Source organism: Globicephala melas, chromosome 4, assembly GCF_963455315.2.
Source record: "Globicephala melas chromosome 4, mGloMel1.2, whole genome shotgun sequence".
Classification (NCBI taxonomy): Eukaryota; Metazoa; Chordata; class Mammalia; order Artiodactyla; family Delphinidae; genus Globicephala; species Globicephala melas.
The window spans coordinates 95,702,194-95,774,282 of NC_083317.1; the positions used below are offsets into that span (position 1 = coordinate 95,702,194).

At 39.8% G+C, this 72,089-nt stretch overlaps 2 protein-coding genes across 2 annotated transcripts in view; both read right to left on the reverse strand.

Moving 5' to 3' along the window:
- The window catches only part of CLDN11 (claudin 11), a 14,683-nt gene extending 3,405 nt beyond the window's left edge, over positions 1–11,278 (reverse strand). The window contains exons 1-2 of the mRNA XM_030856967.2: positions 10,832–11,278; positions 7,114–7,278 (exon numbers count right to left, since the gene is read on the reverse strand). Coding sequence (XP_030712827.1) covers positions 7,114–7,278; positions 10,832–11,057 — 391 coding nt within the window. The 5' untranslated portion in view covers positions 11,058–11,278. The remainder of the gene's footprint in view (positions 1–7,113; positions 7,279–10,831) is intronic.
- A 14,722-nt stretch (positions 11,279–26,000) lies between these two features.
- SKIL (SKI like proto-oncogene) lies at positions 26,001–59,346 on the reverse strand. The gene is made up of 7 exons (XM_030863766.3): positions 59,117–59,346; positions 55,765–57,523; positions 43,955–44,052; positions 34,880–35,112; positions 31,589–31,830; positions 31,070–31,294; positions 26,001–30,407 (listed from the first exon to the last, which is right to left on the reverse strand). Exons 2-7 carry the CDS (start codon positions 56,860–56,862, stop codon positions 30,249–30,251), a joined length of 2,055 nt encoding a protein of 684 aa, XP_030719626.1. The 5' UTR covers positions 56,863–57,523; positions 59,117–59,346; the 3' UTR covers positions 26,001–30,248.
- Between the last annotated feature and the right edge of the window lie 12,743 nt (positions 59,347–72,089).

Consider the following 72,089-nt stretch of genomic DNA (forward strand, 5'->3'; position numbering starts at 1 on the left):
ATTCTTCATGTCAAGATACAATCCAGCTACACACCCCTAGATGCCCAAAAGGGGCATACGTTCTGATACGGGCAAAAACAGCAACCTAGCAAGGGCTTCCAAACACCCAAGCTTGATTAGAGGGAAAGGTGGGGAGGGAAAAGCCGAATTCCATAGGGAAAAAAAAAAGATTTGATTCCCAGTTGATTTGGTTCAATCCAATTGATCTTTCCTATAAACTATTAACTGGATTCAAAACAGGTTATGGTTCAAATTAAGTTTTATGTTTTTCAATTACTTTGTATTTATATATACCACACACACACACACACACACAAACAAAAGCATTCTCCACATTTCACTTAAACCTCACTTAACTTGCAGGTTGATTTAGATTTTATAGAATAAGATTTAAAGTTTGCCTCTAATTTCACTGAATTCTTTCCCTTTTCCTAGGCAAAGGTTATCTTCACGTAGGGAAAGAATCAGGCTCGCTATTCAAAAGTAATTATCACTCTTGATTTTGAATGTTTTAGAGATTTTGTTAGATTTCATTCCTATATAATTCACCAGAAAAAGGAAAAAATCATTAAAATGTCTGAACATTTAAATAATGAACTTATAGGACTGGGTGAGTGAATGAGTGGATGGATGGACAGACAGATGGAGAGATGAGAGGTAGATTCATTTCCAGTCTATTCTCCACCTCATCCACACCAAAACTGACTTCCAAAATTATAAAACTTGAATGTGACTTTAACACACTCAAAGCTACAAGCTCATGATTTACCTCATTAAAGATGTCCTTCTTTTACAGTCCATGCAAAACAAAGCAAATGAGCACCAGCAGGCTCTTTATTTCCTAGTAGATAATTGAACCCTGGGTGGAATTCCTGTGGCTCTCAAAGATGGACCACATCAAAAACCACTAGAAGATGACAGACTGCCACACAACATAAAGGGAATGAGAGGTTCACTGTGACCTTCAACTGAACTCACAACGAAGAATGTTTAAAAACTAAAAAAGGAGTTTACTCAATTTCAGCATGGTTTGAAGGGAAAGGAGATTTACTGATTTACTAGTTTTAATCAGTAAAGTTAAAAATGCAAGTCATATCATACTCAGCTGAAAGATGTGACACATTAATAGAACTGGCAGTAATTTTTGGCTTTCTTAAAGACATAGGAGGCCTGCTAGAATTATTGCTATTTGCAGACACACACACACATACAAAGAGTTTGTAATGATTCTCTCCATATTTGGGGAAAATAAAGAAAATGTTTTTCTTAAAAAGTCACAGTTACCCATAAGGTAAAGAACATTGAAGGAAGGTAAAGGGAATTTTCATTTCTTTTTATGTCATCAGAATTTATTTTTAAATTAAGTCTCTAAAAATAGGACAGGGGGAATTTTTTTTTTTTCTTTTTTTTAATTTGCGGTACGCGGGCCTCTCCCTGCCGTGGCCTCTCCCGCTGCGGAGCACAGGCGCCGGACGCGCAGGCTCAGCGGCCATGGCTCACGGGCCCAGCAGCTCCGTGGCATGTGGGATCCTCCCGGACCAGGCACGAGCCCGCGTCCCCTGCATCGGCAGGAGGACTCTCAACCACTGCACCACCAGGGAAGCCCAGGACGGGGAATTTTAACACTTAGATTTTTCAATTTGTTCCTCCTCTTCTAACTTCAGAAGATGCAATAATTAACTGCACAAAAGGGAAAAAATTCTGCCACTTGTGGGGGACTAGAAAGTGAAAATTAGGGATATCTTCATCTGAAAAAAGAAAAGAAGGAGAAGGGGAGAAGAAAGCTTCACTGTGTAGATATAGATTCATCTGGACTTGGTCCTCTCACAAGCAGAAATCCTTGCTCCTCATAGAATAAAATTGTTTGCCCTTTTGGATAAATTTCAAATAATTTAATACAATCAGTTCTTTAGTTGATAGGAAATACCCTTATTAAAAGTTAGCAATGATTTTGATGTAGCCAAACACAGAAAACACTTGGGAAGGCAGTTTAAGAGCAAACATGAAATGTAAGTGTAGCTTTTCATCTCTTTAGGGATTAGATGACACAGGGTAATACATGGAGTTAAATAAATGTGATGAAGTTAAATAAAATTGGTACAGGTGTGTTTGGCTTTGGAGGTAACAACTTAGAGACAGAGAGAGAAGGACAGACAGACAAAGAAGCCCAGAAAGACAGAAGAGCAGCAGACCCTGACATTTCTTCCTTCCTCCAATGAGCACCTCTGTTTTCAGGCTTCGTCACTTTCAGTACTAAGCATTGAAACAACTTTTAAAGGCATCGTTTCCAGCACAAAGCAATATTTTCATTAAAATAAATTACTCTGACTTACATTAGTAATACTGGAAAAAATCTCCCTTGATCTGATATCTTGAGATTTGCTTCAAAAAAATCTGGGGACTGGGAGAAAAGTAGACGTACAGAGACGAAGCAGATTGAAGGTGAGTTGATCATTATTGGGAATGAGTTTGGGTTCATTACACTAGCCTCTACTTTTGCGTATGCTTCAAATTTTCCACAACACCTTTTTTTAAAATCCCCTTCCATTTAACATTTTACAGTGCACCGAACGCCATCTTCCGCAATTGATGCTATTATCTCATATGATCTAACTAGCAATTCACTTTAGCTTTTCACAAAGAAGCCGGTTAACTCAAGACAGCAAGTAATCAGATTTCTAACCAGCTGTTGGTTGGAGTCATACGTATTTGTTGTTTCCTTATAATCTGAAACCACAAAATGTTTCGTCTTTCCTTTTTCCATTTGTCACCGTCTAAAGTTTGACTTAAGAAAACAGCCGCCAGAGGACACAGGCCTCTATGCAATGACTTTTATGAAGATCTAATGTTTACAACAATCATCAAGTCAATGGAATATCTGAGTACATTATTTTCCTGGCCTGCTTTCAGCCCTTTTTCCCCTTTATTTCTATTCCACACATCGTTATCTCTTTTTTCCTACAACCTTTTTAAAAAGCCAGCTTCGTGGTTATTTGTTAAGTTTTTAAAAAACACTGAAGTTAGAGACAGGAAAGACCCCATAAAGCAGTTAATTCCTCCAATTTTACTAATAAGGTCATTTTAAGCCACAACCATACTAAGATGCTACATCCTCTCTTCTACCCACATGAAATTTGATTTAGATTAGGAACTTTGTGTAAAGTTAATGAGTTTGAAAGAAGACTTTTTCTATTATCTCAGTACTCCGGGATTAAGGGCATCACTGTTTATTTCACACCCAAGGATTCCCAATCCCCCTAGGACATCCGATTCTCTGTGTGTGACAAGCTCAATTTTTCCCACATTTGCATATACCCTTTATTTTACGGCACTTTCATTATTAGCCTATAAGTTCCAAGTTGCAAACTTTTTTCCAATACAAATATTGGATTCCTGAGGCCATACTTTTGAAACCTTTTTTCCAATACAAATATTGGATTCCTGAGGCCATACTTTTTAAAAGGAGGAGAGAAGACGAAGGATTCCACTTAGGAAGGAAAATACATTTCCTTTCCTTCCATTCCCTACCCCATCTCCCCAAGAAACACCCAAATCAAGGACTTTGTAACTTACAGTGAGATGAGAAGTAGACTGAATCAGAACTAAGTTTGAGCATTTTCAGTTGGGTAGCTTATCATGACGTTTCATAATGGAATAAGTCCAAAACTCAAACTATTGATCCCTACACTCTGGTTTTTACAAAGTAAGCAAAGAAAATATTTCCATTAGACCAGGATGTGACCTGGTGTTTCCAGGAACAGCTCGTCATCTCTCCTTACCAGTTTCACGTGTGGAGATGACCCTGCAGAAATTAGATGTGATGGAAGGAATACCCAGTTACCTTCTAGGTTAGCTCTCTATTTCCTCTAAACAACAACATCTATAAGGTAGCAACCAGTTGTTGAGCACCTACTGGGCGCCAGACACCGTGCACGTTAAATAACTTGCATACATCATTTCACTATTCTTACCAACCTCAGAAGTAGGCAGTATTGTCCCCATTTTATATAAAGCCTCAGAGACATTAAGTAACTGGCCCCATTCACACAGCTAGAAAGCGGTAGGTCCAAGATTTAGTACAGTTGGTCTGACTCCACATGATAGGATGAAGCATCTCAGGGCATAGATACCTCCTGCCTCAGCGGGGGTTCTTGAAAAGCCATAGGTTAGAATTAAATTTGCCTCCGCTCCATCCTGGATCTGAGGCGCCCACTGCGCCTTGAACTACTCATCTAGCTTAAGAAGTCGGCAGTTTCGGGCTCCCATTCCTTCCCCCACAGCAGGAACCAAATCCTCACAACACTGAACTCAGACTCCTGAGAAGATAAGCTGTTGTACCACAGACATAATTTATTTTAAGCTTTCTGAAAAATAAAGGTTTTCAGAGTCAGGAAGAACTGATTTTCATTAAAAGTGCTTACAGTTTTCATCCCAAGATTAGCTTTGACACTGTTTCCGGTTCCCAGGCTCCCACACCCCAGTGTGCCTGGCCCCCGTTGGAAGGGGACCACACCTCAACTGGAGCACCTCTGGTGACCCCTAGGACAGAAGCCCATCCTGAGCCACACAAAGGGAGGCTTCACTCTCTCTTGCTCCTCCCACCCACTGCCCAGCAGGGGAAACAAGGCACACGGGCTCCCTGCCGAGAAGACCTAGGGGAGGCCAGCAGGTGCCACACTTGAGACAATGAGCTTTACATTTCCAGATCTAGCAAGCAAGGGAGCTTGTTCCAGTCTAAACAACATCCAACCCAAAGGCAAGCCGCGACCCACTGAGAAACAAATCCGGACAGGAGCCATCAAAGAGGACGCAAGTACCACTGGAGATGCAAGGCTACAAGAGGGCAAGGGGCAGCCTCCCTGGGGGAAGGGGTGTCAGATCACTCAATGCCCCGTCCATCGTCTCCCTCTGGGCAGCAAACAAAGACTGAGGAGCTCACACCCATACCTGCCCACCCCTCTCACTCTCCTCTCTATGATTCTGTCTGCATCCACCAACCCACTTGAAAAAGATGAAGAAAAACAGTATTTAATTCGTCTAGGAAGTTTCAAACGACGGGTTGTTATTTTTTTAATAATCATTATATTCAACTGGACAATTAAGTTGTTTTCAGGGGTTTTTTAAATACCAATTTGTCTCTGTGACTTTGCTTTTATATCTTTATTTTCTACAGGATTTGGGTTTGGGGTTTTCTCATGTATTCTCTTACTTGTGGATATTCTGTGACTCTCATATGGAAGGCTAGGATTTCTAAAGATGAATGCTCAACACAACGGACCCATCCTTTGGTTCTGGGATCCTCAGAGCTAAAGAGAAAGCCTTCTGGGGCTTCTGTAAGAATGTGAGGAAAGTTACAAACAACCGCAAATATCTAGGATGAGAAGGGTTTCACCTGGATTCTGCAAACCAGTTTAATTGTAGAGCTTTTGTCAACCTACTGGAAAGGGAGTTCAGATGCAAAGATCTGGCCATCGAAAAGCACTACAAGGAAGGACCCTGTGAGTTGACTGAAGCACATGATGCTGATTTTGTGTTCCGTGTGGCACTCCCACACGAATTCTTTGTGGCGGGAACCAAAATGTCCACGCCCAAATTCTTCTCTGGACATTACAGAGGTTTTCTGGTCTTTTCACTCCTATTAACACACACACACACACACACACACACACACATGCACACACACACATGCACACACACGCACATGCACACGCACATGCACACGCACACGCAAGCCCCTCCTCTGAATTCTCCATGGCTTCACAAGGCTCTAAAAACCTCCAACCCTTTGCAATCAAGGGAAACCTCACCCCTATGCCTCATGTCTCCTCACCTCACCAGTGTCACTGTGGGTGACCATCACTAAGTGGCACTGATCCACACAGAACCCTGGCTCCTTACCTTTCCCCCTCAAACACATGGTCTGATACCAGTTTGGGGATGGGAATGTCCTGTCCCAGGAGAACATGATTTATATCTAACTCATATGCAAACCAATGTCTCCTCACAATGTCTCGGGACACTTGGCAATAAGAGCTGCTGTTCTTAAAATGCATGTCAGAGAGTAGAGCTAGAAGGACCCTCCCTAGGCTGTTAAATCAAGATCCCCGTGTGCAGGTGTAATCAGGAACACCGAACAAGCACATGGCATGTCCTTGGCCTGAGCTGCCCCTCTCTCCAATCCATGACCTGATCACCTTCTATCCAGCTCTCAAAATTCATCGCCAGGGTCCTCTGCTCTGGAAAACTCCTCCAATCTGATCAGGTGCCTTCCTATGTGTATGCACAGCCTGTGTACCTTTTTTAGATGAGCAAGTATACCAAGTACATCAAGATGTCCAAGTACACTCAAAGCACAGACTACCTTCTTTTCTCCAATATCCCCAGTGCCTACCACACTGCCCAGCACTCAGCGGGTGCTCAGTGAATGCTTACTGAATAAAAGATGGAATCATCACCTGGTGATCTACCACCCTCAGCATCTTACTTTTATCTTGCCCTCCTCTTTCTCTGGTCTTTCTTTATATGTTAACTGAAGTTCTCAATCCTGGTTGCACTCAAGAGTCACCTGGGAAGCTTTCAAAAAATATCTTTGCCTGGTCTAATGCCCAGAAACTCTGACTCAATGGACCTGCAGTGGGACCTGGACACAGGTGTTTCCAAAAACGGATTTTTATCATGAGGCCTGAGTGGAGAGCTGCCCTGTAACTCTTCTGCCTTCTGTTCTCTCTCTTAGGCACACCCTCAAAATCCTTTTTGTTTGTTTTCTTTAACTTTTTTTTCCCTTGGCAGCGCCGAATGGCCTGTGGGATCTCAGTTCCCGGACCAGGGATCGAACCTGCACCCCCTGCAGTGGACGTGCAGAGCCCTAACCACTGGACAGCCAGGGAAGTCCCTTAACTTACTTTTATGTTCAGTGATTCCCACAGACATTACTTATCCCTCTGCATCAACCGCCCAAGAAACATAAAGGGATACACATTGTGGGGGGCTTTTCCCCCAGTGGATACACATGCCTTCCTTGCACACGTCTCTTGAACTCGATGAAGCAGCAGCAAGACCCGAGATTCTTCAGGTTCGCTGGGAGTTGGGGTGCTCTACAGAAAGCTGTCTTACCCACAAGAATGAGCATGACGCCAGCCAGCTGGGCCCGCCTGTACTTGGCCACGCCAGGCTCATGGCCCGTTCGGATGCAGGGGAGAACGGTCAGCAGCAGGAGAATGGCCGGCAGACCCAGGACTGAGGCAGCGATCATCAGGGCTCGGCAAGCCTGCACGTAGCCTGGGAACAAGAGTGCAGACAGGGTGGGTTAGGCCATGGGTCCCCGTGGATCCTCAATCCTGCCTCACGGGAATCCAGCACCATCTACCTCTTCCTCCCTCTTGTCCCACTCCAGGACTTATAATATGTTAAATGTTGTCCAAGATCACTTTGCATGTTCAATTTTTAACGTGACTCAGTGACAAAAAAAAAGGAAGGTTGGGGGCTGGAGAGACTGAATGGGGATCCCTGGTTTAGACCACTCATCCAAGCTTCCGAGATGAAGAGGCCAAGAGTACGATTACACTGTTACATCACCTTGTGAAAAATTCAGATTAAAATTCAAATCTTTGAAGAATTCTTCTGTGATGGTCTGTGTTGATCCCAGCCTGCTGTTGATATGTTCTACCTGTGTGACCTTGGGCAAGTGTCTTGACACTTTCCTCACCTACAGAGTAAAAATAATAATAGTACCTACATCTCTCCAATGGAATTCAACTAAGATTAAATTCGTTAATTCATGAAGTGCTCAGAACAGTGCCTAGCGCATGCTAAGTACTGCAAAAAGGGTCAGCTATTATTACTGGTATTCCTAATTTTACTCTGTGTCAAGGCAGTACTTTTATCTCCAGGTGTACTAGGTGATTTTGTCCCTTAATCATGTGCTTTTAATTCACATTGTATATAAACAGTATGTGGCCCTAGCTAGACTAAGCTAAGATTCAGGCTTCCTCTCTTGATATCTCCCCAGATACTGCTTGCTCATGAATCCTGTCCCCTAGAGATGGTCAGGCTCCATCTCCTGCCTCCCCGACTGTGCCCTGGGCATGCTTCCACAGTGGTCCATTTTCCATAAAGGCATCTCTCCAGCCCCAGGGATTCCTAGAAGACAGACACCTGCCTTGGTCTTCATGGAGTTAACACAGTGCCCACAACAGATGATGTAAACATACAATTATGAATGAAGGAATTAACGAGTTGAATAATAAGAGTGGAGCAAAGCTACCTGAACTTTATACTGTCAAATAAAATGCCAGGTAACTACTTTATTAAGAAACAGATTATAATATGTGCAATATTTATGTAAAATAAATCTGACAAGATGCTGGGAGAATATGACACACTTAAATGTATCGTTTCTCACTAAAACACTCTCCCTCCTTCAAAAAAGGGGGTGGGGGAGTTGTAACTCTCCCTCTTGACTCAGAGGAAAGTAGAGCTAATGACCTGGGGGAAGCAGAGTTAATGACAAAGCCAAAAACAAGCCCCAGCTTCTGCCTCATGTGGCAGGACCCTCACACCAAATGTGGCCAGCCTACCCGTGCACCAAGACCCGACTGCAAGATTGCCTCTTAGCAAGTTGTGTTTTGCCAAAATTCAGACTCCACAAGGGCACGCTCCCAACAATTGCCCAACTCAGTTTCTTCTGAATTAAGGGTAATAACTCAATCAAGTATCTGTTGACTTGAAGACCCCCAGATAGGCGCCACAGGAGATCTCAGGCAAGACCTCTGACCTCAGCCCTAAGCCCCTGCGACTGGTCAGGGAACCAGGGCTGACATAAAGGAGAGTCAGCTAGCCACCCGGATTCTGAAATTCATGGCACGGTCTGTGAACATGCTAGGTGTCCAGGCCACATTTGAGAATCTAAAGATGGAGACTGAGATCTGTCCCTGTCCCCACCTACGGTGTGAGGGAGGGGACCGCAGGAAGGATTAGGTCCTCCCTAAAGTGTACTCCATCTGTAGGATGGCCTATGTTCTCTAAAAATAAACCACTTGTCACTGAATGCTCAGCAAACTTAATTTCAGGAGGAAGGAAGCAGAGAGTAATTTTATGCTTCAAGTCAGATTCTTAAAAATACCATGCCTGGCTTTTAATAAAAAATATAGCTACCATTTATGCAGCCTCTACTCCATCTAAGGAGGCTTACATTTCTCATCTCATTTAATCCCCAAAACAACTCTGAAAGAGAGGGGGTTGGTTTCATTTTAATTTTTAAAAGACGACGACTGGGGTTCATAGAGGTTAGGAACTTGTCCCAAATCACTCGGTTTGTAAGCACTGCATCCCAGAGTCTGATCCAGGTCTACCAACGGCAGCTTTAACTGAAGGTGGGTCCACATCTGGGTTCCCCAGACCTCTGTCATTCTGAAAGTCCAAAATGGAGGGCAGGACTGGCACGCACTGTGCGTACCTGCTGTGTGTCAGGGGCAGTGCCAGGTGCAGGGGAAGATGCAAAGAGGGTAGGATGCTATCTATATCTCTGAGGAATTTAAAATGTGCTAGGAGAACTTGACTCACAAACAAGGAACAGAAAAGTCAAAACGTGCATTGACAGGGATAGGGGTCAAATACCAGGGTGGCAAGGAGGAAGGGCGGATAGATTCCGACTACAAGGACCTGGAAATAGGAAGCACTTGAGGTGAGGCTTAAAGAGGGACAGTCTTCGGGAGAGAAAAGCTCATCCAGGAGAAGGCCAAAGCCAAAGTCTCCCAGACTGGCGGCCTCGGGGGCCAGTTACTCCGGCCGACCGCCCAGTTACTCCACTTGTTAAGGAAACCGGGATAGGCCTTTAAAGGCGCACCATCCTCAAAGGCTAGCGAGACAGTCGTGCTTAGGCCTGGGCCGGGATAAGCCAAGATTCCGAGCAGAAAACCTGAAGGGGCTCCGAAGACCTTGTCAATCATCCAACTGGCTCGAGGTTTAAATCTGAATTGAAACTTGCCCAGAATTTTTCAACGGGGCAGCAAGTTAAGATTCGGCACCGGCTGGCGTCGGGGAAGGTGGAAACTAGGCAACTCTTCCCTCCCCTCCCCACTCTGAGGCACAGCCGTAGGGGAGGGGGCGACCCGCGGAGTTGCTCCTTTTCCCAAGGTGAGTGGGCCCTCCCAGGGGCGCCCGTTCTTCCCTCTCTGACCCCAGGGTGCGGAGACTGGGAGGGGAATCTCGGCAGGCCCGAGGACCGACGCCCTTCACTGCGGGGGCAAGGGGTAGGGGAAATGGGACAGGCCCCGGGGCCTGTGGGAACCGACTGGGCGCAGGTAGGAGGGCCCTAACTTGGCCAGGTCACCTCGGCCGTCCCACAAGGACTGGGAAACTCAGCCTGCGCCTGTTCGGATAGCTGGAATGCTTTTGTTTCTCTCTTTCCTCCTCCAGCCTCTGCGGGTGGATTCTAACAGGGAAAGCAGGGCGCCTGAAGGAGGAGGCCAGGGGATGAAGTACTTCTGATCCACCCACAGTGGGAGCACGCGGCAGGTGAGGCTACGGTAATTAATATGTAGGGAGTTCCAACTATGTGTCTATGTCTCAGTTCATTACCTTCTCAGGGTGACTCGGCCAGTGGCCACCACTGTCATCCCAAATTCCAGATAAGAAAACTGAGGCTGAGAGAGGTTAAGTTCAGGGCTACCTAATTCCTCCTCAACAAAGTAGGACTGAAGGTGTCAAAAGATGCCCCAAAGTCTTCAAGCCCCCAGATGATTCTGTGAACGCTGCCTAATGCTCCCCTCCCCCGTCTGCCCGGAAGGAAAGGGTTTATTTAGGACAGCCACTTGCAAGGCAGGGTCCTTACCCGGCAGGATGAGGATGTCCACCAGGGGCTTGCAGTGGTACAGCCCCGTGGCCAGGACGCAGTCGGCCCACAGCCCCTTGGAGCCCAGCTCGTCCAGCTTGCGGCAGGTGGGGATAGTGTAGCCGCAGGTCACCACCCAGTCATTGGTGGACGTGGTGACGATGATGCCGATCCAACCCACGAAGCTCGTGACGAAACCCACTATCTGCAGGAATGTGGCCACCATCGTGGCCGCCCTGGAGTCCCTGCGCCTCTCCCCTCACTAGCTGTGCCCGCGCCCGGGCTCGACGGCGCCTGACCCGGTCCTCCTTCTCCCGCGCTGGCGAGCCGTTGGCCTGCGACGGCGAGATGCGGGATGCTGGAGGAGGCGGGAAGCCACGAGACGCAGCGAGCCCAGCTGCACGACGGGCGCGCGGCGAGGACAGCAGCGCGGCTGGGCAGCGCGCCCCCGCCCCCCTCTTTAAACCCCGCAGACCCGGCCGGCGAGCTCCAATCCGCGACGGCCCCGGGTCCAGCAGACCAATCGCCGGGCGGGGTCAGGAGTGGGATGTGGAGGGAAGCAGAGTTAGGGAGGGGTGATCCCGCCGCCCCGCCGGCGAGCGTCGCACGGTTAGTGTTGGAAATAATAAAATTTCGAAAGAAAATAATTCGATCCAGGTCCAAGTAATGGACAGTGACAAGAGGGCCTGCGTCAGGCGCGAGTTCTATTTTGCTGCGAATTCTTTCTCTTCTTGCTGCCCCTCCCTCTCTCATCCTATCTCTGGGTCTCTCGCTCCATCCCTCCTCAGCTTCTCCCTATTCCTTCCCAGCTGAGAGCAAGAACCGTGGTACTCCCAAGAGCGCCCAGTACAGTTCCTCCTTGGCCCAGGATTGTTTTTTGTTTTTGTGTTTTAATACATCTTTATTGGAGTATAACTGCTTCACAGTACTGTGTTAGTTTCTGTTGTACAACAAAGTGAATCAGCCACACGCATACATAAATCCCCATATCCCCTCCCTCTTTAGCCTCCCTCCGCCCTCCCTATCCCACCCCTCTAGGTTTCCCAAAGCACGGAGCTGATCTCCCTGTGCTATGCGCCTGCTTCCCACTAGCTATATATATATATATGTGTGTGTGTGTGTGTGTGTGTGTGTGTGTGTGTGTGTGTATGTGTGTGTCGATGCTACTCTCACTTCACCCCAGCTTCCCCCTCCCCCCACCAAGTCCATTCTCTATGTCTGTGTCTTTATTCCTGCCCTGCCACTAGGTTCATCAGTACCTTTTTTTTTTTTAGATTCCATATATATGTGTTAGCATACGGTATTTGTTTTTCTCTTTCGGACTTACTTCACTCTGTATGACAGACTCTAGGTCCATCTACCTCACTACAAATAACTCAATTTCGTTTCTTTCTATGGCTGAGTAATATTCCATTTTCAGCCCAGGATGGTAACTGATGAGCTGAGAATTGCCCTAAGAAACAGACTTGAAGCATTCAGCATACCATAGTTACTGGTAGAAAGAAAATGATCCTTTGCCAGTGGTCAAAAATCATCAGAGGTGGCCATGGCCAGAGTAATGATAACAACAACAGTAGCAACTCACATTTATGCAGCTGTCATGTACCATGTGCATGCGTTTATATTTTATAAATTATCTCATTTAATTCTCTTAGCAGCCCTTTATGGTAGAAATGATTGTTTACACATAATCCTCACGAAGAAACAGCATGAGAGAGGCTAAGTTGCCCAAGTTCACATAACAAGGAAGGGGTAGCCTGCATCCCACCTCACTAACCATTCCTGGGAACCTGTCCTGATTGTCACTTTCTGAAAATTCCTAAAGGGCTCGTGTCGCTCTCTCTCTCTTTTTTTTTTTTTTGCAGTACGCAGGCGTCTCACTGTTGTGGCCTCTCCCGTTGCGGAGCACAGGCTCCAGACACGCAGGCTCAGCGGCCATGGCTCACGGGCCCAGCCGCTCCGTGGCATGTGGGATCTTCCTGGACCAGGGCACGAACCCGTGTCCCCTGCATCGGCAGGCAGACTCTCAACAACTGCGCCACCAGGGAAGCCCTCGTGTCTCATTTTTAACATTAAAAGCTAGACTGACAGCTCCTGCTCACTGTAGATAAGTTAGTATCTGCACTCCACTGAGAACACTGCCTAGCCTAGAGTGAGTGCTCTGCAAGTGTAAGCTGTCCTCATCATCATCACCATCACCGTCATCAACATCATCAAGCCACCTTCTCTCCATGCATTCAAGTAAGACCTATTGTATGTACTTTTCTATCATGTAGAGAAGTTGTCCTTGGGCTATATTTACATTAAACAGTTTTAACTCCCTTTGATACTTTTGGTTTATTATATTCCTCTATCAAAAATCATGAGATTTAAAGATGAGAAGGATTTCAGTAAGCACAAAACTTCCTACTCAACCCTCCAAGATATAGATCATAAGTCACAGGTACTAAGCTTTCCCATATCTCTGCTGGGCAAATCACCATGTCTTCTAGAGAAGACTTGCCTCAAGGAGACCCCAAAGGAATCAACTGCACAGACAGAAAAGGCTCTGTAAGAGATGAGAGAGTGTCAATTAAAAAGCTGCAATAACCACCCAGGAGAGCACAGTGGGTAAGAATGCAGGCTGCCTGGCCTCGAATCCTGTCTCCACCATTTCCTAGCTGTGGATTCAAGTTACCTCACTTCTCTGGGCCTCAGTTTTCTCATGTGTAAAATGAGGGTTAAAATAGTGCCTAACTCATAGGCTTCTTGATGATTATGTGAGTTAATATACATACTGAGCTTTAAACAATGTCTGGTACAAGGTAAGGCCTCAGGGAACCTGGGCTGCTATTATATATGATATATATAATATGATTTTATATATATATACATACATACACATATATTTATATATAATTCAGAACCCTTGCTTTTGTACTCTTATGTGTTCTCCTTGAACTCATACAAGTTTTGTTTGTAGGAAATACTATATTATAGGAATATGTCCCTTTTTTGAGTGAGTCATCGTGTTTGGGGCATTTCATCACCAGGGTCTACTGACCTGGATGTTTTCAGATATTTCCTTATAACATAAAAAAGAGCTTTTGTAAGAAGTAAAACATAAAACCCAAGCAACATCAATTCACTAAAAAAGAAGTTATGCAATCTGCACTCTTGCGACTCCATGAGCATTTGACATTCTAACAATAAAAATCTAACCAATCATAATTCAACAATGCCCAGATCACCCAAAGTTCTCAGACACACAGAGGCACCTGCAAAGGCAGATTTCAGAACTCAGGCTCTAACTGGTAGACGGAGTTGTGCAGTTAAGATCTTGGAATGGAACTTCCTGAGTTCATATTCCAACTTGATTACTTGAGCTGTCCCTTATCCTATGCAACTCTCAGGTTTTTCATCTATAAAGTGAGACTAGCAGATGCCCCGATACAGTTATTGCGAGGATTAAGTGAGATAACTTTTACGAAGTACATAGCACAGTGCCCGGCACTGATGGGCACTCATAAATGTTAGCTACTTTTGGTATTATTCACAGGCAATATTGATCGATTGGAAATATGAGTTGCCTTTGATAAAGACTAAAACTAAAATAATTAGGTTATTGCTATTGTTATCTATTAATGGGAGAAAAAAATCTTAAAATGAATGTTTAAATGATCACAGCACAGATGTACAAAAGGCCACTCAAGGGAGGCCAGCAAAATATAACCTATTTGAACGAATTAGCCATAAATAGTGTGTCCCTTGAAAAGAAAGTTGGGCAGCCATGGAAGAATAGAGACCTGGGAACCCAGAGGCAGAGAGAGGCCGTGAGAATCCTCCACTATCCACAGGAGATGGAAATGGCATGGTGGCCGCAGAATCCGAGGGTGCGGTCCCTTTGGCAAGGCTCTCTGTAAAGTGGGGAAGTCCCTCAAGCTACCTTGGCCAAGGTACTTTTCCTAAAATCATCTGCATTCTTTGGCTGTGACTCTACTCCCCAAGCCCTCCTCTTCATTAGAATCTGCCTTCCTACATAGCATAACTTAATAAACTGACATTCCAGGTCTACCACAGTCCCAGGTACCCTTTCAATTGTGAGAAGCAGTCTCTCAGGGTCCAGTCACCCCAGATAAGTGAGAACAATGGATCCCCAGACCTCCCAGATGGAGGTTTTCCAGTTAATTTTCTCCCAGAAAATTTTGCCATGCCATCTCTTCACATTTCTATAGTATGTAACAGAACTGGTAAGGTATAGCTGAAATCTGATTCCAGGTCTTCTGACCCTAAGTCCAATATTCTATCCATTATGAAAAATGTAAGAGTCTTTCCTATGGTCTGAGCATAACTTCCTCAACTTATTCGAAGATATTTAAAGGGGAGGATTAAAGAGATGGTCAGTGCCCTAAACCCCAGATGTGTACTGAACAAAGGAAGCAGCCTGGTTAACTGTTCTTCTGCCATTTATACCTAAAAGTAGTTAATCAAACTAAGTGTGATTCAGTTAGAGTACAAATGCATATCGTACTGGCAAATGTATTTGTTGACAAGCATCGAAAGCCCACATTGAAAGCAAAGCTTGGGCCAAAGGAGTGGGCTCGCGGCGCCTACTAGTGGTTGTCTTTTATCATTGCATAGCTGGTAAAAACATTTTCTGTGTAAAGGAGCCTATGACTCGTAGGGAAACATGATTAACCGCAAATTCCAAATGTGTGATCATTAGATCCAAGTGGAATGTACACTTATTTGTGAAAGCTTTCCTCATATATTAAAAATGTATCTCTTTAGGAAACCAAACATGAAAACATAGGACATATATGAAATTACTTAAGTGAGATTATTCATTTAAAAATACTTTTAATAAGACCCCTTTTTAAAAGGAGAAATTTCTCTGGTGGATTTCGCTATTTGGTAATGCAAATTCCACATACACACACATTTTTAGAAACACTGTCGTACCAATTCATAGTGTAAAATAATGTGTCAGACATAAGCTTTAAAAAATGAAATGCCATTTACAATAGCTAAGATATGGAAACAACCTAAGTGTCCATCAGCAGGTGAATGGATAAAGATGTGGCATATATACAGTGAAATACTACTCAGCCATTAAAGAAGATGACACCTTGCCATTTGTGACAACATGAATGGACCTTGAGGGTATTATGCTAAGTGAAATACGTCAGACAGAGAGACAAATACTGTATTATTTCCCTCATATGTGGAATATAACAAACAAACAAAATAAATGAACAAACCAAACAAAAACAAACATGTAGAGAATAGAGTAGTGATTATCAGAGAGGAAGAAGCAGAAGGAAGGCAAAATGGATAAAGGGAATCAACTGTATAGTGATGGATAGAAACTAAATTTTTGGTGGGGAGCATGCTGTAGGGTATACAGAAATAGAAATATGATGTCATACACATGAAACTTATATAAATCCAAGATCAGGACACCAACTAGCAGATTCGTGTCAGGTGAGAGTCCTCCTCCTGGTTCACCGATAGCAGTCTTCTCACTGTGTCCTCTTAAGGTGGAAGGCACAAGGGAGTTCTCTGGGGTCTCTTTTTATAAGGGCACTAATCCCATTAATGAAGGCTCCATCCTCATGACTTAATCACCTCCCAAAGACCCCAACTCCAAACATCATCACATTGGAGATTAGGTTTCAACATATGAATTTTGGTAGGACACAAATATGCAGTCCATGACAGATGGGAATCTGAAGACAGCGCAGAAGAAATCAGGAGATGGGGATTATAACTGGTCTAGGGAGCGGGCAAGAGGCAGAGTGAAGGCCTAAAGTGGAGCTCTCTCCAGTAGGAGGACGGGATGTGTGCTACTCAGGTCTCAAGCAGGAAAATCTCTGATTATCGAGAGATGCTGGCCTCAGTCAAGTTTTCTCCATCAAGAGAAGAGCAGCACCTTCACAAATTACTTCCATCTAGAATTTCAAATTCAACTAAGGAAAAATTTGCATTTTCAGGGTCCCATTTCTTGGCCTTCGTGGTGCAACTAAAATACTGTTCCTTCAGAAGCCATTTTATTCCAAATTTCCCCTTTGTCCACTTGGAGATAAAGCAAAATAATGAAAAGCTTGTACCTGGAGTATAAGGTTTGAGTCCTTTCCAAAATGTTTTCTCTCTTCTGCTTTCTAACAGCCAATTCTATTTATCTGCTTCTCTACCAGAAGTTTCAGAATACATTGGATGAAATCACATCTAATTCAACCAATGAGATCATACTTCCTGAAGAGCAGTAAAAGTCCTTTGTTTTAGCTCTAACTGGGGATCACACTTACTAAAATATAATAGTAATAAAGTATGGAAGTATGGAAAGGGAAAATAAGAAAATTAACTAGAAAGCCACACTATTAAATTTGCTTAGAAATTAAGAGCAGGGGACTTCCCTGGTGGTGCAGTGGTTGAGAGTTCGCCTGCCGATGCAGGGGACACGGGTTCGTGCCCCAGTCCAGGAAGATCCCACATGCTGCGGAGCGGCTGGGCCTGTGAGCCATGGCCACTGAGCCTGCGTGTCCGGAGCCTGTGCTCCGCAATGGGAGAGGCCACAACAGTGAGAGGCCCGCGTACCGCAAAAAAAAAAAGAAAAAAAGAAAAAAAGAAAAAAAGAAAAAAAAAAAAGAGCAGTTGTTTGCATTTAGCTATCTAAGGCAACAAAGTACAGAGCAATTTGTCAAACTTTGTCTTTTACTGAAAATGTATGAACTATAAAGTGATCAAAACTATCGTGTCATTACTCATTTAATATATAATATAAAGTCATAGATTATGTTATCAATGCTATACTGTTCCAATTAAAAAAATGGCTAGAAGAGAAGCTTATGTCTCAATCTTACTAATAGTTTTTGTTGTTTGTTTCTTACATAAATAAAGATCCTATTTTATGAAATTATTCTGAATGGGAACATTCTTGGACACCAAAGTCCCAGGGAGACATTAGAGCAGGGAGGTTAAGGGCCCTGGTTGGAATCTTGGCTCCAACACTTACTAGCTGTGTGGCCTTGGGCAAGTTATTTAACCTTTCTGATAAGTAACTCTGGTTAGAAACTAATATTCTATTTCCTGCCAGTAAAATGGTATTTAAAATAGTAATTATTTCATAATAGCCATGAGAATTAAATGCATTGCTACATGTAAAATGCTTGGAGCACTAACACATAGTAAGTACTCAATAAATATTAGCTTTAACACCAAAAAATAATCAGTTGATATTAAACCTGTTTGAAATTACATAATCTTTTTTAAATTTTTTATTTTATTTTTCGCTGCATTGGGTCTTCATTGCTGCTCATGGACTTTTCTCTAGTTGCAGAGAGGGGGGCCACTCTTCGTTGAGGTGCGCGAGCTTCTCATTGTGGCGGCTTCTCTTGTTGTGGAGCACAGGCTCTAGGGGTGCGGGCTTCAGTAGTTGTGGCACTCAGGTTCAGTAGTTGTGGCTCATGGGCTCTAGATCACAGGCTTAGTAATTGTGGCGCTAAGTAGTTGCTCCACGACATATGGGATCTTCCCAGACTGGGGCTCAAACCCGTGTCCCCTGCATTGGCAGGCGGATTCTTAACCACTGCACTACCAGGGAAACCCTGAAATTAACATAATCTTAACCTTCATATTACACAGCAGTGAAATTCAAAACATTTCGTAGTCTGATGAACAAGAATTTGAAAGGAAAGCAAATTGCACCTCTTCTCTAACTATAGGATAAGGCCTTTAAAACAGCTAAGATATTTCTAGCCACTCCCCTCTTTTTGCCATTAAGATTTAACAACTAGATACAATTCCTTTTTAATCAACTGATAATATTTTTGCAGAAATTAGCTTGGCCACTGGGGGGCTCTCACAGGCTCTCATTAATGCTATTTAAAAGTGATTCAATAAAAATAACTAACACAAAGAATGAACATCACCAAATACCAATAACACAACTGATAAATCCCGTTTCAAAAGTAATTCAGCAATATATATCAAATAGAATAAAATATGCATGTTCTTTGATCCAGCTTCTAAAAGTCTATCTAAAAAATTATGATGATGATATCACTTATACGTGGAATCTAAAATACAACACAAATGAACCTGTCTACAAAAGAGAAACAGACTCTCAGACATAGAGAACAGACTTGTGGTTGCCAAGGGGGAGGGTATTAGGAGAGGAACGGATTGGGAGTTTGGGATTAGCAGATGCAAACTAGTATATATAGGATGAATTAACAACAAGGTCCTACTGTATGGCACAGGGAACTATATTCAATATCCTGTGATAAACCATAATGGAAAAGAATATGAAAAAGAATATATACGTGTATTAACTGAGTCACTTTGCTGTACAGCAGAAACTAACACAACACTGTAAATCAACTATACTTCAATAAAATTTAAAAAAATAAAATTCAGTATTAGTTACCTACAAAAAATAATTATTATGAAAGTGTTCAATTAACTTATTCAATTTACATTTCAATTAAGTGTTCAACTAAGAACTAGATGATAACGTTATAAAATATTAATTTCAAAATGGAAATGGCTAAATTTTATTTCAAAATACCTGTACAGTTGTAGACTAGTTTTTAAATATAAATAAATATATTTGGAAAATATACACTGAAATATTAACAAGCGTTCCTTGGAGTAGTGAGATTGAGGGGTTTTACTCTCTTTTATTCTTTAGGCATTTTCCAATTTTCCATAATGAACATGAGTTGATTTTATGATGAGAAAAAAAAGTTTAATTTTGTAATTTAAAATATTTTGGGAGAATTCCCTGGTGGTCCAGTGATTAGGACTCCACATTGCACTGCAGCGGGGCACGGGTTCAATCCCTGGTCTGGGAACTAAGATCCTGCAAGCCACACAGCATAGCCAAAAAATAAATAAATAAAATAAAATATTTTTTAAAATTTTAAATATTCATTATTATAAGGGTCTACGAAGAGTACTCAAGTCCCTATACACTATGTGACCCTCCTGATAATTATGTGACTACCTCATCAGCAGTCCTCTTTACCTTCAGAACGTAGTTCAAGCCCTTTAGGATATAGGCTCACAAAGGCCCTTTATGACACAAACCCCTCAACAACCCTTACATTTCAATTAAGTGAAATCCCCTCCACCGTGCAGCTCCCTACCCCACACTATGTCCACACCAATCATAATGAACTCCTTGGACTTACCTCATAGCGGAACACCACACCTTCTGTTCCCCTATGCTTTACACCTTCATTCTGCAAGAAGTGACCTCTCCACCCAGCTACTTAGCAGTCACCCAAAATTAGCCCAAGAACCTCCTACGACAGGACTTTCCTACCTCTTCCTATGAAGTTCTGAAGGGTCCCATAAGACCTTGTGCATGCTTTTATCAAAACATAAATTACCCATACTATGCTGTCTAGTTTCTAATTTAACCATGTGGATTGTTTTCTCAGCAAGAATAATATTGCATTCATTACTAGCCTCCAACTTATCCTCATGCAGATCCTTCTACCTAGAATGCCTTCCAGCACAGCCACAGCTCACATCTCTCTAAGTTCCATCCAGGTGTCATTTGGAACAGGAACATCCCTCACCCTCCAGGGTGAGCGAAGTCTACCCCTCAGGTTCCCCTAGCCCTCTGTATAGGACTGAGTCATGCTGCTTTCAAATTAGCTGTTCAGCTGTCTGGGAGTTCCTCAAAGGCAGAAGCTGTGTCTGACTCATTCCCCTAAGTCCAATATCTAGTAGAGTATCAGTGTCAGGCCAGGGCAAACAGTAATCATTGTTATCTGAGCTAAACACCTTCTCTTAATGCTTTCCAAACTAAAGTTCTAGCTTAATGTCTAAAATGCTGTGGTAGGGAATTCCCTATCAGTTCAGTGGTTAGGACTCTGAATTTTCACTGCCGGGTCCTGGGTTCAATCCCTGGTCGGGGAACTAAGATCCCACAAGCTGCATGGCCAAAAAAAAAAGGGAAAAAATAAATAAAATAAACACTGTGGTTTCAACCAACATCACTTTAGAGGAAAGTTCTTGTCCTATGCTGTGGTAAGCAATCTCTAAGATGACTCCCAGTGATCCCCACCTCCTGGTATTCACACTCTTGTGTAGTTCCTCCCACATTGTTCCAGCAATAGCACATGACAGAAGTGAATGAGCAATAGCACATGACAGAAGTGATGGTATATCACTTGCAAGATCAGGTTATAAAAAGACTGGGGCTAAATAAAAGAGTGGTAAGACAAATGATGAACTAGGAAACTCCATTATGTTTGATATTGGATAAACACTGATAATGTTTCCACAGAAACATCCAAAAAGAGAGAGAGAGAAGAAAATGTCAGGACCAACTTTGTTGATGCTCTGAAAAATAGTCAAAGGTTTATAGCAACAAAACAAATACCCAATCAAGAAAAAGCCATCTTCAAAATGATAGGGAAGTTTGGGGGCATTTTTATTCACCCTTTCACCTTCCCACCCCAGTGCAGCAGCAGTCTTGATCTTGAAGCAGCAGCAGCCCAGTTCCCAGTTCCCTCCCTTGAACAGGGAACAGAGGAGACTTTATTTGAAAAGCATCATGTACATCTATTCTGACATCTCTGGAGTATACATGAACTACCGACACAAGACTCTCATCTTCAATTTGCCTAACTTGGAACTTGGAAAAAGCAGTGGGCACTGCTTGTAAAAGATGCAAGGTGGACTACAGACTCACAGATGCCTGGGACAAAAGATTACAGGTATAGGAACTTTCCTGGCGGTCCAGTGGTTAAGACAATGCACTTCCATTGCGGGGAGTGTGGGTTCATCCCTGGTCAGGGAACTAAGATCCCACATGCCACACGGCCAAAAAAATAGAAGAAGAAAAAAAAAGATTACAGGTGTAAACAACCGATAGATTGTCTAAGAACTGGAGGATGAGTTAGGATGAGATTCTTTGGGAAATTAGGACATTCAAAAGCAGCTGTCTATAGGGGGAATTTAGAAAGCTACACACATGCCCAGGCAAGCTGCATACCCAGGAAGACCTGAAAAGGCCTTAAGTTTTCACTTTGGGCTGATTCCTAGGATCAGAGAAAGCCTACTGGAGTATTTGAAGGAGTGTTTTAACATAGAGCCAAGATGCAGAGACTGTGAGAAGTAGTTGGATTTGTTTTTCTGCTTCTTTTTAAAATTTTTTGTGAGTTTTTGTTGTTGTCTTGTTTTTTAACTCCTGACATTCAAGGAAATGTCAAAACATTAGCTGAACATGAGCTAAAGGGACACGTCCATGACCACACACAATAAGGAATAGTCTTTGCAAAATAGTGTGGAAAAATCTCAAAGCACATGCACTACCACAGCCTACAGCAGTAATAATTTAAAAAAAGAAAAAGCAAACCTTGGGGAAGAAGGAAAATCTGATTTCCAGAATTACCGCATTATAATTGCCAGATGCTCAACTTTCAACAACAAAAAAATCACAAGGCATACAAAAAAAAGTGAAAAATATAATCCATCCAAGGATCAAATTTATAGAAACCACTGTTGAAAAAGCACAGACATTGGACTAGCGAGAGAAAAACTTCAAAACAACTGTATTAAATATACTCAAAAAGCTAAAGGAAAATCTGGACAAAGAAATCAGGAAAACATTTTATGAACAAAATAAGAATATTAATAAAGAGATAGAAATTATAAAAATAAACCAAAGAAATTCTGAAGCATTATGGGGGTGTCCTAGAAGAAGAAAGAAAGGGGCAAAGAGATTATTTGAAGAAATAATGTCTGAAAACCTTGCAGATATGATGAAATGCTTAAATCTACAAATCTAAGAAGCTTAATATATTGCACATAAGATAAACTGACACATTATAATCAAACTGTTGAGAGACAAAATCAAAGAGAGAATCTTGAAAGCAGCAAGAGAAAAGTGACATCACAAATAAGGAATCCTCAATAAGATTTACTAGCTGACTACTCAGAAGAAACCTTGGACACTAGAAGTCAGTGGAATGATGTAAAATGTCAGAAGAAAAAACTTTCAACCAACAAATTTTTATCTGGCAAATCTGTCCTTCCAAAATGAGGGAGAAGTTAGGACATTCCCAGATCAACAAAAGCTGACTACCGCTAGACCAGCCCTACAAGAAATGTTAAAAGGAATCCTTTAGATTGAAACAAAAGGACACTAGACAATAACTTGAAGAAGTAAGAAGAAATAAAGATCTCCAGTAAAGGTGAATACATAGGCAAATATAAAAGCCAGAATTATTGCAGTTTTGGTTTGTAACTACTTTTTATTTTCTAAGATGGAAATTTATAGCTTTAAAGGCATCCATTAAAAAAGATCTCGGGCTTCCCTGGTGGCGCAGTGGTTGAGGGTCTGCCTGCCGATGCAGGGGACACAGGTTCGTGTCCCAGTCCAGGAGGATCCCACATGCCGCGGAGCACCCACGTACAGCAAAAAAAAAAAAAAAAAAAAAAAAAAAGAAATAAAAAGGATTTTGAGAATACTGTGAACAATTGTATGCCATCAAATTAGATAACCTAGATGAAATTGATAAATTCCTAGAAATATACAATCTATGAAAAGCAACTCATGAAGAAATAGGGAATAGGTAAACCTATATAACTAGTACGGAGATTAAATCGGCAATCAAAAACCTCCCAACAGAGCAAAGCCCAGAACCAGATGGTTTCAGTGGTGAATTCTACCAAATGTTGAAAGAATTAACATCGATCCTTCTCAAACTCTTCCAAAACAATCAAACCAAGAAAGAACACTTTCTAGTTCATTCTAAGAAGCAGGATTAACCTAATAACAACAACAAAGACACTACAAAATAACAAAAAACAAAAAACTACAGACCAGTATCCCTTATGAATATTGCTGCAAACATCCTCAACAAAACCCTAGCAAATCAAATTCAGCATATTAGACTATATATAAATGTATGAAATGAACATGTACACCTTAAATTTATAGAATGTTATATGTCAAATTATTTCAAATAAATAAATAACAGCATATGAAAAGGATTATACACCATGAGCAAGTGAGATTTATTCTTGGAATGCAAAAGAAATTTCAACTTATGAAAACTAAGCAATGTAATATATCACAGCAATAAAATGAAGGGAAAAAACTACATTATCATCTCAACTGATACAGAAAAGGCATTTGACAAAATTCAACACCCTTTCATGATAAAAGAAAAAAACACTCAGTAAACTAGGTATAAAAGGGAACTTCTTAAACATAATAAATAGGCCATATATGAAAAAACCACAGCTAATATCATACTCAAAGATAAAAGACTGAAAGCTTTCCCTCTGAGAACAAAACAAGGACGCCTGCTTTAACCACTTCTATTCAGCATAGCATTGGAGGTTCTAGCTAGTGCAATTAGGCAAGAAAAAGAAACAAACGCATCCAAATTGGAAAGGAAGAAGTAAAATTATCTCTATTCACAAGTGATGTGATCTTATACACAGAAAACCCTAGATTCCACACACAAAAACTGTTAGAGCTAATAAATAAATTTAGCAAAGTCCCAGGATACAAAATCAACACCAAAAATCAACTGCATTTTCTACACACTGGCAATGAACAATCTGAAATAGAAACTAAGAAAACAATTCCAGTAAGAGCTAAAACTATAAAACTCGTAGAAGAAAATACAGGGGGAAATCTTCATGACATTGGATTTGGCAATGATTTCTTGGATATAGCACTAAAAGTACAGACAACAAAAGAAAAAATAGAAAAGCTGGACTTGATCAAAACTTAAAACTTTTGTGTATCAAAGGACATTATTAAGAGTGTAAAGACAACCTAAAGAATGGGAGAAAATATTTGCAAATCATATATCTGATAAGGGATTAATATCTAGAACATATAAAGAAGTGCTACCACTCAACAACAAAAAACAAACAACCCAATTTAAAAATGGGCAAAGAACTTGGATAGGCATTTCTCCAGTTGTATATGTACAAAATGGCATATTATTCAGCCATAAAAAGGAATGAAATTGATACGTGCTACAACATGGACGTACCTTGAAAACATTACGCTAATTGAAATACAATGCTAAATCAGACACAGAAGGACAAATATTTTGATTCCACTTATATGAGGTACCTAGAATAGGCAAATTCATAGAGATAGGAAGTAGAATAGAAGATACCAAAGGCTGGAGGGAGGGAGGGAGGAAGGGAGGGGGAATAGGGAGTTATTGTTTAATAGGCACAGAGCTTCTGTTTGGGATAGTGAAAAAGTTCTGGATCTAGTGGTGATAATTACACAACATTTTGAATATACTTAATGCCACTGAATTATACACACACCTTAAATGGTTAAAATGGTAAATTTTATATGTACATTTTGCCACACACAAAAAAAGTTTGGAGGATATGGTAACCAGACTCTAAGATATCCCCCAATAATCCTTGCCTCCTGGGATTCATTCCCTTGTATAATCTCCTCCGACTGAGTATAGGCTGGACTTAGTGACTGACTTCTAACAAATAGTACAAGGCAAAAGTAACAGTATATGACTTAGAGTCCAGGTCATCAAACAAATTGTGGCATCACTCTCTCCTTTGGATCACTCATTTGGGGGAAGCCATGCAGGTCATCAAACAAATTGTGGCATCACTCTCTCCTTTGGATCACTCATCTGGGGGAAGCCATCCACCATGCTGTGAAGAGCTCCATGAACAGGTCCATACAGTGGGGAACTGACTGCCTGTCAATAGCCCTGAGTGAGCTGGGAAGCAGATCCAACAGCTGTCAAGCTCTCATATGACTTCAGCCACAGGTAACATCATAAAAGCACCTTTCTAACAGCTCTCGAGCCATCACATTCAACTAAACTCTTGGATTTCTGACCCTCAGATACTGTGTGAGATATGTTGTTTTAAGCTGCTAGATTTTAGAATAGTTTGTTATGCAGTAATTGACAACTAATACCAGAAGTGGAGGTGAGGAAAAGATGTTAAAGCAAGAGTCCAAGTATCTTGAAAGAGAATAATCACAAAATGCTATGTTCATCACATATTACATAAAATTTCACATTTTACAATTAAAAAAAAAAAGTTTCTCAAGTTAGTTATTTGCTATGTAATGAATAGACTTTAAAGAAACAAAAGGAGAAAATGTCAATTTTAAGAAACAAGAACATTGAACTCACACAGGATACCAAGAAAGCTTGAATCAATTTCATTGGCATTAAAAGTTTTTATTTGGAATTTAATCCACAATCTATACAAGTTATTTACAAGGCATGAAAATGGAGAACAGCACAAAATACAGTTGAGGTATAAGCTAAGAGCACAGTATGTCATGTTTCAATAAATATAATTCAAAATTTGTAAACTAAGTGACCAGATAGATGAGTCTTGTTTTATAGTAAAACCATATAAAATATTTATTTCACGTGAGGTAGAGGACAGTTTTGTGTGTCATGTAATACAACCAACCACAGCAATTTTAACCATAAAACTGTACATCATTGGCAAGATTTTAAATTGAATTATGGTCAATGTAGTCAACAATTTGTTTCAACAGTTGCACAACAGATCTTTCATTTACTGCCTTCACAGATTAGAACTTCAGAAATACTTTAAGACTACTGTGTTGGCTTAAAATTATCAGGACAAATAAATACTTCTAACAGGGTGGTTAAAAGCAAGTATATTTTATTTCTCCCAAACTATAATTCCCCAAGAGTTGTTCAAGATTTAGCAATTCTTTTAGTAGGATTTTTTTTTTTTTTTACTAGAACTACTTTAAGTATGCTGTGCTTTATTTTCAAGTGAGGTATTTATATTGAAGAAAAAAAAATCTTACGAATTTCTCTTACATTCAACTAACTTAATACACTATTTTGTTTTCTGGGCTTAATTTTTAAAATTTCGGTTTTTACATTTGTTCACTTTAATTCAAACACAGTAGCACTATATAAGACATTTAATTCTATCACTAAAAAACAGGCTCAAAATTGCATTATGTATTATAGTTTAGAAGCCAATTAAAATGGAAAGATTTTACAAAATAAAAAGACTGTCCTTTTAAACAAGACGCAATATTGAATACCCATACAAATTTCTTCCAATAATGGAAATTCTTAAGTGTCTTACGCTAGAAAAAAATTTTAAGCTGTTTAAGTTATTCAACCCCACAATGTATAATACAGCAGTAATGTGTCCCTTATTGCTGGCAGCTCAATAAAAACTAACAAGTAGTTTCAAGCACAGAAACAGATGTACAGTGTGAGCACAACTTTTCATTCCATTAATTTTTAATATCCTGTCGTGCAGATTAAATGTGTAAGAGCAAATAAAAATGAGGATTCTTCCCTAAGCAATCAAAAATAAGTCATTGAGAAGAAAATTTTAGAAACTGATCAAAAACCTTCAGCACCAGCTTTCCTATTACATTTAGGGAAATAACCTTGAGCATGTTTCATATTACTCAAGTTTCTTTATCATTTTACTTTCCTTCAAACAGAAGCCATAGATGTGCAAATAAAATGGTTGTTCTGTCATGTCTTCTAAAATATATGGATAACCTGCCAAGTATCATTGTACTCAGTCTATTACACCTACTTTAGTAACTGGTTTTCAATTCAATATGTACAAATGATTTTATAGCTCAACTGGTAATATATTAAATATGTTATAAAATTAGTTCAAGAACCATAAAACGTCCTGACTCCTGGACACAGAAATTCAAGCAAAAGAATATGCTTTACAAAACTAAAGCACAAGCCAAACTTACATTGTTGGTCAAAGCCTTTCCTAGTGTTAAAAGTTGCATTTGTGAAATAAGGGTTGTTTAGAGCTTCCTCAATGACAGCAGGTTTTACATTTACTATAGATTTGGTACCTTTTTCTCATAAAGTTTAGAGTATAGAAACCATCATCACCCAAATTAAACATTACTCATCACCCAGTAAACTAACATTCTATCTTTTCTTCCTTTTAAAGATGCTCTAGCACTTTTGATAGGCTGTTCCTTTAATGCAGCTTTTTAAAGTAAATATTTTTATATTTTTCCTAAAAAGAAAAATATTATGACGTCTGAGGGAAAATCCGCTTGCCTGATGAATTGGCACACAAAAACTAACACTGAAACAAACTTTAAGCTAGCAACCAACACACAAAATGAGCATGCAAAAATACAATAATTATATGGATATTTTAGCAGAGGCCACTTGTAGAGTATTACAAAGTCTCTATATTTTCAAGCTACGTTGTACAGTTTAACTTGAAATTACTTTTAACTATAATAGGCATACTATTTACAATTGACTAAAAAAACATTTTCAAAGAAGTTAGACAGAAACTGATGGCACATCAGTGTATCTTCTGGAAAATGAAGACTACAATTTCATGTGGCAAGTTTCCCTTATGTGAAGAACTAGAAAAAATAGTTCTTTACTCAACTCTACATTAAGAGTTTATGATAATTTAAAGGTGATGAAGCATTGCTTAGAATTTTTAAATAACATATTTCAAAGATTAAGCAATTTGTTTTAGAAGTTTTGAGTTGAAACTTAAGTAAGCTTACCATTTAACTAAGTAACATAAGTAGATTTTGAGTGAATTAGAAAAATAAATGAAATTATAGGGGCCTGAATTATATGTCCCAAAAAGCTTAGCTGTGACACAACTAACACACAACTAAAATGAAACGGTATCATAAAATGTATTTGTGGTTTTTCTTTCTCCAGATAAAGAAACGGTATTAGGAGGATATGTCATTTTTAATATTTGTTCCTATATGTCATTTTAACATGTGTTCCTCCTTAAGGAGGAACAAGAATCAACAAATTAATTGCAGGTTTAATATAGTCGAAGTTAAATGGAAAATAGAAAATACACATTTAGACCATACTCTAGTATTGGGAAGTACAAAAATTCTTTTAGGATATATAAGTACCATTAAACAAAATATGAAAATAGCTGGTTAAATGATAACCTACTTATTTTTGAAGTTCTATACCAAGTATCTATCAACTAAGATGGGAATAGTAAATAATCTTAACCTTAGCTGATATATTTAAAAAATAAACTTAGCTCTCAAGTTAATTTCATACAGTACCTTACACGAGAACATAAACATAAAATTCATGGGATAATAATGTCAATTAATGGTAGCTTCAGGAAACTTTCTTTAAAAAATGCATACTAAGAATTTTACCTAGTATCTTTTAAGCCAAGAATTAACTAATATGAAATTTGCCATTAAAGAATGACAGGATTTTCTGTGCAAAAAAAAAAAAGAAAAGTGCAGAAGAAGTTGCCCCTCCCCCAAACTATGGAATTCCTGTCTTCTAAAAATTATCTAAAAACCTTTTAGTAGCAGATAACTAAACTTCCCTATATTAACCTATCATACACTACCAGTTGACTGTAAATTCCTGATTTTGATATTAAATAGTAACTGAAAATGGTCCATTCGTGCACATTTTGGTAAGACTTAACATTTAAACATACAAAAGTCCAAAATAACCTTCAAAGTGTTTAATATTTTACAATTTAAAGGAAGACAAATCCATTATATAAGTTTCAGGAAGACCCACAACTACATATAAAAACTGTACAGGAGGATTATGGATTGTATGGGAACTGATGTACATCAATTTTTCTCAAGTACATTAATATTTTCACACCACTATTAACAACATAAACAAAAGTTCAAAAATTATTACATTTTATTCCCTCTTCTAAAGTTGCTGCATAAAATTTTTTTTCTAAATATAACCACATTTAAACAGAAAATCTAATTATAACCGCTTCTTGTGTTTAGCAGCAGTGTATAAGAAAGCATGTTATCCTTCCCCATGGGGTGTGCTATAACCTCAACAATGAAATTCCTCTATTGACAAAATGTCTTAGGAGATATTAAATAGAGGAGAACTGGTGGAAATTCAACAATATGAACAAAATAAAAGCAGATTTTGATTATAATAATGAGTATACTATATTAACTTAGAAAGGAGATTGTGTTCATGAAAAAAAACGGAGATTCAACCCCTTGAGTAGCTCTATATATGAAATATGAAGCCACCATTGTATCTAAAATTGAATCTAAAATATGGATAACAAAATTGATCAAAACTATTTTCCATCACACAATGCAGCTTTTAAAAAGTATGCAACTGCTAAATTGCATTAGAAATATAGGCAGATTATGTAATAGTTGAAACCGTAAAGTATTGTTACTAAGCTGGTTGAAAAAAAAGTACAAAGAAACATACATTTTCATTCATTTGGAAAATGTAAAAATTTATATAGTAATATATAATCTCTTCCCTTTCTCTGATCTACAAATGGATACAATGCCTAGTTATTTTCATGCAGATAAATTGTTCAGAATTCAATTACCAAAGCAAATAAACAAACAAACAAAAATAAACCCTGTTGGGAACACACAGATGAATCTATTTAAAGGTTTCTATTCTTTAGCAGTCTTCGATGATTTCAAAATTTGCAGCTTTAGCTCTTTTATCATCATCTCTAACTTCTGTCTTGCCTCTCGTTCCTGTCTGAGTTCATCCTGGAGTTCTTGCCTATCAGCCTCGGCATGGTCCAATCTCTGTCTCAGTTCTGCCAGCTGTGTGATTTAGAAGACTGTGTCAGTTTTCATTCAGTGTTGTTTTTCCACTTACTCCTCACATCATGGCAAAGACCTACTTTCAAATTACTTATTACAAAAATGAACTATTTCATGCATGCATCTCTTGAATACCTAATACTATTAATCAGACTTTGACATGACCTTAAAATGAGGGTGAAACAAAAGGTCAAGAGAACTGAACACCTAGAACACTTTCATTATGCCCTACACTTCAGTATACCTCTCATCACAGCTGGCTCAGGTTAAGAGTTATTTGTTCATCTTCCCCAAGTTGTGAGCTACTATTCATTTTTGCCCAAGTGCTGTGAACACAGTGGGCAACAGTTCATGTTTGTTAATTCGTTGATTTGAAAGCCCATATACTACATTAAAATAACATAACCTCTGATATTCAGATAGCTAGAGATTAGCAATTTGGACAACTAAACTACAGAAACCTGATAAGTTTAAAGTAATAAAGTAATCAAGGTCAAAAAATCATCTTGGATGATATAAAGTTGTGTTTAACAGAACTGTCTATTTTGAAATCTAGTCTAAATGAAATGAGCTTAACATAAAGTAATTTCTTTAATGAAATTAAAATAACGGCTTCAATTTCCACATTGAAAGGGCAACACTATACAAACTGTAATTCTTACCTGTGCTGCATATTCAGCCTCTTTATCTTTCTCTAAATTTGAGTCACAGGTACATTTTTGCTTCATTACCTGCTCTAATTTTTTCTCTAAGTCTTTCTGTTCAACATAAAATTCTTCCATTCTTTGAGCATGTTCATTCTGCAAAGATTCAAGCTCTTTCTGTAAATTCTGCTGTTCTTCAGTGAGTTCCTTCATAGCTTTTGAACTACTCAACATTTCAACTTCCTGTAATTTAAAGAATCACAATATAATTTTTACTTTATTTCCATCACATTAGAATTTTCAATTCAGGAAAAAACAGGACAGAAAATATCTAAAATTCAGCTGTCATATCAATTCTATACATAAGTAATTATCTTGAAAACTATCTTCTCTAAGAATTTTAAAGTATATTAATCTTTCTTATAAATGTAAAACTGAATAATCTTAAATACATTTATAGCATCTCATCTTGACTTTCCTTAAGAATATGCAAAAGTATCTTTTCACAATGGACTATCATTTAGATAACAATTTTACCATCTGAAGTTGTTGCTTCTTCTGCAAAATTGAGTTCAGTTTTTCCTGTTGTTTTACATAAGTTCTCATTACTTCTTCCATGATTTTTCCCTTATCATCCTCACATATAACATCTTTGACAAGAAGTGGCGATGAAGCTGCAGCATCACGGTCAGTTCCTGCCTTGCCTGTGTCTCTGGCTAAGTTGCAAGTGGTAGGCTCAGGTTTCTTTTTGCTTGTAGAATTATTCGAGACTGATGGATCTTTGAAAGGCAAAAATGAAGTAACAGAGTATGAATATCACTCTGTTAAAATGTCACTAGAACAATCCATAAATGAAATTAAGAAAACAATTTCATTTACAAATGAAATAAAAAATAATAAGATACTTAGGGATAAACTTAACAAAATAGTATAAAACTTGTAAAATGAAAACTACAAAACATTATTGAAAGAAATAAAAGACCCAAATAAATGGAAAGCCATCCCATGTTTATGGATTGGAAGACTTAATATTGTTAAGATGATATCATGATCTGAACGTCAGTGACCTCCAAAATTCATATGTTGAAATCCTAGCCCCCCAATGCAATGGTATTGGGAAATGGGGCTTTCAGGAGGTAATTAGGTCATAACGGTAGAGCCCCCATTGATGGGATTTATGCCCCTATAAAAGAGACTCCGGAGAGCTCTCCCACCATTTGAGTACACAGTGAGAAGATGGCCATCTATGAACCAGGAAGCAAGCAAGCCCTTGCCAGACCAAATCTGCTAGTGCCTTGATCTTGGATTTCCCAGCCTCTAGAACGTTGAAAAGTAAATGTTTGTGGTATAAGCCACACAGTCTATGTTATTTTTGTTACAGCAGCCCAAATGGACTACAATAAATGATAATACTTCCCCAAATGATCTATTTTTTCAATGCAACCCCTATCAAAACTTCAACTGGCTTTGTGGCAGAAACTGACAAGCTGATTCTAAAATTCACGTGGAAATAAAAGGAAACCAAAATAGCCAAAACAATCTTGAAAAAGAATAACAAAGTTGGAGGACTCACAATCCCCAATTTCAAAGCTTATTACAAAGCTACAGAAATCAAAATTGTGTGTAGTACTGGCATAAAGACTGAGCCCAGAAACAAACCCGTACTTTTACGGGCAACTGGTTTTCAACAAGGGTGCCAAAACAATTCAATCAGGAAAGAGTATTCTTTTCAACAGTGTTGGGACAACTGTATCCATATACAAAGAATGAGGTTGAACTTCACACCTTATATAAAAATTAACTCAAAACGGATCATGGACTTAAATGTAAGAGCTAAAACTCTTAACTGGATTAGGCAATGGTTTCTTAGACATGACACCTAAAGTAAGCAACGAAAGAAACAATAAATTGGACTTCATCAGAATTTAAAACTTGTGTTTCAAAGGACACTACCAAGAAAGTAAAAAGACAACTGACAGAATGGCAAATTCTAGTACCATAATGTACAAAGAACTCTTACAATTCAGTTGTAAAGAGACAACCCAATTTAAAAATAGGCAAAGGATCTCAACAGGCACTTCTCCAAAGATTTGCAATGTCCAATAAAAACATGAAAAGATACTCAGTATCATTAGTCATTGGAGAATTACAAATCAAAACTATGAGATATCATTTCACAACCACTAGGATGGCTATAATCAAAAGACAAACACAAACAATAACAAGTGTTGGCAAAGATGTGCAGAAATCGGAGTCCTCAGAAGCCGCTGCAGGAAATGAAAATGGTGCAGCTGCTTTGAAAAGTTCGGCAGTCCCTCAAGATATTAAACATAGAGTTACCATTTGACCCAGCAATTCCACTCCAAAATATATAGCCAAGAGAAATGAAAACGTACGTTCACATTAAAACTTGTGCATAAGCGTTCATAACAGCGTTAGTCATAATAGCCAAAAAGTGGACACATCCAAATGTCCATCAACAGATGAATGAATAAAATGGGGTATTATTCATCCATATGATAGAATGTTATTAAGCCATAAAAAAGGAAGAAGTCCTAATACATGCTATAATATGGACTGAGAAAATATCCTTGGTGGAAGAAGCTAGACAACAAAAGGCCATATGCTGTAGGATCCCTTTTATATGAAATGTCCAGAATAGGCAAATCCATAAAAACAGAAAACAGATTTATGGCTGACAGAGCCTGGTGAAAGGGAAGAAGGAAGAGTAACTTCTACTGGATGACAGGGTTCCTTTTTAGGGTGATGAAATGTTCTGAAATTGAATAGTTGTAATCATTGCACAACTTTGTGAATTTACTAAAAGCCACTGAATCGTATACTCTAAAAGGGTAAATTTTAAGCAATGTGAATTACATCTCAACAATTTTTTTAAAGTCTCTAGAATTAAATAATTTAGGAAATATAATGCAAACATGGTATAATGGTATTAATACATTACTAATTATTGTTTGCCATCTTTAAATCCAAGGAAAACTGAGTTTTAAAAATCTCAAAATTAAAGTACAAAAACTCCTGAAGAATCTCAATTATCTATGAAAACAGGTAACTAGAGGACTCTTAGACTGCTCTGAGAAAGCTGAAAAGAACTGTTGCACTTGCCTAAGCTGTTAGCAAAGCTCTGCATCTATGAAGAGGGTAACACAGGAAGCATGTGAGCAGACATGTCTTGTCTGGTCCACAGTATTTTGAAAGGCACCGTAACTATGCAGTATTTTTTTAATGTCCAGCCGGCATTCTGCATTTATGCCATCTGCCTGGCGCCCACAGCTATGACTTTTCAAACCTTGCTTATTTCCATGACTAAGTGTCTCTGAGTCCTATACCTAACTACTCTTACATACACTTTTTTTAAAAATTATAGCTGATTTACCATATTATATTAGTTTCAGGTGTATAACAAATTTGATTCAATATTTTTATAGATTATCATATACTTTTCACATTATTAGTTAAAAGGTTTCTCAGTTCACAGCAAATTAGAAAGAAAAATAAGGACCTTTTAAGAAATCTGACAGTAAAGAAAAGGCAGGAAGAAGGAAAAATAATTAGACAAAAGTCACTTGCAATATGCAGCCATATAGTCTATTTTCTAGCTCATTAGCCTCTCTCTATATATCACCATTCTAGATAAGCAGAACAACTGAGGGTCTATGTAGTCACTCAAGAGTTTTGAAAGGTGGTATTTTTTTTTAAGATAAAAGCTTCCATTATCTGGAAAATTCTCTTAAATAGAAGTCCTCTTTGAAAATGCTGAATATGTTTATTAGATATTTGATTTTAAAAAGATAATTTCTGAATACTTACCTAAGCGGCTATATAATTCTCGACTTGTTTTTAGATCCATTTTCTCCTGTTCCTCCAGTGAAACATCTGGATAAGACACTATTTTTTGAAGTTTCCCACTACTGTGAGGCTTCTCTGAGTGCCTTGGTATAGATCTACTTGCCTCTGTCTTTGTGACCTCTTTAGGCTGGGATACAGCCGAAGTAAGCGACACATTTGGGGCAACCACTTTATCACACATGTATAAGTAGTAGCTGAAAACAAAGAATGGCCAAAGAAGATACATATTACATTTAGGTAAAAAGCAAAATATATTACATCAATTTCTATGGTTAAACAATTTTCTTTAAATCAAAACAGATAACAGAACAACTCAGAAAATAAGGGTCATAGAAAGGAATTCTTGAAAAATAAGTAGTTGAGGCAGAAAGAGTAAAATTATCAGGTTATTTTTGTTATTTTACAAAAAGTAGTTTCTAAGCACTTAAAAAGATAATGGAAAATCAGTCTCTTCTCCTTTCCTCAAAACCACGAGAACTAAAACCATGAAGTACTTTACAGAGCAGTTCAACAGCCCTGAGTAGGTAAGGTTTATGCCAAAAGAAAACAGACTATACACTACTCTGGAGGACTATTTCCGTGCCTGCCACCCCTCCAAAGCAAGGAATCCTTGCCCTTTATTGTGGTGAGACTGATTCAGTCCCACACTGCAAGGCTATGGCCTGACTCATCACAGCCCCAACAAAGAGCTCCCAGGGCCCTTCTCCCTTCTCAGGGAGAGAACCAGCATTCTGAATGCTGCCCAGCTACTGGGCAGTCCTCCTTGGATCAAACCCCCCAGAGCAATCTTCTGAAAATACTTTAGCATTTCTTACTTATTTGATAAAACAGCAATAATAAATTGTGCAAAACTAAGATCAAAGGGATAACTACCAATTTTACTCAAAGCTCATATAAAATTGTTCAGGAGATTATCTGAGAGACTCATGGAACAAAATTTGAGCTACATATTTAAGTGCCACATGATTAACTATAATCTGCTTAACCTCTAGCCAAAAGATGCAACCATTTAACTGACCAAACACTTCATCTTCTGAACTCTAAATAATCTCGTCTCATATCATTTTCCTTGTACAGGACATCTATATAGTCCCTCTTTACCAATCACATGAATTCTGAGAATGAAAACTCAGTATTCTGCTAAGAAAACTGACAGGTTTATTACTGCCCAAAAACTTACTTCAAATGTAATAGGAATAGAAGGAACTATATAAATGTAAGTAAGATTGAGATTCTTTATCACTGTGCTTGGGGAGATAAATATGTACAGTAGCAGATAAAAATCTAGGTTTTATAAATATAAACTGTAATCTAAGGTGCATTTTTATTGAAAATATGAAAATTGATTTTGAGGGTGTGGCTACTATGAAATCCTCTAACTTTCAAAAAAGTTTCGTTTTAAAATATCAAAGTTGACAGAGAGGGGAAGATGGAGGAAGAGTAAGACGCAGAGATCACCTTCCTCCCCACAGATACGTCAGAAATACATCTACACGTGGAACAACTCCTACAGAACACCCACTGAACGCTGGCAGAAGACCTCAGACCTCCCAAAAGACAAGAAACTCCCCATGTACCTGGGTAGGGCAAAAGAAAAAAGAAGAAACAGAGACAAAAGAATAGGGACGGGACCTGCACCAGTGGGAGGGAGCCGTGTTGAGGAAAGGTTTCTACACACTAGAAGCCCCTTCCTTCGCGGGCAGAGACCGCGGGTGGCGAGGCGGGGAGCTTCGGAGACACGGAGGAGAGCACAGCAAACCGGGGTGAGGAGGGCAAAGTGGAGAGGTTCCCCCACAGAGGATTGGTGCCGACCGGCACTCACCAGCCCGAGAGGCTTGTCTGCTCACCCGCCGGGGCGGGCAGGGGCTGGGAGCGGAGGCTCGGGCTTCTGTGGGATCGCAGGGAGAGGACTGGCGGTGTGAACACAGCCTAAAGGGGGCTAGTGCGCCACGGGTAGCCGGGAGGGAGTCCGGGGAAAAGTCTGCACCTGCCGAAGAGGCAAGAGACTTTTTCTTCCCTCTTTGTTTCCTGATGCGCTAGGAGAGGGGATTAAGAGCGCCGCTTAAAGGAGCTCCAGAGACGGGCGCGAGCCGTGGCTAAAAGCATGGACCACAGAGATGGGCATGAGACACTAAGGCTGCTGCTGCCGCCACCAAGAAGCCTGTGTGTGAACACAGGTCACTATCCACACCTCCCTTCCGGGGAGCCTGTGCAGCCCGCCACTGCCAGGGTCCCGGGATCCAGGGACAACTTCCCCGGGAGAACGCATGTCGCGCCTCAGGCTGGTGCAACGTCACGCCGGCCTCTGCCGCCGCAGGCCCGCCCCGCACACAGTGCCCCTCCCTCCCCCCGGCCTGAGGGAGCCAGTGCCCCCGAATCAGCGGCTCCTTTAACCCCGTCCTGTCTGAGCGAAGAACAGACGCCCTCCGGTGACCTACACGCAGAGGCGGGGCCAAATCCAAAGCTGAACCCCTGGGAGGGATGAGAGCAAAGAAGAGAAAGGGAAATCTCTCCTAGCAGCCTCAGAAGCAGCGGATTAAAGCTCCACAATCAACTTGATGTACCCTGCGTCTGTGGAATACCTGAATAGACAGAGAATGATCCTAAATTGAGGAGGTGGACTTTGAGAGCAAGATTTATGATTTTTTCCGCTTTTCCTTTTTGTGAGTGTGTATGTTTCTGTGTGAATTTTGTCTGTATAGCTTTGCTTTCACCATCTGCCCTAGGGTTCTATCCGTCCGTTTTTTTTGTTGTTGCTTTTGCTTTTTACTTTAAAATCTTTTTCTTTTCTTAATAATTATTTTTTTATTTTAATATTTTTATTTTATTTTACCTTACTTTATTTTATTTTCTCTTATCCTCTTTCTTTTTACTTTTTCTCCTTTTTATTCTGAGCCGTGTGGATGAAAGGCTCTTGGTGCTGCGGCCAGCAGTCATTGCTGTGCCTCTGAGGTGGGAGAGCCAACTTCAGGACACTGGTCCACAAGAGACCTCCCAGCTCCACATAATATCAAACGGAGAAAATCTCCCAGAGATCTCCATCTCAACACCAACACCCAGCTTCACTCAACGACCAGCAAGCTACAGTGCTGGACACCCTATGCCAAACACCTAGCAAGACAGGAACACAACCCCACCCATTAGCAGAGAGGCTGCCTAAAATCATAACAAGTCCACAGACACCCCAAAACACACCACCAGACGAACCTGCCCACCAGAAAGACAAGATCCAGCCTCATACACCAGAACACAGGCATTAGTCCCCTCCACCAGGAAGCCTACACAACCCACTAAACCAACCTTAGTCACTGGGGACAGACACCAAAAACAACAGGAACTACAAACCTGCAGCGTGCAAAAAGGAGACCCCAAACACAGTTAGATAAGCAAAATGAGAAGACAGAAAAACACACAGCAGATGAAGGAGCAACATAAAAACCCAACAGACCTAACGAATGAAGAGGAAATAGGCAGTCTACCTGAAAAAGAATTCAGAATAATGATAGTAAACATGATCCAAAATCTTGGAAATAGAATAGAGAAAATGCAAGAAACATTTAACAAGGACCTAGAAGAACTAAAGATGAAACAAGCAACGATGAACAACACAATAAATGAAATGAAAAATACTCTAGAAGGGATCAATAGCAGAATAACTGAGGCAGAAGAACAGATAAGTGACCTGGAAGATAAAATGGTGGAAATAACTACTGCAGAGCAGAATAAAGAAAAAAGAATGAGAAGAACTGAGGAAAGTCTCAGAGACCTGTCGGACAACATTAAACGCACCAACGTTCGAATTATAGGGGTTCCAGAAGAAGAGAAGAAAAAAAAGGGACTGAGAAAATATTTGAAGAGATTATAGTTGAAAACTTCCCTAATATGGGAAAGGAAATAGTTAAGCAAGTCCAGGAAGCACAGAGAGTCCCATACAGGATAAATCCAAGAAGAAACACGCCAAGACACAAATTAATCAAACTGCCAAAAATTAAATACAAAGAAAACATATTAAAAGCAGCAAGGGAAAAATAACACATAAGGAAATCCCCATAAGGTTAACAGCTGATCTTTCAGCAGAAACTCTGCAAGCCAGAAGGGACTGGCAGGACATATTTAAAGTGATGAAGGAGAAAAACCTACAACCAAGATTACTCTACCCAGCAAGGATCTCATTCAGATTCGATGGAGAAATTAAAACCTTTACAGACAAGCAAAAGGTGAGAGAGTTCAGCACCACCAAACCAGCTTTACAACAAATGCTAAAGGATCTTCTCTAGGCAAGAAACACAAGAGAAGGAAAAGACCTATAATAACAAACCAAAGACAATTAAGAAAATGGGAATAGGAACATACATATCGATAACTACCTTAAATGTAAATTGATTAAATGCTCCCACCAAAAGACACAGACTGGCTGAACGGATACCAAAACAAGACCCATATATATGCTGTCTACAAGAGACCCACTTCAGACCTAGAGACACATACAGACTGAAAGTGAGGGGATGGAAAAAGATATTCCATGCAAATGGAAACCAAAAGAAAGCTGGAATAGCAATTCTCATATCAGACAAAATAGACTTTAAAATAAAGACTATTAGAAGAGACAAAGAAGGACATTACATAATGATCAAGGGATCGATCCAAGAAGATATAACAATTGTAAATATTTATGCACCCAACATAGGACCACCTCAATACATAAGGCAAATACTAACAGCCGTAAAAGGGGAAATTGACAGTAACACATTCATAGTAGGGGACGTTAACACCCCCCTTTCATCAATGGACAGATCATCCAAAATGTAAATAAATAAGGAAACACAAGCTTTAAATGATACATTAAACAAGATGGACTTAATTGATATTTATAGGACATTCCATCCAGAAACAACAGAATACACATTTTTCTCAAGTGCTCATGGGACATTCTCCAGGATAGATCATATCTTGGGTCACAAATCAAGCCTTGGTAAATTTAAGAAAATTGAAATTGTATCAAGTATCTTTTCCGACCACAACACTATGAGACTAGATATCAATTACAGGAAAAGATCTGTAAAAAATACAAACACATGGAGGCTAAACAATACACTACTTAATAACAAAGCGATCACTGAAGAAATCAAAGAGGAAATCAAAAAATACCTAGAAATTAATGACAATGGAGACACGACAACCCAATACCTATGGGATGCAGCAAAAGCAGTTCTAAGATGGAAGTTTATAGCAATACAATCCTACCTTAAAAAACAGGAAACATTTTGAATAAACAACCTAAACTTGCACCTAAAGCAATTAGAGAAAGAAGAACAAAAACACCCCAAAGTTAGCAGAAGGAAATAAATCATAAATAAATGAAAAAGAAGTGAAGGAAATGAGAGCAAAGATCAATAAAACTAAAAACTGGTTCTTTGAGAAGATAAACAAAATTGATAAACCATTAGCCAGACTCATCAAGAAAAAAAGCGAGAAGACTCAAATCAATGGAATTAGAAATGAAAAAGGAGAAGTAACAACTGACATTGCAGAAATACAAAGATCATGAGAGATTATTACAAGCAACTCTATGCCAATAAAATGGACAACATGGAAGAAATGGACAAATTCTTAGAAATGCACAACCTGCCAAGACTCAATCAGGAAGAAATAGAAAATATGAACAGACCAATCACAAGCACTGAAATTGAAACTGTGATTAAAAATCTTCCAACAAACAAAAGCCCAGGACCAGTTGGCTTCACAGGCGAATTCTATCAAACATTTAGAGAGAGCTAACACCTATCCTTCTCAAACTCTTCCAAAATATAGCAGAGGGAGGAACACTCCCAAACTCATTCTACAAGGCCACCATCACCCTGATACCAAAACCAGACAAGGATGTCACAAAGAAAGAAAACTACAGGCCAGTATCACTGATGAACATAGATGCAAAAATCCTTAACAAAATACTAGCAAACAGAATCCAACAGCACATTAAAAGGATCATTCACCATGACCAAGTGGGGTTTATTCCAGGAATGCAAGGATTCTTCAATACACACAAATCAATCAGTGTGATACACCATATTAACAAACTGAAGGAAAAAACCATATGGTCATCTCAATAGAAGCAGAGAAAGCTTTCGGCAAAATACAACACCCATGGGCTTCCCTGGTGGCACAGTGGTTGAGAGTCCACCTGCCGACACAGGGGACATGGGTTTGTGCCCCGATCCGGGAGGATCCCACGTGCCGCGTAGAGGCTGGGCCCATGAGCCATGGCCACTGAGCCTGTGCATCCGGAGCCTGTGCTCCACAACGGGAGAGGCCACAACAGTGAGAGGCCCGTGTACCGCAAAAACAAAAACAAATTCAACACCCATTTATAATAAAAACCCTCCAGAAAGTAGGCATAGAGGGAACTTTCCTCAACATAATAAAGGCCATATATGACAAACCCACAGCCAACATCATCCTCAATGGTGAAAAACTGAAAGCATTTCCACTAAGATCAGGAACAAGACAAGGTTGCCCACTCTCACCACTCTTATTCAACATAGTTTTGGAAGTTTTAGCCACAGCAATCAGAGAAGAAAAGGAAAATAAAAGAAATCCAAATCGGAAAAGAACAAGTAAAGCTGTCACTGTTTGCAGATGACATGATCCTATACATAGAGAATCCTAAAGATGCTACCAGAAAACTACTAGAGCTAATCAATGAATTTGGTAAAGTAGCAGGATACAAAATTAATGCACAGAAATCTCTGGCATTCCTATACACTAATGATGAAAAATCTGAAAGTGAAATGAAGAAAACACTCCCATTTACCATTGCAACAAAAAGAATAAAATATCTAGGAATAAACCTACCTAAGGAGACAAAAGACCTGTATGCAGAAAATTATAAGACACTGATGAAAGAAATTAAGGATGATACAGATAGATGGACAGATATACCATGTTCTTGGATTGGAAGAATCAACATTGTGAAAATGACTCTACTGCCCAAAGCAATCTACAGATTCAATGCAATCCCTATCAAACTACCACTGGCATTTTTCACAGAACTAGAACAAAAAATTTCACAATTTGTATGGAAACACAAAAGACTCTGAATAGCCAAAGCAATCTTGAGAACGAAAAACAGAGCTGGAGGAATCAGGCTCCCTGACTTCAGACTATACTACAAAGCTACAGTAATCAAGACAGTATGGTACTGGCACCAAAACAGAAATATAGGTCAATGGAACAGGATAGAAAGCCCAGAGATAAACCCACACACATATGGTCACCTTATCTTTGATAAAGGAGGCAGGAATGTACAGTGGAGAAAGGACAGCCTCTTCAATAAGTGGTGCTGGGGAAACTGGACAGCTACATGTAAAAGTAGATCACTCCCTAACACCATATACAAAAATAAGCTCAAAATGGATTAAAGACCTAAATGTAAGGCCAGAAACTATAAAACTCTTAGAGGAAAACATAGGCAGAACACTCTATGACATAAATCACAGCAAGATCCTTTTTGACCCACCTCCTAGAGAAATGGAAATAAAAATAAACAAATGGGACCTAATGAAACTTAAAAGCTTTTGCACAGCAAAGGAAACCATAAACAAGACCAAAAGACAACCCTCAGAATGGGAGAAAATATTTGCAAATGAAGCAACTGACAAAGGATTAATTTCCAAAATTTACAAGCAGCTCATGGAGCTCAATAACAAAAAAAGAAACAACCCAAACCAAAAATGGGCAGAAGACCTACATAGACATTTCTCCAAAGAAGATATACAGACTGCCAACAAACACATGAAAGAATGCTCAACATCATTAATCATTAGAGAAATGCAAATCAAAACTACAATGAGATATCATCTCACACCAGTCAGAATGGCCATCATCAAAAAATCTAGAAACAGTAAATGCTGGAGAGTGTGTGGAGAAAAGGGAACACTCTTGCACTGCTGGTGGGAATGTGAATTGGTACAGCCACTATGGAGAACAGTATGGAGGTTCCTTAAAAAACTACAAACAGAACTACCATATGACCCAGCAATCCCACTACTGGGCATATACCCTGAGAAAACCATAATTCAAAAAGAGTCATGTACCAAAATGTTCATTGCAGCTCTATTTACAATAGCCCAGAGGTGGAAACAACCTAAGTGTCCATCATTGGATGAATGGATAAAGAAGATGTGGCACATATATACAATGGGATATTACTCAGCCATAAAAAGAAATGAAATTGAGCTACTTGTAATGAGGTGGATAGACCTAGAGTCTGTCATACAGAGTGAAGAAGTCAGAAAGAGAAAGACAAATACCGTATGCTAACACATATATATGGAATTTAAGAAAAATTTAAAAATGTCATGAAGAACCTAGGGGTAAGACAGGAATAAAGACACAGACATACTAGAGAACGGACTTGAGGATATGGGGAGGAGGAAGGGTGAGCTGTGACAAAGCGAGAGAGAGGCATGGACATATATACACTACCAAATGTAAGGTAGATAGCTAGTGGGAAGCAGCCACATAGCACAGGGAGATCAGCTTGGTGCTTTGTGACCGCCTGGAGGGGTGGGATAGGGAGGGTGGGAGGGAGGGAGACGCAAGAGGGAAGAGATATGGGAACATATGTATATGTAAAACTGATTCACTTTGTTATAAAGCAGAAACTAACACACCATTGTAAAGCAATTACACTCCAATAAAGATGTAAAAAAATAATAATAATAAATAAAAATAAAATATCAAAGTTGCACACCACACTCTTGAAGAGTTTGTTTACTTGTTGAAGGGAAGTAAGGAAATAAAAAGAAAACTTCCATTTTTTTCACTTTACGGCAAAAAAGAAATGACCTATTTCTAGGGGAAAAAAAAAACATAGAAACACACAGGAAAGGTTAATTCAAATATTCAACACTATTTATAATTCATTTCATTGATTAGCAAAAAACCCTGAAACTATAAAATGAATTCCCAGGGCCTAGAATAGTACCTGATGTATAGATGTTGAATGAATGAATGAATGAGCCAATACCCACTCACCTGGGGTGTAGAAATGAATGTGTCTGAGAAACATGGTCACCTTCCTGCTTTATAACTGGATACCATGACTGTAATTCCATTCCTGGTGGTGTATCTATCTGTAGAAAAATGTGGAAGGGGAAAAGTTTATTGAAAGAGGATGTGATGGGTAGTTTTATGTATCTACTTGACAGAGCCATAGGCTGCCTCCGGAGAACACTGACTAGTAAGGAATTATGTTATTTAAGAATCATCTTCTAATAAGGCAGTCTTTCCTTAAAGTACCATGTGTAGTCACTTAAAACCGAAAGAGACATGAACTGTCCCATCACAAGAACAGTTTTAGCATGTATGTTAACATGGACTACCAGAATGATTTCATCAAATGTCATACTTATGGAATCTATTTTAAAAATCCATTTAAATAATAGTACTCTGCAAATGTGCAGCATTGCTAAGTTCTGATTCTTCTCATTGTTACAATTACCTAGAATATACCCCCCCATCCCTATAGTATTTCTTAGCATATTATATAACATTCTACAGCAATATTTTGCCAAACTTTAAAACCACTGTGTCTGCTAACACTTATCAGTAAACCACATTTTCTCATAAATATGAAAAGTTCTTTTTAGCCCTGAAGGATGAACTCTACCTGTAAATAAAGTAAGAGGAGAAGGTAACTGGCCACCTCAAAGTTCACGATAAGAACTTTATATCCTGCTTATTTCTAACGAATACCTGATTAAGTAGGTATAATTATCTCCATTTTACAGCTAAGAAAACTGAGGTTCAGAAACTGAGATAGAAAAGAATAAATAACCTGTGGTTACTAACTTCCTCATTTGGTTTGTTTTATATTTTGTCTCCCCTCCCCCGACACACACACATATTGGTAGGAGATCAATGTTTTGTTAAGAATTACTGGGCAAGGAATTTGAAAGACTAACAAGAGCACAAGGTTATAGCGAAAAGAAGAGCATTTTGAAAGGATTTAAGAGGTGAGTATTCAGTGAGGGCCTCTAGACTCTGTAAGAGTAGAATTTGTTTCTAAACCTCACAATCCTGATCAAGTATTCTAAAGTTCAGAATCTGGGGCAAAAGCAACTGCTTATTTATAAAATAAATCAATCATTTGTTTACACAGTTTCTCAGCCTATAGCTTAGTTCTACCATAAATTAGAAAGGGAACTGACTGCTGGCAACAGAAATACTAAATGATAGATACCAGGTGCCAGCTGACAGCCTAGGGAGAGAGGAGAATTACAAGACACAAACACAAAAACTGATTCAAAAAGCAACACAATCTGAGGGCTTTATCACACATAGGCCAGGGCAAATAATTTAATATATCTCAATTGTTCCCTACCCTTATCACAACAGAGTAACTGATGTTTAAGAAGTCTTGAGTCAACATGACATACTTATAGTCGATATTTATACTTATATTTATAGTATACCATATACATATATATATACCATACACATACCATTCAGAAAGACTGAAAACTATTTAAGACATTTTAGAATTCATTTAAAAAAAGGTTAAAGTTTTTAAAAAGACACAGTGCTGAGAAGAGTAGTTTCATCATCTAGAAAACTCACTTAGGCAGAACATTTTTCACCCCAACACTGTGATAAAAAAAGGTGTTAATGAGCCGGGGTAAGCTCACTCTAACAAATCAGTGACGTACAAGATTGGCTCAAATTAAATGAGAATTTCATTTTTAGAAGTTATCTGTTAAACTCATTATTTAGAAAATATGGAAAGCTCCACTTTAAATCAGTTTTATATCTGAGACAATTCTGGATGTACTGCCCAAGAAATCAACTGTTTCCAGATGTTTTAAATTAAAATTACTAAAATTGATTTATATATTTTAAAGTGTTCCCTATTACAGATAACTGGAATGTCAAATCTTCAGAATAACAAATTCTAAACTTCTTCAGCCAGAGATCTTGACTTCAAATCTGATTCAATTTTGATCAAGTTCATTTTTAAACTCTACAGCTTGATTTGTATAAGTTTTACCTTTATTCATGATCCAAACTCAGGATAGCTTTGTTTCCATGATGTCTCTAAACTTCAAATGCCACCTTAAATAACTGCTAGCACATTCTTTCTATTTAAACATCCATCCCTCTCTAGTTTCTGACCTTTATTTTGTTTCCTATTCTTGCACCAACACATGAAGAGATTCACAGAGGAGGGGTTATTAAAAAAAACCTTCCTTAAAGATCACCTAGTGCAGTCCTCTAGGTAATGTCTGAACTCCCTATACAAAATCCCTGACGAGTGGCTATTCCGCCTCTGCTTAAACAGCAGCTTGAGGTCAAGTACTGTCTTAATCACTTTTGTATTTTCAGTACCTAGCACCATGCATGGCATGTAGTAGGGACTCAATAAATATTTGTTGAATGAATTCTGAATGACAGTGTAGCTCATTAATTCCCAGGGTAGCCTTTTTTAAGGTTAATCTGCTACCAGGAAACTCACAAGATAGTCTCTTTCACATTTAATACCCTTCTGTTCAATGAAGTACCAACAATCCTAAGTCTCTGGGTTGTATTTTGAGAGATCAGATCTACAAATTAAATAATATAAATGATGGGGAAATGCACAACACTAACCATGATAAAATGTTGGGAGTTAATTTTACCTAATATGCTGTGGTAAGCCATAAACACATTTATAACAAATTATCCTAACTGCATGTTAAAAACAATTATGAAAAGCACATATTATACAACAGAACATTCACGGGCATGCCAGATTTTCTCATCTATTATGCATTTGTGGCAACATACAAATTAGGTCTTCAAAAAAAATAACAATATAATTAAATGGCACAGCAATAATGCTACTACTGATCAGGAATAAAAATGAGACACCAAGATACGCACATCTATTGACTTTCCTTTTACCTTTCAATATGAGAATAATTTCATTCCCTTCGTGTACTTAAACATTAAAATAGAATACATTACATTACTTGGCAAAGAAGAGAAGTAGATCACTTAGTAGCTTAAGTTAGAGCCTTAAGATTTTAAAATACTTCTATTGCCCAACTTCCCCATAATTATCTACCACAAAATGAACAGATGGCATCCTCATCTGAAACATATAAGAAAAATTTCAGACATATGATTTCATTCCAAAAGTTCTTTCTCTAAGTCGTAAAACAACAAATAACGTCTATGAAAGCAAAATTTAAATAAGCCCAAAATGTACAGAAGTTAACTTTAAATAAGTAAAAATTAGGAAATGCTTTATGCAAGTTTCTCTAAATTTCAACTTACTGTGTTATGTACACATGACCCTTTAATAATCAGGTTTCCTAATAAAGAATCATTGTATTTTGGTACCATGCTTATTAGCCTCACAATGACAAATAGTTTAGAGAACTTGATTTCATTTACAAAAAGACCAATAAGCATTTGTCACCACTTTCTAGTTACAAAAGCAATTCCACCCACTCAGCACCCTTTGTATACTAACATTCCAATTTGCACTAAAAAAAACCCCCAAAAAACAAAACTCAAAATGCTTTAAAATTCCCAGATTTATCTTCAATAATAAACTTTGATTTGAGGTGGCACTTTAGTTTCTAATTACAGTGTCAGATTAATATTATGATCTTTAAGTCCTAATGACAAACATTGATGAACTAAAGAAATCAAGACAGTATCTCAAAGTATTGATGGGATTTCAAAAATTCCCCTCAAAAAATCAGAATTAAATCTTTTTAAAATATGTGGAAAATATTTTTTAAAATAGAATTTAGAAAGACAAAGATTAATGTTTACATTTTGATATTTATAAGCCAGTAAGCATATGAAGGACTAGTAGACTGATAAATTTCATAGTCTATCCTCCTATAATGGTGTGCTTACATAAAAAGTAAAGTATAATGCATGTTAAATACACATTACTTTGTACAAGCCAAACATAAATCGTTAGCAACCTTAGTAAACACATGACCAAACACATAGTTAAGCAACAACTCCTTAGCTATAAAGCCAATATACCTGCCAGGTTCCTTTTACTGTGTATAATACTAAGACATTCAAGTGGTCCATAAATGATTTCAGAAGGACACAAAAGACACCCTACCAGACAGCTGCCAACAACTCCTACTGAAAGAAACTGAATCTCTCAGAATAGGATCAGGTTTTCTCAATACTTCCAACAGGCTGTGAATGAGTGTTTCAACAACTGAAACAGGAATAGTGTTACAAGGTAGCAAATAGCTACTCAAGAGATTTTAAGGCTTAGTTTTGTGCCTCATTTCATTGTAATTATTAGAATTAATCAACCTAATGCAAAATCGGACAATAAGGTCTAAGCACTTCCACTAACTTATCAAAGATGGATCTGCAGAAATCACAATGTCTGTTGCTCCTCCACACTACAGAATCATATCTACCTCATAAAGCCAATTTTAGGTTTAAAGTGCTTAAAAACTCTCAAAGGAAAAGCAAGGTCACATTCTTATAATGTGCAACTCTCTTCTTAAATCCTTCATGGAAACAAAGCCATGTAAAAGTCAGTAGTACGATATTCCTCCCTTAAACTTAAAGGAAACAGGGCTTCCCTGGTGGCACAGTGGTTAGGAATCCGTCTGCCAATGTAGGGGACAAGGGTTGGAGCCCTGGTCCGGGAAGATCCCATATGCTGTAGAGCAACTAAGCCCATGAGCCACAACTACTGAGTCTGCACTCTAGAGCCCACAAGCCACAACTACTGAGCCCGTGTGCCACAACTACTGAAGCCCGCATGCCTAGAGCCCGTGCTCCGCAAGGACAAGGCACTGCAATGAGAAGCCCGCACACTGTGAACTCGCCGCAACTAGAGAAAGCCCGTGTGCAGCAACGAAGACCCAATGAAGCCAAAAATAAATAAATTTATTTTAAAAAAAACTTAAAGGAAACAAACTGATAAAAATCCTGTTAATTTCTGGAACTTGAAAAATAATTTCTTTACACTGGAATTCTATGGTGTCCAATCCACTTAATATTGCAATTATTTGAAAATTTCCATGTCATATACATCTTTTCACTAAAATATCTGTTATAAAAAGTTTTAATCTAGGGCTTCCCTGGTGGTGCAGTGGTTAAGAATCCGCCTGCCAACGCAGGACACACGGGTTCAAGCCCTGGTCCAGGAGGATCCCACGTGCCGTGGAGCAACTAAGCCCATGCGCCACAACTACTGAGCCTGTGCTCTAGAGCCCACGAGCCACAGCTACTGAAGCCTGCACGCCTAGAGCCCGTCCTCTGCAACAAGAGAAGCCACCACAATGAGAAGCCCGCGCACTGCAACGAAGAGTAGCCCACGCTCACCGCAACTAGAGAATGCCTGCGCCCAGCAACAAAGATCCAACGCAGCCAAAAATAAATTAATTTTTTAAAAAAGTTTTAATCTATATACATGTTAGGCTTTGCTTTTCTATCCCATTTCAGCATAGATGCTTTTTAAAAATTATCTCAGATTTTGGCCTTCAAATAATGTCAATTGACAATATCAAAATGTAAATTAGTTAATTTTACTATGTGCAATATATTGCATTTTTTAAAATTTTACTCTATTTCATGTATTTTTAAAATGCTGGTGACCCAGTAAATTGACTTTTTTGATATCCCCCTCACCCTTCTCAACTGAGGTTCTCAAGAAAATTAAGCCCAAACTCTGCAAAGCTTCCACTGTATGCATTAAATTAACTTCTCTCCAAAGGACTTAGAAAGGTACTATATACCATCCTTTCTATGGCTTAATTCTCCCCTCATAGAACCCCAGATGAGAAAGGCTGCATGGGTGACAAATTGCACTTTGATAAACACTGCTCTAAGTACATGTCCTAAAGTTTGTCCAAATGTATTATTTCAACAATTAGGTCTTAAGTTAATAACCTGTGCACTCTACAGATGCTTTTGCACAGATTTACAAAGCATTATGTACGTAAAGGAATAAATTCCAATGGTGGTTATCACTCCATGGTGAAATTATGAGGAAATTCTGTTTTCTTCTTTGTACTTTTTTTAGGATTTACTCTAATGGGCCTATATTGCTTTCAAAAAAAAAAAATTTTTTTTTTTCAAAATGGAAAGCCGTAGTATTATGTACCAAAATGGTCTTTAGTAATTTTAACTTTTGTATTCCTTGTCCCCATAAGATAAACAAAATAGGCACTTTTAAGGCTATTAGAAATCTCAAAATAAATTCAATACCACAAATAAAAACAAAATGCTGTTTCACTTTAAAACGAAACTCTTTTCCTCCTTGAAAATCACTGGTAGCTTTCTAGGGCTACTAAGGCTTTTCATTCAGTTGCATCCAAACTTTTGTTAAGCATACATCACATTCTAGGTTTAGAAACTACGAGATGAATTCCTGCCCTAGGGAGCCTCCAACTAGTCTTTACATACATATTTCTGTGACCCATTTCTAAGTCTAGGAATCAAAATGAGTTTTAAACTAACTTTAAATCTTTCCTATTCATTTCTCTTTCTGCCTAGCATGGTGCTGTAATACTTTATTTAGTGATGGAACCAAACCACACCTTAAATTATATATTCTTCATGCCTTTTTAGTCAAATAAAATCCTTACATTATTTTAATGTACATGTAACGTATATGAAACCTCAACAGACCAAATTTTATGCATTGACAAAATAAAGGTTCAAGCCATTACTAAAACTATTCCCAAACTAGTTCTACCTCTTTACTTGAACAAATTGAGTTCTGGCTCCACACTCTCTACTACCAGAATTCTAAAGGCATTGAAATTAATCCAATTCTTGCTTTCTTCCTTGTTCTCCAAGTGGTATAAATTATAACATATGCATAGGTATGAGAACACTACTGGCTAACTATGTACCGATTCAGGCCTATCCTTTTTCTTTTCTTCCTTGAAGTTTCTTAATTTTTTCCCATTTCTCAGACCAAAAGGATAAAGCGTTTTATCAGAAGCCTTTTTTAAAATATTAACATTTTAAAATGTTTAAAAAATTAAAATTTTTTAATGATAAAATGAATATAGACTCTATATTTCCTAAACCATAAGGGGGCACTATTCCCAAAGCCATTCTAAAGATTTCACTGAAATTTCCTTATTTTTTATAACAAATGTGTTTTCACTGAAATTTCCTTCTTATATTTTATAACAAATGTGTTTTGTACTTTCTTCTTGCATACTTCATTCTGATAAATAAACAAATATCCAACTAGTATAATTACTGTGTACAAACAACTAAAAGTGAGATACAGCTGAGCCCAACACTCAGTTATCTTACTTTGAAATATCTTCAGATAATTCTAGATAAATCAAGAAAATGTTTGGGGAAAGGAAAAATCCCGAAATACATATTAGTAAATATTTCAATAATAGTTTGAAGTACCATCTGATATTTCTAGACTCAACTTCCAAAGTACTTTTAAATCCATTCTCTCATTTGACCAGTTGTCTTATTCAACAGTTTATTTGCAAATTATATAAGTTTATTAAGGGTTAAACCATAATTTTTCCCAAAAAATCCCCAATATTCTAAAATACAATGGAGCATTGTCTCCCCAAAATTTATTCAGTTTAAAAAATTTTTTCTTTTTCACTGAGTAACTTTGACCTGCCAAGCAGTAAACTAAATTCTGGGAAACCAGGAAAAAGATCGTCTCAAAACTCATTAAGACAGTTGTTAATTTTATAAAGTTAGAAAAAAATATTCATACTCGTCCCTTATATGAGCACAAATACTTCATTTGATTCTGACCTTATAGCCACTTAATAAAAATTTATGCTAATCATAAAATGCAAACTCTGCCTCTGATGTAACAAATTACCATCAAATCTATCATAATTATTACTGGTACACATTTTGTCCCAACACTACTCTTTGCAAGTTACCCATCCTCTCTAGTGTATTTCTTTACCTCACTTAGGTTGGTACCAAGAAACACACTTCCTAAAGAAAAGTATAATAGCTTACAAGAGGGGAGAAATTTTTTGGAGGATTATCATTATTGCCAATGACCTCGCAGAAATGAACTGTAAGAAAAATGCAAAACTAAAAAAAGTGAAATGTTTAATTAATAGGCTTTAAGAGGAAAACTTTTAAGTTGATATCTTTAGGTAATCTATTTGCATCACAGATAATCCATAGGGTTTTTTCCCTAAGCAAAGTAAGAACTGTATTATTTTACTTACCTAACAGTACTCAAGTCTAAATGTTAGAAATCTAAATTTTAACCCCTAAAAATTTATAAAGGCATAAACCATCTTTACTTAGTGAACTGGAGAATGTCAGCCACATGCTGTAACAGCAAAGAATCACCTATAATGATCTTATCAGTTGACTACAAATAGGTTTTTCTAATGTGCTTGAAAATAATCTCAAGGAAACATCACCCTTCAAATTTTACTTACAAATGATCAGTTTGCTTGGCAAACCTTTTTTCCACAGATAGAAACTAAGATTCAACAAAATCAGAATTAGATCAAATAAACAATACCCACTGGAGATATGGAAAAGAATCAAGAATATGATATTCTTCCATATGTTTGTGCACTATAAAATACAATAATCATTTTTCTAATAAAAACATAAAAAACTCAAATGATATGAAGAGACAGTTTTGATAACACCATTTTGCAAAGCAACCTAGGCAAATCTAAAAATCAAGTATTATTTCTTGTGGTGACCTGAGTGAGAAAGAGTTCAAAATACTATACCTCTGGTGTCTGCAAAGAATAGTCAGCTCTTCACTTAGAACACTGACCTTCTACCACTTATTTCTCCCATCTAAATATAGCTCCTAACTATGCAAAGCAAATATAGTTTTTAGTTATGCAAATGGTTTGGTGACCATCACTAATATAATTTCCATCCTTAGAAATAATTCAACAGTTGCTACATTTCAAACAATTGCCTACTGAGTTTGAGGGGATTTTTAAAATTCAAAAACCTACTCTGACTACATTAACTAAACATACCCAATTACATCAGTGTTCACACTAAACATAAGGACCTTTAGATAAGAGGTTAATATATTTAGCATATGCTTTAATTTTTTTAAAAAAGCCTGTTTTGACTTTTTTAAATGAGCTTTCTCTGGATGTATTTGGTTTGTTGGGCAACCAATTCAGTGACTCACAGAAGATAATGAAAAATGTTCCCCAGCCAAGGACTATCTCCGTGCCCCCTTCCCAGTAAAATACCTTAGTCTACATACAAGTTAACAGAGAGCTTAGGAACCATTATACTAAGGTAAGTTGATAAGAAAAGTTAATGTTTCTCAAAATTCAGTTTCTGCTACTGAGTTTGCTTCTGGGAAGAGTAGGCAAAATTACTACACTTGAAGTCAGAAGAAATGCATTCAACTCCTGATTCTACCACTTACCAGTTATACAACCAGAAGCACGTGACCCATCTGAACCCATCGGTTTCTCATCTCAACTTCAAAAGAGAACTACTTCGCCAAGTTTTGAGGAGTAAATTTTCAAAATGTGAAGTGGCAAGCATGTATTACTACGCATGAACTCCCCAAACACTTCTTTCTTAAAGGTTTGATTACTGGAAATTTTCAAATTCCCTTAAATTGCTTAAAATTCACATAAAATTGGAAAAAATAACAGAACACACCAGAAACACTGGCAAATACTGCAAAATATAGTAAAAAGATGGGGAAAAAAATCTCACGGCTTCCCCAAATAAAAACTGAATTCAAATTAATAAATTCTGAGACAATAAATGACTACATCCTGATGAAGGACAGTTTCAATTTTAACCAAACCCTAGCACATTCAGTTTCAGTTAAGTAAATTCATCACCTTTTTTTTTTAACCTTTATCATGGTTCTCAGATATTTTTTCTCACAAACACAGAGCAGGAATATTAGGCAAAGTAATTTATCCCCAAAATGCTTATGTCAGAGCAACCAAGATTGGACCAAGAATATCTGGCAAATAATGTGGCCACCTATGGACATGTGAGAGTCCTAGTTACGTTAGGGCAAGATATCATAAATGTCAAAAGGGGCATTCCACATTTTGAGAATACAGACAATTCTAAACACTATTTTCAGCGTGGGACCAGGCCAGCTGTAAGCATGTCCAACAATGTGACAACTGGCTTGAAGTCAATTCTGCTTTAAAATCAGTTAAACAATATAAACTTACCTAGTAGCCACAGGCAAGGAATTTCCAAGAAGTACTGACCGGTTTGGAATCAGCAAGTAGCAAACTACCCTGAATTCAAGTCTGAAATTATCTTCATTGGGCTTCTGAAGCAAATCACTGTCTTTAAACTACACTGTAACTAAATTTCCCTCAAAACCTGAAAGGTTTAAAGCACAGGCCATGAAACCTTAAGTTTCTTGCCCAAGCTCTAATCTTGCTGTAAATAAACTTCAGTCATTTAATACTTCTGTGAAGCAGAAAGGGCAGAGATATTTCAAGGAATAAAAGCTAATTAATAGTGGAAATATTAGATTCTTAAGATGAAACAGCCAATCTTTTGTGGTACCAATCAAATAAAATTGTACGTGTAAAACTGTTCAAAAGCAATGCTTGCCACATTTTAAACACTTAGTGTTAGCTATTATACTGATTTTAATCGAGTAGGCAAATATTTAAAAACCAGATCAACAAACTGAATATTTAATAGCCTAAATCTTATGTATTAGCCAGCCATTCAAACTCTTAGAATGAACTAGTGTAGCCTACCAGATAATGCAGTGGGAAAATAAGTTTAAAATCTCTTTGCTGAGACGTTTTTATATTAATGTTTATTTAATCTAAAATAATGTTGGGCTTCCCTGGTGGTGCAGTGGTTAAGAATCCGCCTGCCAATGCAGGGATACAGATTCGAGCCCTGGTCCGGGAAGATCCTACATGCCGCGGAGCAGCCAAGGCCGTGCGCCACAACTACTAAGCCTGCGCTCTAGAGCCCACGAACCGCAACTACTGAGCCCGCGCACCACAACTACTGAAGCCCGGGCACCTAGAGCCCGCACTCTGCAACAAGAGAATCAACTGCAATGATAAGCCTGTGCACCGCAAGGAAGAGTAGCCTCCGCTCTCTGCAACTAGAGAAAGCCTGAGTGCAGCAATGAAGACCCAATGCAGCCAAAAATAAATAAATAAAATAATTTTTTTTTAATTTAAAAAATAAAATAATCTTTATTCTAGCTGCCATAATTTTTTTAATTATTCCTCTCTTTAAAAAAAATTCTTGGTGACTAGAATCACGAAATTTTCAGATAAATCTGTCTTTTGCATTTGTCTCCAGTACTGATCAAGTCTGAATATTCAATTACAGAAACAATGTCAGAAATCCTAAATACACCTTTGAAAAAACGCTGTTTGGAGCCCACCACCAGAGTTGTTTGGGCTACCTATTATATCATTTGCAAATAGAGATAACACCAAAGTGTAAATTATCTCGAGTCCTAGGAAAACAACTGATTTAGTCATCAAAAAGCAAGATGTGTGAAAACAAGGACATGGCTTGAAAAAGAAGCCCCAAATCCTCCACTCCCTGGCTATATAATCTTGGGAAAGCCACTTGATCTCTCTGAGCCTCATTCTCTTTATCTGTAAAATGGGAATAATCCCACTTCTCTCAGTAGGTTGTTTGGAAGATCAAATGAGAACACATACAGGAAAGCACTTTATAGCCTAAAACGTGTAATACAAACATAACATATTATTTATATGAGTTTTTCCTGTTGTTGCATGAGCAGTAATAGTTTAACAGTTATATTCTAAATAGACTTTTAATTTCAAAGTAAACCATTACCGTTATTCAAAATTGCTATTAAAAAAAAAAAAACTTGCCTTGGATTGAGTCCTCTTCCCATTTCTCATGCTAAATTTCTCCTTCATTTCTTCTAAAATTACCTTCAGTTTCTTTTCTTCAGGTGTCCCTAAGTATTTTTGGTTCACGTGAAGATAGCAATGCCATTTGGCTGATTCAAAGCCCCAGTGGCAAGTCCTTTTGTCGGGTGATCTGTGAGAATGCATCACAAATGTCTGAGGCGCAAACATTCCACAGCACTCCAGACACTGAATACACGGGGCATCTGGCTGAACATAAAATTGGGGTGCAAATAAACCCTGACATTTGCCTAAGCATTCATGTTCCACTTCAAAGGCACTGCCAGTTTCCTTCAACTGGGCCAATGAGTTCTTAGCAGGAAGTATACTACCATTTTGAGGAAAAGTGCGTGGCCGCAATAAAGCATTACACAGTCTTTGTGCATCAGTTAATGTGATCAGCCCACAGGACGGGGCATTGAATGGAAGTATTCCCAGGACCTTTAAGATATGAAGCTGGTCTGATGTACACCTTGAACAATAGATGTACAATTCATCACATACTGTATTTATTTGTTGGAGTGAAAATTCTCTGAGAACAGAATTTAGGACTTGGGGCAAACAGAGTCTCTTTTCTCCTCCAACCTGAAAACAAGAAATAGACTCCCCTTCCAACACAGTCTGGGTGAGTTCTGTCGAGCTATCAGAAGGGATGAGCAGTGGACCCGGAAGAACCTGAGGAGATGGAAGAGGCAGAAACACAGTAGGTGACATGCTTTCTTGGGAATACCGAGCGGAAAATGCTGCTGGTCCACCCAGAGAGCTCTGGCTACTTAAATGGAATTGTGCCAAAGTGTGTTTCAAACTGGGATTTAAATGTAAAGGTTCAGGCACAGAGGCACAGGTTCTCTTGACATGCTCTTCATCAGTTTCCATTGGCGCTTCATAGTCGTCCAAGTGTTCCTTCTTTACAGTTGGCATCTTGTTTACCATCATTTTTCCATTTGCATGAATGTCTGTCATCATTTTTTTCACTGGAGGGCTGCCATCATCTCCCATCCCGTTCAGTTTTTTATTTGAGCCCTGAACCAAGGGAAAATTTGTCTGTAGGTTTTCCATTGCTAAAAACTATTGTGTTAAACAAGTAAGTCTGAGATTTGCATTGTTAACTAGTTGCTTATTTGAAGAGAGAAACACAATGTATACCAATACTTATGGTAACTTATTCAAACAGAAAATTTAAATTTCCAAAGAGATCTCCCTAAACTACTCAATAGATTTTGCAACTTTGTTTTGGTTCTGCTTATACTCCAAGTATAATTTCACTGCAAGTGCTATAAAATTTCTTATTGTCTAATAACACAGAAAATAATTTTAAGAGGCACACTTCCGAGGAAGCCTTTGTTTTCTTAAGTTCTTCAGATATACGTATTAAAATAAAGTTACCAGTTCTCTCAATTCAAGATGTCCAAGTTCAACGCAATAGTTTGGTTTGGTTTTAAGCACAACACGCAAAAAGTTTATGCAATTACTTGAGGCAAAATTATGCACCCAAATTTAGTATTTGGCACCAAGGACACCAAAAAAAGAGGGAAAAAAGTATCTTCTCTAAAAATGATGATCTGTTGGTCTGTGTGGACAAAATGAAGGCTTGTATAAATCCTCACACCAGTTAAGAAGAGTCTCTGACTCCACTTGAACTTCTACAATTAAAAATGAAACCTAAAGAAAAACTGCCCAGTTATCTTCAGGATTACTGTTCATTCTTCTTTTAATTAATCTGGAAGAGAAGGGGGTTAGGGGAGAGTTACATTTGAATTTGCTCCAGAGCCCGAAGGGTCAGTTTGAAAATAGTTTCTTAATCTTAAATTGAGTTCACTTTACCAAAGGTGACACTTGAGTGATTCCTTTAAATCTAATACCAGTTAACTAGAAGTACCTTCATTTAAATAGGAAAGCAATTCGGAGAATGGGTAAAGGTTGCAATAATATCCCTCAAAAGGGAGAGGGTTACTCCTACTCAGAACAGGAAGAACCTTAAAGAGATCATCTCACCCAAAACTCAATACTAAAGGTTTTCTCAGTTATGCCATTTTAGCTAAAATCACCTATTACTTCATCTCTCAATTTAAAAAAAAAACCCACCAGTTTCATCCAAAAAAATCAGATACTAGTTAACATACCTACCATATGTAAGTTACAATCTTAAGTGCATAATCCATCTAGTCAGTGTAGGCTATTTTTCTGGAATGACTGTAAGCAAAAATTAACTTTCCCTTTAAAGGGTTAGAGAATTTGCTTAATGGAAGCCAAAAGCTACAGACTCCACTCCTGGGAATCTCCATCCTTGAACAAGACTAATCCGGGACAAAAAGCACAAGGCAGACAGACCTCACAAAGAATGCAAATGGAGGAAGAGGGAAAAAAAGAAGAGATTCTTCTTCCACTTCCTTCTTGAGAGAAATTCCAAAAGGAATCCCAATAAATAGAAATTTTTGCCTCCCAAACTGCGAGGAATTTACCTTAAAACAGACCCAAAGGGTTAAGGACCAAGGCCACTAGCCAACGTACTGATTTCGCCCACCACAGGAACACCTCAGCCAACGCTGGCCAAGGAAGAGGGGAGGAGGCGAGACCTAGAATGGGGGAGCCCCCAAACCCTGAAATCCTCGGCCCACGCAAAGCCACCCACCCATCTCAAACCCGAGGAGGCGGCGGGGCGGTGGGGAGGAAGGGACCCGGGACGCCTCGGGGCGTGCCAGGGGGTCGTGGGAAGTGGAGGAAAAGGAGCACCCCACCGCGGTCTCGGAACACCCCCAGGGCCCTCCCCACACCACCCCGCTGAGTGGGCCGCTGGGAAGACTGGAAATCCCCCGTGCACCCTCTCCCCGGGAAGTTCTCGGGTGTTATCTCAGCACCCCTAAGGCTGCACCTCCCTCGCCCGCCCGGGACCAGAAGAGAGAGGGGCGGGTGGGGAGCCCAGCCGGGATCCCCCAGCCGCTGGGCGCCGACCAACCGGGTCGAGCCCAGGGCATCCCCGCGCAGCACAGACAGGCGGCGGGGGGGCGGGGACTGGCGCCCAGGTCTCCGGGGTCCCGACGGCTCCGGTCAAGTGCAGCGCCCTGCCCCTGCCCACCGCCCGGCATCAGCGAGACAAGATACGCCGTGAGACACCCGCCCCGCGCCCCCACGCCCCGGGGCTCCGACCCCACCCGTGACCCGCGCATCCGCACCCCCGACTCCGGCCTCCGCGCCCCAGGAAGCCCGATGAGCTTTGTTAACTCCCCACTACCCCCGGCGCTGCCGTCGGGCGCCCCGGGGGCCGCGCGCCCCTTGCCTCCCGCCGCGTCCCCCGAGCGAGCCGAGGCCGCACCTGTGCCAGCCGCCGCCGCCGCCGCTCGCCCGCTCCCCTCGGCTGTGCCGGCGCCGCTCCGAACCCCACACACATCGCTACACACAGCCCTCTGACGTCACCGAGTCCTCGGCCCGCCCACGTCACTGCGGAGACACACGGCTTCCCGCAGACGCCGCCGCCGTCTCCGGCCGCCCGGGGCAGAGGGAGGGCGGAGGGGCGGAGGGGCGGAGGGGCGGGGGGGAGGGGAACGGAGCCAGCAGCGGCACCCTGCCCGCGGGCCGGCCGCCGCCTCGCGGCTCCTAGCCCCTCGGGGACGCGCGCGCCGTCTGGACTATTGTAGCTCCCGAGGGCTACCCCGGCCCGTCGCCTGGCGCGCGCGCCCCTCCCCCCAGGCGCGCGCCCGGCGTTCCCAGCCCCGCGCGCCGTCTGGGCGGCTGGCGCGCGGCGCTGTCTGCGGTGCACCCGGCGCAGACAGGATGTTCCCTCCCCGCCCCACCCCCACCGCCGCCCTCCCTCCTTCCTTCCTCGAGTCGCCCAGCCGGCTGTCTGGGGCCGCCACCGCCCCGCCCCCGCCCCACCCGCTGCTCGGTGGAGACGGGCCAGACCCGGGGGCGCCCTGGTCGCTCGGCCGCCGCACGACACGGAGAGAGGGGGCAGGGCGGCCGCGCGGTGCACTGTGCGCGACCCCAGCAGCCGGCAGGGCGGAGGCAGGGCCCGCCCGGCCGAGCGCCGCCGCCCGAGGTCAGGCACGGACGACCCTCCCCCCGCGGGGCGCAGCTGGGCCGCCCCGCCCCGGAGGCAGCCGAGCGGCGGCCTCCCAGTTTCGCACCCCCCACAGTGTGGGCCCTGCGCGCTGGGGCTGCCCCCCGCCCCTGCGGGGCCCCCCCGCCCGAGGGCCGCCCCGCCAGCTGCTGGCGCTGCGCTCCGCCCCACACCGGCGGCCCCCGCCTTGCCCGGGCGGCCTCCGCCCAGGCGTCTTGCCGGGGCTGACCTTCTCCGCCATCCGGCCGGGCCAGAGGGCTGGCCGAAGTTCCGGCAAAACAGAGAGAAAACATTTTTGTCTCTGCTTCTCAGACTCCCTCCTCCCACCCCCTCACCAGACTGCTCTCTCGGTTCCAAAAGGGAGCTAGAAATTACATGTTTCTGCAGTGTTTCCTGAGGGCTTTGGGGTTTTGTTTTGGAAGCGATCAGGAGATGAGACGAGGAAAGAGACGACTGAAGAGCTTTCGGCTGTGACCCACGGGGCCGGACAGTGGTCTCCCTGGTCTGTGTTCCGCGGTGGCTAGTTAGCATATTGAACTCTGCCGAGCTGCTCCGTCATATTTCGAAACATCAAGAAAAAACCCTTTTTCCCGCCCCACCGCAAAATCAGGAGACTGACCCCCAGGTCTCAGTGCACCAAATTCAGAAGACTCGAGCTTCGTCCCCCTCCTTTTTTTCTTTTTGCCAGTTTTCGCCCCATTTCTCCTGGTTTTACTGCTTCGAGGTCACTCGTATGGGGTCCACATTTGGAGCCAGCCGACTGGGAATACCCCTGTGCTCATAGATTTTTTTCCCTCTTTTCCTCCCAACGGGCCTACTAAAGGCTCACGAGCCTCTCTTTCGCTCCACACACACGTTCCGTTCTTCACACCACGATCGCCGTGCTCCCGGGTCGTGCCCCCTTCTCCCACCCCCCATCTTCCCCTCCTTGACTGCCTCCTTTCCAGAACATGAATAATTCCGCAGCACTTCCCATCTGTTATTGCCATAGAGACAGAAGCTCAGCAAAGATAATGATGTTCTCTGTAGAGCCAGTTGGGGGAGAACAGCATCTGTGAGACTGGGGGATAGATTTTCTAACCTCAAGAAGAGTCAGAAGGCCCGGCTGAGGGTCTGATGTGGAAGACTGGACAGTCCTGAGACTTGGCATCTGGTCAGCTCTCGGCACTTGGCTCGTGTCTAGCCAGAAGAAACAATTTTTAGAAACCAAAATGACAGATTTTTTTTAAGTGATTTCAAACTGCAATTAATGATAAATATTCAGTACTCATTTTATCAACCATAAAAATAATTACTTGCTAGCACATCCAAAGGCCTAAGGGCCAAAATCAATTGGACAGTAAATAGACTTTTGAGAAATCAAACACATTATCCTCTCCCCTGTTCTTTTGATTTGCTTTCCCCTGGCATATGTTTTTTTAGTGAAGGATCTTTTGTGCTGGTGACTTTATGTACAATGGTTTGAGAAATAGTGACAGGCAAATGTGACTAGAACCAATCAAGCTCTGAGGATTTTTTTTTTCACTAGTCATCAAAGTACGAAATGTACCAGATTAAAGTTCACTTTGCCCTTGAATTCCCAAGGTCTTGGCCTCAAAGGTACAGGTTTGAACTCAAGTGAAACTAAGCAGGGTACATTTACATAGATCTGAGGCAGATGGGAAGGCACACACTAACTGACATTTTTGCAGGCCTACTTAAGGATGTTTGGAAATTATCGGTAAAATTGACTGTATAACATAAAACAAAAAGCACTGAAACTAATGATAATGGTTCTTTATCCGAGAAACAGAATTGAATGATCACAGAGAATACAGGCCTTAGAAAAAATAATCACGGTGAGGTAATGAATATTGTAATCCCCACATACTGATGGTCTTCATCAGTGTTGAAAAGTCAGTTTAAGTATCAGTTAGTAAATAGCTATTAAACTGGTTTTGCATGGCCTCCTACCTTACCATCTTGGCTGCCAGCAGGTGCTAAGCAAGGCCACAGTGAGAGTGTGTGCCTGTGTGCACGTTAAAATTCCAAACGATTGGGGGTACGGGAGCACTACCTACTGTCTCATCTTCCATTAAACAGCACAGATGGAAGATGCAAACTAGCTGGTACTAGGTAGTCTAGAACTTCTTTTTCAGTAGTTAGAGATGTCTGGTAATAATAGAAACCAAGAATTTAGAGGTTATAAATTTGAAGACCAGCTCTGCCCTCTGACCTGATAAATGGTTTGAAGCAAATGCTTTCTTCTTGTCTCCATTTACTGATCTATTGATAATGACCTACTAATATTAATTATGAAGAACATGGAAGCAAAAAAGGGTAAAGTGAAAACATTCAATATAAATTCATTTTATTTTTATGAAGTATGGGGAAGAAAAGTCAAATAAATGTTTATTGAGCGTACCAACAGGCTTGTGTTTTCGTTTATACCTTCTGCTCTTTCCTCTTTTTAAAAAAAATTTTTTTATTATTTTATTTTGGCCACATTGCATGGCTTGCGGGATCTCAGTTCTCCGACCAGGGATTGAACCCGGGCCACGGCAATGAAAGTACCAAATCCTAACCATTAGACTACCAGGAGACTGCCTAGATATGATCTCTTCTAGTTTTGCCTCTCCCCCATTTCTCCTTCTGTAACACTAATTAGATAATATTAAATCTCCTCACTCTGTCCTCCATGTTTTGTAATCTCTTTCATATTTTCTACTTTCTGTTGTTCTGTGTTGCATTCCAGGTGGTCTAGGTAGTTCTTTAGACGTACCTGCCCTTATTCAGAAACTGACATTGGCACAATATGTCTATATATTTCTGTGGCATTTTACCACATGTGTAGATTTGGTAACCACCACCAAAATCAAGATACAGAATGATTACATCATCACAAAGATCTCCCCCGTGCTACCCTTTTAGAGTCATACCCATCATTCCATATCCTCACTCCCCATCTCTATGCCCTTGAAACTACTGTTTCCATCTTTAAAATCGTATTTCAAGAATATTATATAAATGGAATTATACATATGTGACCTTTGAAATTGGCTTTTTTCTTTCAGTATAATGCCCTTAAGATCCATCCCAGTTGTTGTGCGTATCAGTAGTTGGTTTCTTTTTTGTTGTTGTTGTTATTCGAATTTTTTAAAATTAGTTTAAATTAATTAGTTTTAAATTAATCAATTCTTGTTTTAATTTAATTTTTATTGGAGTATAGTTGCTTTACAATATTGTGTTAGCTTCTACTGCACTGAAGAATGAATCAGCCATACATATGCATATATCCCCTCCCTTACCTTCTGCTCTTTTTCAAGAGAAACTAGTTGTAGCTTGATGGTTCTAGTGCCTCTTCTCCCCCTTCCTTGATCCACAACAACAAAAAAACTTGTGTGAAATATTTTAAAGCAGCAAGTCAGATGCTACAAGTTCCTTCAATTTCACAAAAGAATCTCAACTATTTCCTTTTCCATCTCATTTTTTTCTGTAGCTTTTCATTTATTTCTACTTGTCAGAATTATGATGATGATGATGATGATGGGGATGATGATGACCCTTAACTTTCTCAGAGCACTTTCATCTTTTTCCTACCAATCTTCTTCCCTGTGCACTTTACTCCCCATGTTAGTTTAATGCTACTGTCCCTGCCAGTGCAAAGTTCCTTCCCCTCATTGACTAGACTTCCTTCTGGGGCGCCATTCTTCTCTTAGCTGCCAAATCAATACTAGATCTACAAGATTCCAATTCTCATTTTCATGCTTTAAATAAGATGAGAACCAGATGTTTTAAAAATATTCACCTCCTCTTCCTGAATAATGTCACATAGCAATTCTTTTCTTCAGGTCTTTTGTTTGTTTTACTTATTTTGGCTGCATTGGGTCTTCGTTGCTGCGCACGGGCTTTCTCTAGCTGTGCCGAGCAGGGGCTAGTCTTTTCGTTGTGGTGCGTAGGCTTCTCATTGCAGTGGCTTCTCTTGTTGCGGAGTATGGCCTCTAAGTGCACGGGCTCAGTGGTTATGGCTCGCGGGCTCTCGAGTGCCGGCTCAGTAGTCATGGCGCATGAGCTTAGTGGCTCCACGGCTTGTGGGATCTTTCCGGACCAGGTCTCGAACCCTTGTCCCCTGCACTGGCAGGCAGATTCTTAACCACTACACCACCAGGGAAGCCCTTTTCTTCAGGTTTTAACTTGGGCCCTATGGAATTGGAATGGAAGTAAGAGAAAGAAAGCAAAAAGGAAAGGGTAAAATAGAAAAAGGTGATGTTAGAAATGTTTGAATTTTCAGGCTTAAATTGCAATAAACTCTAAAATCAACGTAACAGATATATTAAGTGTATTTCGTTGTCACTTCTCGGAATTTTATGAGTGGTCAGAGAATTTGGCAAAGTTGCATTTATTGCAAATCAGAGAACTTCGTGTGTTTTTTTTCCAAACCAAAAAAAAAAAAAAAAATGGGAGGAGTCATAATTAGCCCTATGATGTTGCCAAGCTATAATTCAAAACGGACAAGTTGAGAGGTGTTGTCTAATTCATATGTAGTGCTGGACTATAAGGGCTCACAGTGCTTCACACTTTCCTTTGAGGTACATACAAGAAATTCCCTTTTTAATAAAAGAGGTGTCGAGTTCAGGTCATGTGTCAAACCACTTTGCTGATCAGTGGCAGAACAGTGGTTAGAACTAAATGCATCTGACCCCCAATCAGTGGAGTTTCCATTCTTCATTTTCTCACTCTTCTTGGTATTCATTCAAATAAGCTTTAAGAACCGATTCAAATTAGCCCAAAAAAGAGCAAATATTGAAACTTACAGAGTAGGTAGCATTGTACCAATTGTTATGGCATATTTATCACAACCCACAATAATACCTGTACCGTGTGCAGTGCTCTCTACTATTTTATTCTGCTCTGGTCTGTTTCTTTGTATTTTAATTGGCTACTAATGCATCCCAACCTACAGTTTAAGAAACAATGTGTCAAAGAATAATAATCAGTGTTAACATTTACATAGTGTTTACTATTGCTAGGCTCTTGTTCTATTATATTTTACATATGATAACTCATTTAATCTTCACAAGCCAGTGAGGTAGTGGCTATTATTATCCCATTTTATAGATGAAGAACCTGGCACGGTGTTGTGCTCAAGATCACACAGCTAGGTAAATCCTTCCCCTCAGATTATGAAAAAGATTATACTTGATTTTCAAATCTGAGTTCTATGCAAGATCAATCTGGATGTAAAAAAAATAGAATTAAAGTTTATATTATATGACCTCAGGTTCAGTAAAGTTTTTATCTCCCCCACTGCCTTTCTGACAGTGTTTGAAATTCCCATAAGATATTTTATTTCCATTAATATCCAGGTTAAACTGAAAATGTATTACTTTGAAGGGCATAGCATTATTATTATTATTAAACTCTAAAGCTCAAAAACTACCTTAAGCTAGACAAAATAATCCTCATTTATCAGATGAGAAAACTGATATTCTAGGTTTATCTGAATCTTTGCTACAGTTTGCTGTCAATATCAGAATAATTGCCCTTCTAGCATAATCCTATTATAATGGTACACAAGATAAAGAAACTTTACTTAGAGGAGGATGTAGAAATAGAGTATATTCGTGGTATAGTTGAGGGAGGGAAATAGTTCAGGGAGCGTATAGTTCAGGTAAATGACTAAAGAGGGGAGTCCTGGGCCACCAAATGATACAGTGAGAATTGCGGTGGCCTCCCATGGGGTTGGCTGCCAAGCTCTGTGTCTTTTCCTGGCTGTGTCTTTTCCTGGCTCCTGTCGCACTCTCTAAACCACATGGTAACGGCAGCAAAGCTTCATGCAGCTATGGTTGACCTTGCCCCCAGTCACAGCCATTGGACCAGGAATAGACACCTGAGCTGAGCTAGGCCAATGAACACCTTCCCAGAGATGACTGGAATGAGCACTGAAAGAGTCTAGCCTCAGCCTAGCTGACATAGTGAATGGAGGTAATATAATCTCGGGAGCTATTGGTGGTCATACTTGCTGTATCATGGAGTAGAAAAGCAGTGTAAGCTGGTCTGCAGAGAGAAGCCAAAATGAGGCAGGTGCAGAGAGGAGCAGATAGAGTGCTGATAAGACCTAAGTCTTAGGTCCCAGTTTGGTTCCAGGCTGAGCTGTACTCCTGTCCTTGGATAATCCTGCAGCTTTGAACAGAATCCCCTTTTTTTGCTTTAGCTAGTCAGAGTGGGTTTCTGTTACTTTCAAACAAGAGAGCCTGAAGAAGAAGTGGAAGGATGGGATAGTGGCAGAAAGACCCACACACTTCAATTTTATGTATCGCTGGACTTAGTTATAAACTGCCAAGTCTCATTAGCAATAGAGTCCTCAACCAAAAAAAAAAAAAAAAACAACTAAAATTGTTTTTAATCATTTTTTTCTTGCCTTTGGCATATGAGATATTTAAGGATCTTCTCACTTCTCTTAAATGTAGGAGTCTGTGGACCAGTGCTGGTCAGTAGAACTTTCTGCAATGATGGACATGTTCTATATCTGTGCTGCCCAGTAGGAAACACTACCTACATGTTGAGCACGTGAAATGTGTCTGGTACAACTAAGAAACCAAAAATTTTTTTTTTGGCTATGCCATGAGACTTGTGGGATCTTTGTTCCCCAACCAGGGATTGAGCCTGTGCCTTCGTCAGTGAAAGCACGGAGTCCTAACCACTGGACTTCCAGGGAGTTCCCCGAATTTTTAAAAAAATATATCTAGGGGCTTCCCTGGTGGCACAGTGGTTGAGAGTCCGCCTGCCGATGCAGGGGACACGGGTTCATGCCCCAGTGTGGGAGGATCCCATATGCCACGGAGCGGCTGGGCCCGTGAGCCATGGCCGCTGAGCCTGCGCGTCCGGAGCCTGTGCTCCGCAACGGGAGAGGCCACAACAGTGAGAGGTCCGCGTACCGCAAAAAAAAAAAAAAAATATATATATATATATATATATATAGCCACCATATGCGGCTAGTGGCTACCATACTGAACAGGACAGCTCTCTAATCATTGAAAATAGGTTTTCTTCTGTAACAAGATACAAATAGTAAAGTTGGCTTGCAGTGTCAAGATAAGAATCAAAAGAAAACTGCGAGCAGTGCAGAAACACTAGGGCACAACTATGAAGTGCCTGACCCAGTAACTGTAAACTGCATTTCTATCTCCTACTCCACACAATAACTTGGGAAAAGGATATTAAAACGGATAAAGGATAATAAGAACTACCTGTAAAATAAACAAAAAGAAAGAAAGGAGGGAAGCAGAGAGAGGCAAAGTCACTCTGAAGAGAAAAGATAGTTCTCTGGTCAGATTAAAATTTAACTGGTAGCATGAACAAATCTACAAAATAAATGTATCCCTCAGAAGGCTATCTGGTCAGCAAGGTTAGCGAGGCTATCTCAGTTGCGGCAATGAATGCATCAGCCTCAAGGTATCAGAAAGCAAATTATGTATTGAACCTCCCTTATTCTGATTTCTTACCCAGGAAGCAAACTTCTGATTGTGATTGGACGTCCCAAAGCACTCGAATGGTGGAAATGTTCCAGTCCCTTTCTAACTGTAAACAAATGTGTGGCAGGCTGGTCATGTGCACAAGGTGCTGTGAGTTTGGTTAAAGTGAACCTGCTCACAGACCAGATCCAGTCCTGTTTGTTGACAAAATCAAGTATCTGAACCATCAAGGCAAAGAGCCAGGTTCTAATTAACCCAGATAACATCAGCCTGGTCCTTTCCTGGCAGACAGCCAAATAACCTCCGCACATATGCCTTGACCTGTCCAAGGGGCTAGTCTTCAAAATACTAATTGCTAAAGTAGGATCAGGAGAAACTGTTGAGCTCCTCAATGGATTCTGGCGTGGTCCAAAAAGAACAGAACCAGAGGATTTAGGAATGGAAGACTGTGAACACATAAGTCAATTAAACAGGATGGATAGTAGGAAAAAGCAAGGGCCAATAGCATTCTTGTTTGTGAAGTAGTGGGGAGACAGATTTCAATATTCTCTTTAAGAAAGTTGTTTGATAAGACCCAGAACTGACTTACCAAAACAAAGTGTAGCATAACCAATTTTTTTATAGAACAAACTTTTTTTAAATAGAAAACTTTTTTATGCATCAGTTATCTTTTTTATAATTAATTAATTAATTTTTGGCTGCTTTGGGTCTTTGTTGCTGCACGCGGGCTTTCTCTAGTTGAGCGGGGGCTACTCTTCATTACAGTGCCCGGGCTTCTTATTGTTGTGGCTTCTCTTGTTGCAGAACACAGGCTCTAAGCTCGCAGGCTTCAGTAGCTGTGGCACGCGGACTCAGTAGTTGTGGCTCGTGGGCTCTAGAGCACAGGCTCAGTAGCTGTGGTGCACGGGCTTAGTTGCTCTGTGGCATGTGGGATCTTCCCCGACCAGGGCTCAAACCCATGACCCCTGTATTGGCAGGCGTATTCTTAACCACTGTGCCACCAGGGAAGTCCCTAAATAGAAAACTTAATTTTCATTTCCTCTCACCCCAAAAGTACCCATTAAGTCCCTGAAGCAATTTTTCTCAAAGTGCGGTTTATCGAGCACCTGTGCCAGTTAGCTGAGGAACTTGTTAAACATATAGGTCCTTGGGCCCCAGAACTACCAAGTTAGAAAATCTCAGGGATTGGAGCACAGGAATCTGCAGTTTGCACAAATTCCCAGGTGCTCCTCTGCCCTCTCAATTTGAGAAGCTCTACACCAAGGGAAGTATAAAGAAAAGCACGGGGAAGAATTCTCCTCCCTGAAGTGTGACAAGGAACACCCACGGGAACAGGATCGCTCATACCAGCCACTCGGGCAGGCAGGGCAGAGTGCAAGTGCAAACTTTCCTGAGAGAACAGCCTGGCCCGACTTTCCAAACTTTGTCAGCTGTTCCACCGTCCTGAGAGCAGTTTGGGGTTTTTCTAATTAATCTTTTACAAAATTTGCAAAATTAAGTGAGAAAAACAGCACCTGGAATTTTATCTTTTCCTCTTTCTTGGATGGTAGCCTCACTAGCAGCAGTCAAGCCACCCTAACGTTTTCTTGAAGTAAAACAACATTCTAGAGATAGGAATATTTCCCAAAATAACATTAAAAATCTTTCATAAGCAGTTTCACGAAAAAAAAAAAAAAGGAAGAGAACAAGGTTGTGAGACTCAACCATGTCTGTGAGCTGATTACAGAAGCGAAAGTTTTCTTTCTTACACGTTTACACACATGAAAAGAGGGAGAATTATATTCTTGGTGTTTAGTAAGTGAAATATTAAGAGACCGAGAGAAATATAATGGTAAAAATTTAGCAAGATAGGTAGAAAAATTAAAATTTTTTATACCGTTTGACTCTAGACAGTTACTCTTCTGAAAATTCATCCTAACAAATTTAGTGGACAAATGCAAAAAGACGTATAACAAGGTCGTGTATCAGTGTTGTTAACAATGCAGAAAGACTGGAAAATTCTAATGTGAAATGCATCAATCATGATGCATGCATCTCCTCCATCCTCTTATACCAGAACCCACCCTGGTCACAATCCCTTGCTGTGGGCTTAGACTTTTCCTTGAACAAAGGGTGTTCACTGAGTGGATCAGGAGTGGGGATCCGAACCATAGGCTGGCCAACAACTAGACTTTGACCCAAAAAGCCCAGCCCAGAGAAGTTCATACGAATTAATTAGACCAATTAGACTTTCTCCTTGCACAATTTAACAGAAAAATATAGAATTAGCCAATTGGAATTGACATATACATTTTTCTTTATAAATAAATTATAAAGTTATATATTAAAACCTCAGGCAGTAAAATGATTATTTGCAAATAAGCCTAATATAAGTATAAAAGTTATTTTCCTAAGAAAAATGTTAACAACTCTATTGTTCTGTCCATTAATATTTCAATCATTTACTAGTTAAATTAGTTACAGTAGGTGGTCAACATATTCTTTCAACTGACAGCATGGGAAATGTGTTGATAATAAAGTCTTATATTCATAAAGTTAAATATCTTGAAATTTAAAGCTCACTAGAATTGGCCTCTGTGGGATATGAATATTGGCTCTGTTACCAAAATCAGGGACTGGGTTTCTAATGAATAGGTTTTCTTTACACAGGTAATATAGATTTTAAAGAAACCACATGGGCTCATTAAAGTTTAATATAAATGTGAAATTACTACCCCAACGTTCCATTAGCCACTTTGTTGATTTTTAAATAAATCAGCGTGTCAAAAAAAGCTCTCCATAATATTTTTCTCATGTGCTTTAGTCACTTTCTCCTGGATGGACAAGTGCCAAGTATTCAGTATGTTTTACACATTTAAAAATGGATAAGACATTGCATTAGCATAATTGTAAGAAAATGGAGAACAACTTGCCAATAAATGTTACCGAATAATTTAGTTGTAAACAATCGACACTGATGTAGACTCCTGAGGCCCTGCAGAGATCATGGTCGGCCAAAAAGGAAATGAGTCCAGTCTCCCACAGGCCTCTATGTCCCCACTAGCAGCCCCACACCTGTTCAGACATTCAGTTGAGACTTCTACCTAAACTGGAAGATCGTCTGGTTTCTCCTCTCCAAGTTTGGCCCCTTGCTTCCAGAAAATGATGCCTACTATGACACCTGCGCCATTGATTGTCCACATATCAAAATGTCAGAAATATGCATCTGGTGTTGTCAGCTGTATCCAATTTCTTCCCTTCAGGATATAACCTCTCTGCCCTTTAATTCTTACCCAAACATAGTTGTGAGGAATGCTGTTCATCAAAGATTACCTAGAGGACTGGAAGGCCATCCACTCTTCTTAGGCATGTTATGTTTTCTCCCCCTTAGATTCTTTTTCCTTGGATCAAATCAACCATCCGAAATGTTCATACTTAAAACAAGGGGAGTTCCCCTCCTTTGTAGGCTTTTTCTAAGAGCCACCTGTCATCTGTTGGTTGAGAATGGTTATTCCCTTTATGAGGACCCATGAGAGAAACTTCTGTTGAGCCTCAACTGTTTTGCTTCTATCTCACAAATACTAAAAATGTTGTTATTAACCATGATACCCCCAGAAGCTCAGAAGCAAATTTCTAGACTGCATCCAGCTACAGTTCTGTGTTCACTCTACACTTGGTTTGATTTTATTTCCCCCCTTTAATTTCTCATTGCTCTCCTTTCATCCATGAGACAAGAAATGAAGGAGGGTGGGAAAGAAGTTGGAGGTAAAACAAAGAGAAACTGGAAGTTCTGGGTAACATGCCATTTGTCACATCCTCTTGCATACAAATGTAAGGTCAATGTCCACCTTATAATTACTAAGATGACTTTCAGGGTGTTTCTACCAAGAGAGTCTCAGAGCTAAGAGAGGGGAAAAAAAGCCCTGTTACTATTTCCATTCATCTTGCCCATAGATTTTAATCAGATAATTTGGTTAAGGAACAGTTTTCCATTCCATTTACTTCAAGTCACTTAGAGGTGGAGGATCATAAGGACACCTGTTATTGGAACCAGAAAGCGCTCGGCTCCAAGGGAACCTGGTACCACCTTTTTTCCTTCATAACTTTGACTTACACATGGCATCCTTTCACTTGAGCTCTTTCATGTTTCTACATTTAAATTATCAAAAAGAAGACTCTCATGGGCTCAGAATGTCCTTCTAAGCCAGGCTGTACTAGTCGGGTCACACCTGGGAGTGACAGTCCTGGGTCAGGAAACCACCTCTTGCCTAACCTGCTGGAATAGTGGGCTGTGGACATTAAAGCATGACTGCCTGCAAGAGCCTTTGGGCAAGGCAGTTTCTTCGAGGGAATGCAGACATTCAGGCCCTGGCAACATCTAGTATACCATGACAGAATTAGATGGAATTAAAGCTCTCTCTCCCTTTAACACGTACTGAAATTCAGGCCACCCTTCAAAGCTTTCAGTCCCCATATATTTTGTGAAGCTTTGCATGTCCACCTCTGCCTTTCCTAATTTCATAGTCATTTACATTTACCACATTATGTCTTATAGTGTAATATTTTTTTTTTAGTGTAATTTTATGATCTCAGATTTTCAACTGTAGTGTAAGCTCTGGCAGGGCAGGAACTGTGTCTTACTCATGCCTATATCCACCACAGGGTTTGGTATGGTTCCTTTTCATCATATTCTCAAGAAGTGTTTGTTCTTGACAGTGCAGCAGTTGCTACAGTCAGCCTTCCTGCTAACCCACCAATTAAATGAACAATCCTTTCAGCAAGATCCTGAAACACAC

Bases quoted from the DNA above. Each gene is read 5' to 3' on its own strand.
- SKIL (XM_030863766.3), bottom strand. From the start codon at position 56,862: ATGGAAAACCTACAGACAAATTTTCCCTTGGTTCAGGGCTCAAATAAA. The intron at 44,053-55,764 runs GCAAGTTTTTTT...ATTTTTCTACAG, and splicing joins GGAAGAGGACTCAATCCAAG to ATAGATACACCACCAGGAAT. The intron at 31,831-34,879 runs GTAAGTATTCAG...TGCCTTTCAAAG, and splicing joins AGAATTATATAGCCGCTTAG to ATCCATCAGTCTCGAATAAT.